The 72,089-nt window shown below is 34.3% G+C and overlaps 5 protein-coding genes across 9 annotated transcripts; 1 reads left to right on the forward strand and 4 right to left on the reverse strand.

Annotated features, from left to right (window-relative positions):
* Positions 1–1,065: 1,065 nt before the first annotated feature.
* LOC120079437 (glutaredoxin-like) lies at positions 1,066–3,135 on the reverse strand. The gene is made up of 4 exons (XM_039033613.1): positions 2,921–3,135; positions 2,718–2,806; positions 1,886–1,984; positions 1,066–1,464 (listed from the first exon to the last, which is right to left on the reverse strand). Exons 1-4 carry the CDS (start codon positions 2,974–2,976, stop codon positions 1,385–1,387), a joined length of 324 nt encoding a protein of 107 aa, XP_038889541.1. The 5' UTR covers positions 2,977–3,135; the 3' UTR covers positions 1,066–1,384.
* A 5,298-nt stretch (positions 3,136–8,433) lies between these two features.
* Positions 8,434–27,710, reverse strand: LOC120080113 (isocitrate dehydrogenase [NADP], chloroplastic/mitochondrial). Of its 3 annotated transcripts, none has more exons than XM_039034671.1 (16): positions 27,384–27,710; positions 26,269–26,371; positions 26,070–26,179; positions 18,047–18,084; positions 17,857–17,934; positions 16,929–16,982; positions 16,756–16,857; positions 16,545–16,633; positions 16,348–16,451; positions 16,172–16,240; positions 15,974–16,089; positions 15,664–15,698; positions 15,431–15,573; positions 9,834–9,956; positions 9,616–9,752; positions 8,434–8,815 (listed from the first exon to the last, which is right to left on the reverse strand). In XM_039034671.1, the coding sequence occupies exons 1-15, from the start codon at positions 27,662–27,664 to the stop codon at positions 9,653–9,655; spliced, it is 1,545 nt and encodes a 514-aa protein (XP_038890599.1). In that variant the 5' UTR covers positions 27,665–27,710; the 3' UTR covers positions 8,434–8,815; positions 9,616–9,652. The 3 variants fall into 3 exon arrangements, with proteins under 3 accessions (XP_038890599.1, XP_038890600.1, XP_038890601.1); XM_039034672.1 differs by having other exon boundaries at positions 26,269–26,312; positions 27,427–27,706; XM_039034673.1 differs by having other exon boundaries at positions 27,427–27,531.
* Positions 27,711–49,265: 21,555 nt separating this feature from the next.
* LOC120080231 (DExH-box ATP-dependent RNA helicase DExH17) lies at positions 49,266–59,057 on the reverse strand. The gene is made up of 28 exons (XM_039034811.1): positions 58,868–59,057; positions 58,327–58,425; positions 57,572–57,752; positions 57,045–57,206; positions 56,442–56,679; positions 56,299–56,335; positions 56,164–56,210; positions 55,921–55,958; positions 55,782–55,803; positions 55,458–55,670; positions 55,174–55,330; positions 55,009–55,060; positions 54,699–54,770; positions 54,545–54,594; positions 54,354–54,471; positions 54,186–54,249; positions 53,986–54,069; positions 53,777–53,902; positions 53,491–53,687; positions 53,222–53,410; positions 52,869–53,120; positions 52,743–52,792; positions 51,922–51,939; positions 51,545–51,627; positions 51,252–51,447; positions 51,085–51,122; positions 50,648–50,983; positions 49,266–49,728 (listed from the first exon to the last, which is right to left on the reverse strand). The coding sequence occupies exons 2-28, from the start codon at positions 58,392–58,394 to the stop codon at positions 49,331–49,333; spliced, it is 3,486 nt and encodes a 1,161-aa protein (XP_038890739.1). The 5' UTR covers positions 58,395–58,425; positions 58,868–59,057; the 3' UTR covers positions 49,266–49,330.
* Positions 59,058–60,425: 1,368 nt separating this feature from the next.
* Positions 60,426–64,176, forward strand: LOC120080321 (chaperone protein dnaJ C76, chloroplastic-like). Of its 2 annotated transcripts, none has more exons than XM_039034954.1 (6): positions 60,426–60,661; positions 60,988–61,165; positions 61,242–61,434; positions 62,925–63,031; positions 63,123–63,324; positions 63,854–64,176. In XM_039034954.1, the coding sequence occupies exons 1-6, from the start codon at positions 60,561–60,563 to the stop codon at positions 63,976–63,978; spliced, it is 906 nt and encodes a 301-aa protein (XP_038890882.1). In that variant the 5' UTR covers positions 60,426–60,560; the 3' UTR covers positions 63,979–64,176. The 2 variants fall into 2 exon arrangements, with proteins under 2 accessions (XP_038890882.1, XP_038890883.1); XM_039034955.1 differs by having other exon boundaries at positions 60,427–60,661; positions 61,003–61,165.
* LOC120080322 (sirohydrochlorin ferrochelatase, chloroplastic) lies at positions 63,990–66,336 on the reverse strand. 2 transcript variants are annotated; one of them, XM_039034958.1, is made up of 6 exons: positions 66,179–66,336; positions 65,881–66,101; positions 65,718–65,779; positions 64,677–64,787; positions 64,474–64,566; positions 63,990–64,402 (listed from the first exon to the last, which is right to left on the reverse strand). In XM_039034958.1, the coding sequence occupies exons 1-6, from the start codon at positions 66,328–66,330 to the stop codon at positions 64,361–64,363; spliced, it is 681 nt and encodes a 226-aa protein (XP_038890886.1). In that variant the 5' UTR covers positions 66,331–66,336; the 3' UTR covers positions 63,990–64,360. The 2 variants fall into 2 exon arrangements, with proteins under 2 accessions (XP_038890886.1, XP_038890885.1); XM_039034957.1 differs by having other exon boundaries at positions 63,990–64,370; positions 66,179–66,335.
* Positions 66,337–72,089: the final 5,753 nt, after the last annotated feature.

Raw genomic sequence — 72,089 nt, forward strand, 5'->3', positions numbered from 1 at the left:
CTGTTTGTGACATCTCTTAGGCGTCACTTTGGTACATCTTATGTTTCTCCCTCTACTATCTGATTTCGGAGCATGCTAGTACGTACTTGTGGGGCGGTGTCTGTCTTACATGGCTTTATAGAGAACTTTGTCGGACTATTAATGCAAAAGTGTTGGAAATAGTGGGGCCACTAATGTATGGACTTATGATAGTTTTAAAATTATAGCACCACAAGTCCAGTTACAGACCCCAGGTCATCGTCCACTAAGTGACAGATATTATTCATTTTTATATATTTATTTCATTATCATTTTAGGTAAGAATATAAGTTTTTATAATTTTAGATGAAGTGATGTATTAGCTACCTCTGAACAGCTAACAAATATGTTAACAATATATCGAAAACTTGAAGATAGAACTGGAATTTTGGTGTATAATTATCTTTTCCAGATTAATTGGACGTCATACACGCAAGATCGTAGACAACGACAACAAGGTGAAGCTAATTTAGAGATGCACGAAGACAACCCCAATGGGGTAAGCACCAGAGGATCGTCTTTAAACTTCATGTAAACTTCTATTTTCAAATTAAATAACAAATTTCTCTTTTATCTACTTTTTAATTTGTAGACTTAGTCAAGTCAAAATTTTATTTTTAACATAGGTGGAGACTAATTAAAGTTTCATTGCATATTAAATATATAAATAAATTTAGTAATGAAGAAATTTATTAGTTAAAAATTAAATAAATAAAAAAAATCAAAATTAAAAAATAATTATGTACCAAATACACAATTGTCATCCCAAAAATAACCTACTCTTGTCAATACTTTTCATTCCCATCTATTTTTGAAAAAAAATTCTACCTACCTCATTTTTGTCAATACTTAACCCCGTTTTCTTAGATTACCAAAAAAAGGACCCTTACTTGGATCATCACCCAAGATTACTTTCACTTTCCAAAATTCTAAAAGATCTACTTCCACCATCCCAACTTGAAGGATATGGATATTTTTAAAATAATAAAGAGACAATTTTAGAGTACTTTTATAATTTAGCTAAAATGGCATGTACCATACACATACTAAACACCAAATCAAATGTCTACTTTCATACAACGTACTTGTGTACAATAATTTTCTATTTAAATTTCAGATTACACCAACTCTTGTTGGTTATTAAAGGGAGTTAAAAAAAAAAAAAAAAAAAAGATGATAGTAAACCCCAGACGTTTATCATTAGATGCAAAGGAAGCATCCTTCCAGTTATTTCTGCAGACATCTAAAAGGTCCACTGCGAAAGCATTTTTTAGTAGAAATGAAAATGGCAACAGTAGAGCAAGAAAACCACAAGGTTTATTTATCTAATTGCACTATGTAATGACATAAACGAGAGACTCCTTCTCTAAGCAGAAACTTTGGCAATTGCTCCCGCTTCAGCCAGCATAGGAACCAGTCCTCCTTTACCATTCAGTGCCACCGTATCTGTGAAGCAACCCAAAAAAAGAATCTTTTTAAAATAAACTAGGAAAAAAATGGTTACCAAATGAGACTTTTTTTTAGTTTTCAAATTTTGGTTTAATTTTTTAAACAATTGGTAAAAGGTAGATAACAAAGGATGAAATTTAGAAGTGAAAATAGAGTTTATAAGCTTAATTTCAAAAAAAAAAAAAAAAAATTGAACAATTACCAAACGAGACCTTAAGAGTTCAAATTTAAGGATTGTATGAAATCCGCAAATAAAGATAAGCAAAAAAAAAACGTAAATAGTTGAGACTCAACATAGAGATTTACCTTGTTTAACTTTTTAGAGGCATAGAGTTCAAATTTAAGGCTTGTATTTTGGTATTCACCACAAAATTCATGCTTTAAATAAATGCATTATTAGAGGGTAGTAAGCATTTACCATCACAGCCACCAATGTGCTTCCCACCTATGAACACATTGGGCACGGTCCGCTGTCCAGTAAACTGAGCAAGTGCTGCTTGTACATCCCTTCCATCACCTTCAAAATCCATTTAATCCAATTAATTAGAAGCAAAAATGTTTAATGTGCTATCCATGATTAGAAGGCTTTGAAAGGATATAAAAAATTGATGATCATCAAAGAAAAGTCAATAAAATGCGATTCGAGAATCCAATTTTGCAATATAAGAAAAGTTGCACCTAAAGATGCCAAACGAACATGATGGACCCAGTTGAATTTAACCAAAGATCCAAATATTCGATGTTTCCCAGCCAAAAAGATGGAATAATAAAGAATAAACAGTGTCTCTGTACAAGAATTCAAACATTTAATGGATGTCCCTACTTGTCTTTTCACCAGATTTCTTTCCAACATTCATCAGTCAAATTAAATCCATTTGAACACTTCGAAGCATGAAAAGACATTCCAAAATCGTCAACAGCGGAGCTGATTCACGACAACAAATGAATAATTAAAAACGCTTTTAATTCTCCTTTTGAAAGTTTTCCTTATCTTAAAGATTCAGAGCAAGAACATGCATCGAAAGATAGATCTCTCCGTAAACAACATCCACAAACAAGTTAAATTACAAAATCCGAATACCAAAGAACCAAGGAAATAGCACACAAATCCAAGTACAACAACGACAAATAATACAAGATCAATCAAGATTCCATTAATTTCAACTAGCTACAAAAAACAATGAAATTGTCATAGAACGCACAACACGATGAGATTAAGAAATTCAAAAGAAGAAAAATAGACTACGTACTCTCAATATCCAATTCAACAGCCTTAAAACTGGCTCCCAGTTTAGTCAACAATCTCTTCACCTGAACGCAGTATGGACAGTAACTCTTGCTGTGAAGAAGAAAATCATCATCATCATCATCATCATTCATTTTTGCAATCAGCGAAAATCCATTCCGAGAAATAGATTCATAAAAAGAAAAAGACAAGGATCGAGAGAGGAACCTGAAGACGGTGACGGGATTGGAAGCTACAATCTCTTTAGTCTTCTCTAACGCCATGATCGAATTTCCAAGATTTGTAAACCCTAACTATGCGGGCTCTGAAATAAACGAGAAACAGAACAAGAAAGAAACTCAAATTCAAAATGAAAATTATTGAGCGACTCTATATATATAGATTAAGATTGCAAGTGTCGGTCGTGTGAAAACTTTTTTTAATCTGTCATGTTGGACCGTTCAATGCTATTCGTTGGGAAAGTCTATTTCTTCTTCTCCTTCTTATATTCGCTTGAAATATTGTCTTTAATAATAATAATAATAATAATGGACAAATTTAAATTTTTTTTTAAAAAAAAACCACTAAAATATGGTGTAAACGGTAGTTGCACTAACACATTCAATTTTCTAAAGGTAATTTACAAATATAGCACTCAAATTCCACCGTATTAGTAAATATAACATAATACAAAGTAGATATAACAGACCATATTACTGGTAGAGTCTATCAACTAGAGATGTCTAATTTCCTCATTGGAACAAGTCCCCCGGGAAATGGGGAGGGAGTGGGAAAAAAATTTCCCGTGAGTTATTCCCCATCCCCACACCCGCCCCGTCACATTCCTCGTCCCCACCCGATTAGTTTCTCCATATTTATTTAGTATAGTTATCCAATATATGTTGTTATTATTATTATATAAATATTACATTTAAATTGAAAATTTGATTATTTACTGAAAAAGATAATGAATATGTTTAAATTGAATATTTAAATTTTAGATTATATACGTGAATAATTTTATTTATATTTATTTCTTTCTACTAAAAAAATTTAATCACTTGTTTTAGGCTAAAATTTGAGTAATTTATCTTTAAATTCAAATGGTCACGTAAAACTAACCTAATAAACAATTTAGTGATAAAATTAAAAATTATAATTTGCTCAAATAGTGAGTTGCATTAATTGGCTTTTTTAAAAAAAAATGTAACGGGGAAAAATTCCCTGCGAGGAACTCGATCCTCGTGAATTCAAGAATTGTACGGGATGGAGAATGAAATGGAGAACGGGGATAGGGATGGGGAATGGCATCCCCAGCCCCGCCCCACTCGTGGACATCTCTATAGATTTCGTTATATTTGCAATTCTTTTAAAATGTTGCTATTCACTGAATTATTATTCCTATAAGTGTTACTCATTGCAATTATCCAACTTTCAATTGTAAAAATAGCCCTCAAACTTACAATAATTGTAAAAATTGGATCCCAAACGATAAAAAAAAATGAACCATCAAAGTTACACAATTGTTATAATTTCTATAATTATGTAATTTCGGGGCTCTAATTTAAAAACTTAAATAATTTGAGGGTTCAATTTTTACAAAGTTTGAGGGTACAATCACAACCACCACTATATTTCATGATGGTTATTGCGATTTACCCTCCAATAAATTGCAAACAAATATTTAGATGCAATTTGTTGGAATAAGTTAATTAGGAACTATAATAATTTTTTTAAAACAATATGTGGGTGGTTGAAATGAATATTTAACCTTGAGGTAGATAATATTTGTTTGGACAAATTGCAAAAACTATCACTAAAATATGAAGGTAGTTGCAATTATACCCTTAAACTTTCAAATTTAAAAATTGAGCTCTAAACCTTATCCAGATGTTAAAATTTGACCATTAAACTTACATAATTATATAAATTGTAATAATTGTATAAGAAAAAAAAAATATTAGAATCTCGTCACTGCCATGATAATTATTTTATTTTTAATAAAATAAAAAAACATTGATAAACATTGATAGATTTCTATCAACGTCTATCATTGATAGACTTCTTTCAGTTTCTATCACTGATAGATACCGATGATCTTCTATCAACCTCTATCTGTCTCTATCAAAAAAGATTAAAATTTTGCTATTTTATGTAAATAGTTTCCTTCATTTTCTATTTTTGAAAATCTCTTTCTTAAAAACCATTTATTTTAAATAATAGAAAAATATTGAGGGAAAAAAATCAAAATAAATTATCTTCCACATGTAATTTGCTAAAATCGTGGGAAGATATAACTACTTGATAAAAGCCTTGTGAAGGCGCGATTGAAAAATTAAATGGAGAGATGAGTCCCTACACATAACAATTTAGCCATAATCATCATATTAAAAAATCGACCATATTTTCAATTGGATATCCCGTTTTGGCCATCCTACACAATTTCTTTACACTTTTTAGGGTTAAAATGGCTAGAGTTTAGATTGCTAATGAAATCGACAATTCAAACAAAAGCTAGTATAACTCGACAAGTATAGGGGTTATCTCCCTTCTCCAAAGACTTAAATGATAGTTAGCAAGAAATTTGTGTAGTCAAAGTAAAAGAGGATATGAAAGTTAGAGATGTTCATTTTTTCTGTAGAACTCGCTCCTATGGTGGGAATGGAGAGCCAAACAGAAACGAGGATGAGAAAACTTTGCCCCTACACTTTTTGCCTTTCTTTTTTATTTTATTGTTAAAATTTGTTTATGTTATTATTATATACAAATATTATACTTAAATTTAAACTTTTATTGTTTAATAACTAAGATAAAGGATATGTTTGAAATTGAACATTTAGATTTCTATTACATATATGAATAATTTGATAGGTAATCATTTTGTTATACTCGAAGAATTGACAATTTCTCTATAAATTTAAATTCTCCATGTTGAATTTATCATTTAAATGAAATGTTTAATGAAAAATTAAATATTTAACTAAAACTTTTCAAATATTATTTATTTAAGTTAAATTTGGTAGGGATGAAAAATGAAATGGAGAGTAGAGACAGAGACGAGAAAGCCATCATAGAAACACAAAAGCTAACTGTACTTGACTTGAAACAATTAGCAACTTCTTGAAAATTTTTCTAGAAAGTCTATGCGAAGACAAAGTATCCTAAGACGACACGTGTTTAACAAGCAAGTCTCGTCAAAGAAGAATGTGGAGACAATCAAATGTCGGATCTAGAAATTGAAGGGAAGAGACGTTATTCATGATCAAGTACTATCGAGATCAACTTGTACCACCCCGACTAATCTCAAGTTACAATGACTACTATTACTAGGTCAATCGATGGTGATTATAATATTCGTGCATTTCAAAAATAGTTTCAAACAACTACTAACGGCACGATTATCATATGTAGGTAAGATTATTAAACCTCAATATTCAAACCCAAATTTTACAAGTACAATTATAGGCACCTCAGAATCGATTAATTAATTGAATTGTTTCATATTTTTAGGATATATTCTTTATTCTATTAGCAAAAAGACGACTAGCACACCCAATTAGAACACGTCAAATTAATTTGACTTCGTCCTTTATTTTCTAATTTCTTCAAAGTTCAAATAATCAAATATTAAATTATAAAATAAGATTTTGGCTCGAAAAAAAATCATACAATAAGATCTTAATATTTAATTAAATTCAACCACCCCGGCACATTGTCTAATTTATAAATATATATATATATATATATATAAATGTAATATTTGACTCAGTACTGCATGGATTCAAAAGCCCCCCATTATGTTATATTCAATTATTTTTGTCTAAGTTCAATCGTATGAAGATTTGATATTGATTATTAAATTCAATTCTAGAACATAAATTAAAAGATAAAATCTTCACACGATGTGGAATACAAAATCTAAATTAATTACATCTGTTTGAAAAATTGTACAAAATGATCCAGAAAGCAAAAAATTTTCCATGACTGACCTCTTTTTAAAACCTTATTTGCCATTGACCCTTTTTGGCATGTAAAATGCTATTTTAACCCTCAATATTTAATACTTCGGCTTCTCATCTATTTCCTACATCTCTTATGCTCTTTCCTTTCAACAATAAGAAAAACGAAAATTCAATATTATTTAAAAGTAAAGGTGCTTCAACATTTTGTTTATCAATATAGCTGGAAAGAACACGAAAAAACGTATAAAAACGAGTAGTTATTTAGTTAAAACAAAGTTGTGTCAACAAAGATACGACAAAAACAAAATTATCGCATGCGTAGAAAAGATGTCCGATCGCGGACATTATGGTGCAGCAATCGCTAACATCATGGTAGGCAATCGCTGATGTCATGGTACGCAATTTCTGACATCATAGTGTATGATTGCTTACATATAGTGTGCGATCGTCGAATACTAATGCGCAATCGTTTTGCAGTTTTATTTAGGTCATATATCCATTAATACAACTTTGTTAGCTACATGACCACTCGTTTTCATACATTTTTTCATGTTCTTTCCAACCACACTTGTAATTCTAACCAAACAAACCAAACAATCTTCAACTTTAATAATACTCCAAAAGTAATTTATCAAAGTCTAAATGTTGTAGTACCATTTATATTCAATACTCTTTTACATTTTGTTTTTTTTTTTAAGCATTATGGGAAAAAGCACGAAAAAAACGTATAAAAACAAGTGGTCATTCAGTTAAATCGAAATTATATCAACAAAGATATGACAAAAAAATTTGCAAAGCGATCGCATAATGTCACCGATCACACACCATTTCTGCACATACGATGATTTTATCATATCTTCATTGATACAATTTCATTTTAATTAAATGACAACTCATTTTTATACATTCTCATAAATTGAGCAAAATGTTGAAGGTTTTTTTTGTAGAGAATGTGAAGTATTTAATATATGAGTATGCCAAAAAAGTCAATAGCAAACAAGTTTTTAGAAAGGAATTAATCCTAGAAAAGCAAGCTTTTTAGGTCATTTTGTACAATTTTTCATTTGTTTCCATGCAGACTAACTGGTTTGAATTGAAATATCAATTCATTTGGGTTAGGTTAGATTCATATAAATGAAAATTTTATAGATTTAGTTGGTTCATGGATTCACCTAAAATAACCCAAACCAACTCAAATTCGTTTTCACTTATAATACAATTATACATACATACATATATACATTTATTTATTTTATGAATATTTTGGTCAAATTATTATCCAACAACTCCAAAAACAAATTTTAAGCACTTTGGAAAGAAATTTTTTATCATATCAATTGAAATTGAATTACTAATCTTAATTCAATATGTGAAAATAATCAAATAAGATTTTAATGAGACTTTACTTACTTTTAGAACAAAAAATGAAATAAGTGACCCAACAAACACAAACCAACTAAACTCAAATATTTCATGGGCAGGTTGGATTGAGTCCATTATTTAGTAATGAGTCCATTATTTAGTAATGATTATTTGGTTGAAGAGATTTACAATTCGAAAATTGAATTGAGTCTAGAAGTTATTTCAACCCATGAACACCCCGATATATTCTTTTTTCTAGTCTTTACTTTTTTTTTTCTTTTCTTTTATGGACCTCAAGTTATTGATATATTTACCAAGGTATAACTTCAGTTTAAATATCAATATAACTTAATAAGTTTCATACCTGAATTTACAGGAATCTTGGACGTGAAAATGTCACATAATGCAGATTCAAATGTTATACAACCTCATCAATTTTATTCTATTTAGTTTTCACATATAAATATAAGCAAATTGCATCAAGCAATGTAACTGTTAAAACATTACATCAATTTCCTTCTAATTATTTTCAGGTATAGAAATGAGAGTCGGCATGACCAAAATTGATGAAAGAAAGTATTCCAGAAAAAGAAATCCCACCAAAAATGTGATTTATAGAATTCTTGATTCAAAATCGAGCACGAATCAAATGCCTTGTTTATAGACATCAGATTCCCAGGTATCTCATATTCTTATAAGACGATGTGAGAATCTAGTTAGTAGATACTCACCTCGCGATATCTAGCATTCCTACGAAATAAACGGCCCAGGCATGTGGACAAACAAATGGGAAAAAGACCTGCCAGAAGAGAGAAAAGGCTCTTGAGAAGGGTCTATTATGGGTTTCACTGATACAAGACATGGTTATCCTTGTATGTTTCTTATGTACAGAGGTCCTTATTTAAGACTTCATCAAATTATTTCAAAACAAGCTACCAAACGGGAAAAAAAGGCTACTGATTTCCAGTTCTATTAATTAACAAATCTAGAAGAGGAATTGATCAAACATTTTTTATTTAGATATTATTTTGATCCTTGTACTTTCGACTTTGGTTCAATATTTAATTTTGATCCCCATATTTTCCATTTTTATTCATTTTTATCTTTCTACTTTCAAAAGAACATTTTGATCTTTGTATTTTCAACTTGGATTCATTTTTTTGTACTATTTTTATCCCTTAATAAAATAAAAATAAAAATAAAGAGACCAAAATGGTCACTCTTAGAAAATATAAAGACCAAAATTAACAAAAATTAAAAATACAAGAACCAAAATGAATATTTTTAAAAGTATAGGGACCAAAAGGAACGAAAACCAAAAGTATAGAGAGACCAAAGTAGTATTTAAACCAATATTTTCAATTTTATAACACAAACTATCACAGAAACAGACCACCAAAGATTCATTATATTCACAGCTAAATTTAACTAGTAATTTTCTACATTCAGCAATAAGTAAACAAATACTTCGAAATCAATATCAGGCAAACTGAATTGTTTGGTGTAAACTATAAAGATAAACAATTTTGCTAAAATGTACGTGGCTATCACAAAACCAACTTCTGCTTCTGTAAAAGAGCTAGTAAAGAATCATCTCACCTGAAAACCAAATCTCCATCTTTAATAACGAAGTCATTTAGTTAACCGTTACAGGCGATCGTTGGAGTTTCGCCAGCAGATTGTGTGCTACGGCATCAATAAATTCCTCGGTGTTCAAGTAAAACTCCCTTGATACCCTGTGAAAATCGTACACATCTAAATAATTCTAAACTTGAAATGTCAAAGTAGTGAATGAGATGAAATGTTTAAACTTTTACTTCGGTCCGTGTATCAGCAGGGCAAGATCCTTTGTCATTTTCCCGGATTCCACCGTTTCAATGCATGAAGCTTCCAACTTCTGAACAAAATCCAGTAGCCTCTCGTTTTTATCTAATTTGGCCCTGAACAAAATACAGCCGACAATTATCAGTTCCTACTTATTTCACTACTTAACAAAGCAAAACTCTTAGGTTCGAAGAGAATCAGAAGTGTACAAGTGTGACCAAAAAAGGAAAGCATAGAAAAAAAATATATAACAAGAAATTTTTACAATATTGGAAATCCCTAACAATAGAACTATAACACGCCCCGCATATATGTTAATTATGCCTAACTTGTTACATAGATAATCTATACGTGTTCCATTCAATGCATTCGTGAAGATATCTCCTGATTGTTCTCCAGTCTTCACATATACTGTAGATACCAAACCTTGTTGAATTTTCTCACGTACAAAATAGCAATCAACTTCAATATGTTTAGTCCTTTCATGAAATATTGGATTAGACGCGATATGAAGTGCTGCTTGATTATCACACCACAACTTTGTCGATGTGGTGATTTCAAATCCCAACTCAACAAGAAGTTGAGATATCCAAATCAATTCACACACAGACTGTGTCATTACTCTATATTTTGATTCCACACTTGAACATGATACCATATTTTGCTTCTTAATCTTCCAAGAAATCAAATTACTACTAACAAAAACACAATATCTTGAAGTTGATCTTTTGTCTTCTTTAGATATATCAGACCCAATCGGAGTCTGAGAAACATTCAATATTAGTATGACTATAATCCTTATATAATAAACTACGCCTAGGAGCAACCTTCAAATAATACATAATTTGTTCTAATGTAGCCAAATGATCAACTGTAGGGCATGACATGTACTGACTCACAAGACTCACTAAATAGGCTATGTCGGGTCGAGTCACGGTAAGGTAATTATGTTTTCCCACTAACCTCCTATATCTTTCAAGATCTTTTAGCAATTCTCCATCTTTTGTGAGTTGTAGGTTGAGCATCATTGGAGTACTACATAGATTAGCCCCTAGTTTCCCTGTTTCAGTCAACAAATCAAGTACATATTTTCTCTATGATAATAGTATTCCTTTCTTGCTTCTATTACCTCAATTCCTAAGAAGTATTTCAACATGTCCAAATCTTTTGTATGGAATTGACTATGAAGAAAGGTCTTCAGGGACAAAATACCTAAATAATCATCACCAATAATCACAATATTATCAACATATACGACTAACAAGATGACACCACCCTTAGATCTCTTAAAAAAGACCGAATGATCTGACGTGCTCTTCCGCATTCCAAAGTTTTCAATCACCTAATTAAATTTACCAAACCAAGCCCGTGGACTCTGCTTTAATCCATACAAAGATTTATGAAGGCGACACACCGTTCCATTCTCCTCTTGAGCAACAAACTGTGGTGGTTGCTCCATATACACCTCTTTTTGAAGATCACCATGAAGAAATGCATTTTTAATATCAAGTTGATGTAGAGGCCAATGATTGATTGAAGCTAATGAAATAAACCACCTCACATATGCCATTTTTGCTGCAGAAGAAAACGTATCAACATAGTCAACGCCATAAGTTTGTGCGTAGCCTTTCACGCATGCTTTTAACCGAGCAACAAAACCATCAGGATTGACTTTAACCGCAAACATCCATTTGCAACCGATAGCTTTCTTTCCTGCAGGGTGAGAAACTAAATCTCAAGTACAATTATCATTTAAGGTAGTTATCTCCTCCACCATTGCGACACACCAACCAAGATGAGACAGAGCTTCATGAACAGTTTTAGGGATGGATACAGACTCTAAGGATGCAATAAATGAACATGTGGAAGACAACAAATGGTTATATGAAACAAAAGAGGAAACAGGATGAGCATACTTACGTTTACCTTTACGCAGAGCAATAGGAAGATCTTCACTCATTTCGTTTCCGGATCCAATGACAAAGAAGACTCTAGTACAGGGCATAGAATCGAAGGAGGCAAAGAAACCTCTGGAACAGGGCATGGAACTGAAGAAGACAAAGAAGCCTCTGGTATAGGGCATGAAATTGAAAGAGACGAAGAAACTTCTAGTACAAGACATAGAACTGAAGGAGACGAAGAAGCCTCTGGTACAAGGCATGGAACTGAAGGAGGTTGTCATTGAGTATAGACCTTAACGGTGGGTGGAAGAGTAGAGGTAGCCACAGGAAGAGGATTAGAAGGGGAAACAATTGTGTAGACAAGGAAATCATCCTCTAATTCTTTATGCTCCCCCTGACTCTTATTCGAAGAGAAAGACAGCGATGGAAAAAAATCAGGAATGCATCAGGAGAGACAAGATATTTATTTAGACTAGGACAATAACACCGATACCTCTTTTGAACACGGGAATAACCAAGGATACATTTTAAGGAATTTGGATCCAGCTTGGTATTTGAGGCCGAATATCCCGAACAAAGCAAGTAGAACTAAATATTTTAGGTAAAATGAGAAACAAATTTTGTTTGGGCCATAAAGTACGAAAAGGTATCTCACCTTTAAGAATGGAAGAGAGCATGCGATTTATTAAGAAACAAGTTGTGGAAACAACATCACCCTAAAAGGATTTTGGAACATGCATCTGAAACATCAAGGCTCTGACTGTCTTAAGGAGATGACGATTCTTTCGTTCTACAAACCCCATTTTGAGATGGAGTGTCGACACAAGAAGATTGATGAAGAATGCCATAGGCATCTAAATAAGACTGGAGTGCATGAGAGAAATATTCCTTAGCATTATCACTCCGTAAGATTTTAAGAGCACCATTAAACTGAGTTCGAATTTCAACATGGAAGTTACGAAAATGAGAAAGCAACTCAAAACGATTTTTCATTAAATATAACCAGGTAACACGAGAATAGTCATCGACAAATGTAGCAAAATACCTAAACCCTCCTTTGGACTCTATAGGACATGGACACCAAACATCATAATGGGCTAATTCAAAAGGAGCACTAGCTCGTTTATTGACTCGAGGATACAAACTCAAACAATGAAATTTAGCAAACTGAAATCACAATCTAAAAAAGCAAATGTTGAAACGGTGGACAAAGACTTTTCAACACAGAGATAGACGGATGACCCAAACGACAATGCTCTTCAAAGGGAGACGACACGCTAGAGCATGTGATGGCTGTAGGTATTTGTGGTTCAAAGATGTAAAGACTTCTAAATTCACACCCTTTACCAATAGTCTACTTTGTCGTAAGACCCTGAAATAAGCAATAACTAGGAAAAAAAAAAAAAAAAGAGACACAACAATGAAGATCACAAGTGAGTTTACTGACCGAAATCAAATTAAACGAGAAATGTGGTAAATTTAAAACGGATGAACAAAGAAATTGATTCAGTAAGATGGACGGTTCCGGATGCTATAACAGGAGCGAAGGTTCCATCAATTATAGTGACATTAGGTGAAGAGGTAGATGTACAAAGGTTAGAGAATAACGTGGGGTTACCTGTCATATGGTCTATAGTGCCAGAGTCGATCCATTTTGACGTGGAGGAAAGAAGGTATTAAGAGATATTACCTATCTTTGTGATGGCCATAATGGGAGTAGAAGATGATGTCATCAATGACTCTTGAGATTGTTGAAATTTAGCAAACTCCTCTGCCAAAATCGTAATTGACTTGTCAAGATTATCAGGAGTAGAAGCAACATGTACAGATGGCACCCACTGACCCTTATTCATCAATCTTCTACATTCACGTTTCGTATGGCCAGGTTTACGACAGTAATAGCAAATAACACCTCCTGAATTTGGTCTTTGGTTATTGGGATGACCTTTAGAGCTATTTGATTCAATCCCCTTATTACCTTTATAATCATCTGTGCACCCAATCAAAGCACTGCTAGAATCAGATGACATAACTGCTTGTGGCTTCTCTGTATGAAGTATTAGAGTATAAGCTTCTTCCAACGATGAGATATTTGAGTTTGACAACACTTGATCTTTGGCCATCTCATATTTAGGTGCAAAACCAACTAAAAAAACTCATGATAAACTTTTCAGATTGAGTCATTAGAACTTTTGGATCTGTGTTGATTAGCATTAGGGCATTGAATTCCGCACATGTATTTTTGACCTCCTTAAAGTAGCTTCTAAGAGATTTTTTCTCCTTGATCAAGTTGATAGAGAATCTTACAAACATCAAACACTTTACTGTTGTCCTCTTTCCCAAAATAAAGAAAATCCAAATATTCCAATAGTTCCTTGACTGATTCGCAGTGGTTTACTAATTCAACAATTTCACAGTCAATAGAATTCTTGATTTGTAGAAGTATTCTTGAATCGTCCCACCATCAAACCTTTTTAGTAACATTAATCGATGGCACTTTCGTGATGTGACCATCCATCTACATGCTCCTAATAAAGTGGCAAACATTTGATCTCCATGAATAGTAATTGGATCCATTCAACTTGTGTTCAGTTACTTTTGACACCATAGGAACCATCTCAGACATGACTATTGGTTTCTTATCAATCATTACCTCAAAAAAGAAACACAAGACAAAAGAGAATCAAATCCTAATTTACCGAAGAGATACTTTTTTTTCTTTCAATGAACCGTGAACAGTGAGTATATAGTCCAAACAAACACACCACCAAGGAGAGTCAACAAAACCGAGGAAACCCACAGAAGATGAACTGGAACCGGCCGCGCACGCACCTATACGCGCCGACGCATGGATCGACAACAGAAGGGAACTCACGTGCCAGTCAGATGGATGTCGGACTTTGGGGTTTTATAGATCGACGACTAGGCTCCTCGATGGACTGGGCTGTGTCAAAAAATAGCGAAGAAAAACGACCCTCCCTTTTCTCCGACGGCGAACAAACCGAAGACAGAGGCGGTGAGCAAGAGTATAAACTCACCCCTCCACAAAACCCTAGATGTAATACAAACAGGTTCTAAATTCTCAAACTCTAAGTCACAAAACCCTTTTTTTTAGAGCGCTCTGATACCATGTAAAACTCTTAGGTTTGAGAGAGAATCAAAATACTCTATTCCATTCACCAAAGATATGAATTACAAGTGTACAAGAGTGACCAAAGAAGGAAAGCAAAGAAAAGAAAAATATAACAAGATATTTACGATAATGGAAAATCTAACAATAAATTATAAAGTTGCAGCAGTTTAGTTTAGTGAACCGATGGTTGGTTTTGGTGCCTGTAGTGAAGGCAGAACTTTATTTCCTACCTCAAGAACTTTAAACCGCGTTGTAAACTACATTGAAGTATCAAATAATCTAAAAAACCTGAAAGGCAAATATTACATAGCAGTACAACTATGGGTTTAGTTCTCTCTACAGCTATGTATTGATGCAAAAATAGGCACCTTTTTAAGCACTTTAGTCTTTCTTATTTAGTTTCAAATAGGAAATATCTTCTCTAATTACCTATAAGTGCTTTGGGGTCTCCCTTTATTTCATTTATTCAATGAAATGTTTCTTCTTTAAAATAAGACAGCAATACAACTATGGACACTTTGAGAATCATCCGGCCAAAGATAGAACTTGGGTATACCTATGCTCAAGGCCCCGCGTCCATGCAAAAATAGAAGCAATACTATTTGTACTGGTTTCTTGTCCCTTTTGATGTAATCGGTAATGCCGTGTTACAGTGCCATGAGCTGCCTCAGCTTCCAACGTCTTCCCATCAGATGACAACTGCAATAAATCTCAACTTTTAAGGCGTTTGTTAAGGAAATGAGTCCATGGAGATGATACAGTTCATATTCTAAAGTGTTAAATACCCACCAACACAGAAGTCATTAGCCCCAAAGAACCAAAGCCTGCAATGGAAAATAAGCATTCAGACTCGATGCAACCAACAGAGATCATTTTATCAACAAAATACGTGATGTTAACGTCTAAGAGAAACTTGCATTCTCTGATCAATGCAAGACATTAAGAATGAAACTGAGGTATAATACATAATACAGAAGATAAAAGTTGATAGATGTAGTTCTCTAGTTAATAATATTGTAAGATATTTATTAATATTAAAAATTATAAAAGCATGTAATATTAAGAGAATCCAGGCAATTAGAAAAGTTGATAGCATCACCCTGTGCAAGTAAATCACTCTGAACGTCCCCATCATAATTCTTGCAAGCCCAAACGTATCCACCTTCACTTTTTACAGCATATGCTACCATGTCATCAATAAGCCGATGTTCGTACCTAAATGCCAAAGTAAAATATATTCAGCGATGGGCAATAGATTACGCATACATAACTCTTGAGAACCATAAATGTAATGTACCATATTGAATTTTCTTCAAACTTCTGCTTCCACTTTTCCTCATACACTTTTTGAAATATATCCTTAAATCTGCAGGCCAGTATTAAAATAAAATATCACATTGACAATATCTAGGAAACTGAAAGTAGATATCAACCGCACAAGCAACTAGGTACAGGGAACGAAGTAAAAATTACCTGCCATCATATTTCTTGAGAATTGTATTTTTAGTGCTCAAATACAGGGGCCACTTCTTCTCAAATGCCAGTGACATTGAGGACTCTGCAAATGCTTGAATGGACTGCCAGTTGCGTAGGAATGAGTTAAACTTAAAAGGGTCATTTACGTGATACAAAAAATGAACAAGTTCAAGAAAAGAAATAAAAGAACTAACCTCGTCAACATTATACATTGTAAGTGCAATGCCTGGTCCTTTGAAGTCATAAACCTCGAGCTCTCTTGGTGCCTCCCCATTTTCTGGAACTGAATAGAAACAAAAAGGTAAAATAGATAAGAGTAGAAAGATCATGAAAAGTTTGGGGATGGAAAAACAGTTGTCCCAGAGCAATACATGAGAATGTGTAAAGAAAAAAAAGTTATCTTACTGAACACCATTTTAAGCTTTCCAGGCCCTGGGATGACAGTATCAGTGGCACGGTATTGGTCACCAAAAGCATGCCTACCAATACATATGGGCTTCTTCCAACCTGTATTAACCAAGTATTATATTATGTTCCATAATGGATTACAGGACAAAAGGTTAGACAATGAAAATTACCAGGAACAATTCTTGGGATGTTTTGACATAAGATAGGTTCTCGGAAAACAGTGCCTGTACAAAAAAAAATACATATAATTATGAAACTCATACTTTTAATATAGGACATTAAAAAGAATATTCCCAATTACGAAATCTTAACCACGTAAGAATATAAGATTCTCCTCCTTTCTTTCTTTTTTTCCTTTTTTTTCCCTCTTTCTAGGTAGTGTTGAGTCCAATAACACTTGCACTAAATCATTTGTAATACTTTAAGGAAAACAAAATCATCATAGCAAAATGAAAGCGCCAAACACTAGTGTCCAACATTTAGATGAGTCGTATCCTTCATTGCTTTTTCACATAGCACATACCAGTTAGGACAGAGCCCAGGGGGAAACCTTTTCTAAACTTTTGGAAGATCTTGCAGCCAAGTCCACATAAATAGCTTGATCTTCTTAAGAGTATTTAGAGGTGAAATGCCCCCTAAGGGTTTAGGGATCATATTGCATATCATAATTGATGCAAGAGAGCTAACTGAAGCTTGCTTTTTTTTTTTTTTTTTGCATGTGTGCATGCTTTTGTGTGTGTGTGTGAGAGAGAGATTATAGCCTACCTCAAGTCTTCAGTGATTGGGAGGCAGTTCTTCACTAGTTTTCCTTTGGGGAGGGAGTTTTTCACCCCCTCCGCCTCTAGGTTGCATTGAGTTTGTGATTAATTAATACATTTACATTGTTTCTTATTAAAAATTAGAAGAAGAAACTGAAGCAAATTGAGGAAGCCAGCAACTCCCTCAGCTTCAAAAACCAAGATACCTCTTCCATAAAGTGGAAAACCTAATTTTATTAATAAATCTCCACATGATGTGTATAAGCTTTACCATCTTCAATTTCCTAAAAAACTGTGATACTTTCCCTTGAGAATAAGAGTATGTATTTAGAAAACAAACCATTAAGAATGTTCCTAATTGTGCCATTGGGACTTCTCCACATAGATTTAAGTCCAAACTCTTTGACTCTGGCCTCATCTGAAAAAAATGAGAGAGATCAAGAGATATCGACTAAAGCTGATAATCATTTGCTATCATTTAATGATTGAAATTGTAAAATACAAAACAAACATGGACACAAATGACAAACCTGGAGTGATCGTAGCACATTTTACGGCAACATTGTACCTGCATTCAGAAGGTTAGAAGGACCAAAAGAACTACTTTGAGTCAAGAAAAAGAACTCAAGTAATGCGTAATATTTTTTTTTTATACATACAAACTGCTTTCATTGAGAATGAATAAAGAAAACAAAAGGAGCATACAAAAACAACAACCAATAATTGGATCCAAACAACACCTAAAAACCTAACAAATTAAAAAAATTAATAATAATAAATAAAGGGCTCCAATCCAAAATAATATGACCGAGAATAAGTAGATAAGCATTTTCAAATAGATGTCTGAAGAGAGGCATTAAACTTGACAAGAGACCACAATCCCTCTAAAAATTCTTTCATTTCTCTCTGGCCAAATGCTCCATAAACTTTTTTTAAAAAGAAAAAACTGTACAACCCTTATCTCGAAAGAGTGGATGGAGTAAGACCACCTCCATAATGAGACGACAATAAACATAACTAACCACATTCATACCAAACATCTCCAGAAAAGAATCCCAAATTGAGAGCGCAAACTTGCATCTCCAAAGAACATGACTCAAATTCTCAACGCCATCCCAACAAAGAATACACCACTACAGACCATGCCGAAGAAAAAAGAACGTCTCTGAATGCAATCCATAATGTTGACTCTCCCATGTAATACCTACTTGACAAATAACTTAACCTTCTTGGAAATTCTTACACAAGGATAATAAAGGGTTTTCAGTTGTACTGTGGGTGCCCAAAAAGAGGAGAAAAGAGCAACAAGAAAACCCATTAGAGGGATTGGGAGACCAACAACAAATATTTCCACTACCTAGTCAAAGATGGACCTCCCGCCACATCCAACGCTTTCCCTACGCAACAGAGAGTGCTGAAAGCCAAAGTTAAAGAAATACGAATTACTTGAAAAAAAGGCTACAGATGCACACCTATATCTGAAAACTAATCCGACTGAAAAAAGTCGACCAAACTGTCAACTGGCCAACTAGTCTTTGCAATCAGAAAAGCAAATTTGAGAAACCAACATTATTGATTAGATTTTTAAAATATATAATATTTAACTTGTTTCAGGTTCTCTCAGGCTTTCTGTTAGGAACCATGGTAGTATGAGCTACCTTTGTCCCACATCGGTCAGAACGGGATAACCAATGTGGTACCTAAATGGGTTGGCTCTCTCATCTCAATAGCTGATTTTTGGGGTGTGATTCTCCAAGGTACTTAAGTACCTAACAACGGTATCAGAGTCGGTTGTCGACGTTTCGGAGAGGAGCACCGGCAGAGGGTTGTGACCGGGTGTTTCCGAGTGAAGTATCGTCGGTCCAATATTGGGACATCGGCTTTCTGAGGATGGGATATTGTTACAAACCAAGGTAGTATGGGCTACCTTTGTCCCACATCAGTTAGAATGAGATGACTAATATGTTACTTAAGTGACTTGGCCCTCTCACCTCACTAGTTGGCTTTTGGGGTGTGGTTCTCCAAGGTGCTTAAATACCTAATATTTTCCTTTTTCTCTCTGTTAAAAGAGAAAAGAGAAAAAGAGGAGCCACAAGGTTTATGTGGATCCTAGAATGGGGAGAAAAAACCACGATAGAGAGTCTCCGTTTTATTAATTTTTACATGATGTGAGAAATACATGAGGATTCTTATTTATAGGCTCCAACAAGCCTAAATACAAAAACGAAAAATAGGGTGAAGTAAATAATTATAATACCCCATGACTATAAACAATTAACTAAGTCCCTTATTTCCAACAATCTCCCTCAATTTGGGGCATAGATATCAATCAAACCCAACTTGCTAACGCAAGAGTCAAAATTTTACCTGAGTAACCCTTTAGTGAGAACATCTAAAACTTGTTGATTTGATGGAATATATTGAATACAAATACTAGCATTGTCCATTTTCTCTTTTATAAAGTGTCGGTCGATCTCCACATCTTTCGTTCGATCATGTTGTACTAGATTATTGACGATGCTTATGGCAGCTTCATTATCACAATAGAGTTTCATAGGTAAGACACCATCATGATGAAGATCAGACAGTACTTTCTTCAACCAGATTTCTTTACAAATTCCCAAACTCATAAGCTCTGTATTGAGCCTCTACACTACTTCTAGCAACTACATTTTGCTTCTTACTTCTCCAAGTAACCAGGTTACCCCACATAAAGGTATAGTACCCTGAGGTAGTCTTTCTGTCAATCATTGATCCTGCACCGTCAAAGTCAGTATAGCCTCAATGCATTTCCTATCAGTTTTTTTAAACATTAGACCTTTACTAGGAGTGCTTTTCAAATATCTCAGAATTCGATTCACAACTTCCATATGTTCTTCATAAGATGCCTGCATAAACTGACTGACAAACTGGCAGCATAGGAAATGTCTGGTCTGGTATGTGATAAGTAAATTAACTTTTCCACTAGACGTTGATATCTCTTTTTATCAACTAGAACTTTGTTAACACCTTTTTTTTTTTTTTCAATGACTTCCTGAGTTTACATGCCTAATGATCAAACTGAACTTCAAAACCTTTGCTAACACCTTTGTTAACACCTTTTTTTTTTTTTCAATGACTTCCTGAGTTTACATGCCTAATGATCAAACTGAACTTCAAAACCTGAAGGAGGGCTCATATACACCTCTTCTTCTTTACACCATTTAGAAAGGCATTTTTCACATCAAGTTGGAGGAGAGGTCAATCTTTATTTACTACAATAGAGAGAAGAACCCGAATCATGTTTAACTTCGCTACAGGAGAGAAAGTTTCTGAATAATCTACCCCATAAGTCTGAGTAAACCCTTTTGTTACAAGTCTGGCCTTGTAACTGTCTAAAGTACCATCAGATTTATACTTCAGAGCGAACACCCACTTGCACTCAACTGTTTTATGTCCTTTTGGGGGAATAACAAGGTCCCACGTATTATTCTTTTCAAGAGCTCTCATTTCTTCCATAACGACAGTCTTCCACTCTAGAATCTCCATAACCACATGTATGTTTTTTGGTATTGTTGCTGTGTCAAGACTGGCAGTGAAAGCCCTGAACTTAGAAGCCAGATTACTGTAAGAAAGAAAGCTATACATAGGATACTTAGTGCAAGACCTGGTGCCCTTTCTCAAGGCAATTGGCATGTCAAGAGAAGCATCATAATCCCAGGTTTGTCTGACTTCTCATCTGCTTTCCCGCATGTAGTAGGATTTTGAACGCACGTTTCAGGTTGGATAGAATTTCACTCTCTTGTGTTTATGTTGTAGTCTCATCACCGTCTGCCACTCTATTATTTTCTGGAACTAACACATCGGTCTTGTCATTCTCAGTTACATTCACAATATCATCCTCAACACACAAATCGTTATTATCATGGACACACTCAGTAGTACCTTGAGCTTGTGTTGGTTCAAATTCATGGACCGAAGCTGGCGGAGCAATAGGGGACAATTTCTTTTCTGAGATTCTTCCTATATTATATTAGCCAAGGGACTGATTTAGTAGGTAGAACAGTGTCATGGGAACTCAAGATGGGCTCAGGAAAATCAATAGGGACAGGATGTTGATCAGTTAGCCTTTTCACTAATACTCTCCCCCTGAAGATGACTAACAGGGAAGAAGGGTTTATCCTCAAGGGATGTGACATCCATGGAAATAAAGTATTTCTAGGAAGAAGGATGGAAGCATTTATGACCTCGCCAATGAAGAGGATATCCAAGGAAGACACATTTCTGAGCACGAGGGGTAAACTTAGCTTGGTTAGAGCCATGACTATGGCAAAGACAGAACACCCAAAAACTCGGAGAGGAACATCAGGAATGAGTCGTGTGGTCGGGTACGACTCCTTGAGGCATTCCAGAGGGGTTTGGAGTTGGAGAACACGAAAAGGCATTCGGTTAATAAGATGAGTTGTAGTAAGAAATGCATCTCCCCACAAATAAGATGGAAGTGAGATAGATAGCATGAGAGACCGGGCAACCTCGAAGAGGTGATGATTTTTCTTTTCAGCCACTCCATTCTGTTGAGGTGACACAAACTTTGGCGAACAAATCCTTTGAAAAACAGAAATTCACAAAGAGTATTATCGAGAAATTCACGACTATTATCACTTCGAAGAATAGCAATTTTAGTATTGAACTGAGTCTCAATAGTGGTGTAAAATTGTTGAAATATCGATGAAACTTATAATTTGTCAGTAAGAAGAAAGACCCACGTAAGACGAGTATGGTCATCGATAAATGTCACAAACCAACATTTTCCTAAAGAGGCGGTAATACTAGACGGACCCCAAACTTCACTATGAATAAGATTAAAGGGCTGAGAAGATTTGTAAGGTTGAGAAGGAAAGGTGGTCCTATGTTGTTTTGCACGAATGCACACATCACAAGAAAGAGAAGAGACATCAACTTTATGGAATAAATGATGAAATAAAAATTTCATATAGTGAAATTTTGGATGACCAAAGCGAAAATGCTATAACATACAATCTTTTTCTAAAGTTGAAAAATATGAAAATTACAAACTAGTCCTATAGTTGTTCCTAGAAGAAGCATCGTCATCAAGGAAGTAGAGTCCCCTATTGTGCTGAGCAGTGCCAATCGTCTTCCCCGAGTTCAAGTCCTAAAAGAAAACATTATCCAATGAGAAGGCAACTTGACAATTTATCTCGGGTTGTGTTACTAATAGATAGCAAATTGTAAGATATTTTATGTACATGTAGCCCATTCTGTAAAGTTAAACCATGGAAGGGAGAAATATGACCCTTGCCCGCAATAGGAGCAAAAGACCCATTTGCAATCCTGGTCGTTTCATTATCAGCACACGGAAGATATGCTAGGAAGTTATCAGCTGACCCAATTAAATGATAGCCCTTGAATCAAGTATCCATGGTTTATTGTCATTTATACTTAGGAGACTTAAGGGTTGTGATGTACCTGATCGAGCAATTGCCTCAAGAGAAGGGACAGCAGAGTCACTTTGACAATTCACCTGAGGTTGTGACTAGGAAGCACTTGCAGATTCACTTACAAATGCACAGTCAGGGTTGGACTTGTCATTCAGAGGGCATCTTCTACCATTCGGTGGTCTACCATGTAATTTCAAACACTGTTCCTATGCATGTCAGGGTTTTTTGCAATGTTCACACACTGGAGTCTGTTTCCTATTGTGCTTGTCACCATCATTACCAGATAATTTCGTACTAAAAGCAGCAGAATTAGTAGGTGACACAGTAGTGATGTTCATAGCACTGGATTTCTCTTCCTCAAGGCGAACCTCATAGCACACTTCCATAAGAGAGGGTATAGGTCTCTGTCCCAATATAAGGCCTTTAACTGCATCGAATTTGGAGTTCAAACTAGCTAGGAAATCATATACCCTATCTACTTCCTCCATTATGGAATACTGGAACTAGATACCTCCACACGGACAATCCCAAATAATTTCCGACACAAGTCCAACTCCTGCCAGAATAGGGACAGTTTATTACAGTAAAAAGTGGCATCCATCATCCCTTGTTTGCACTCGTGAACTTGTTTGCGCAGAATGTAAAGACGAGATGCATTCTGCCTTTTTTAATATAATTTCTTAACAGCATCCTAGATATCTCGAGCGGTGGCAGCATACAATAATGGTTTCCCTATTTAAGGCTCCATACTATTAATCAGTAGTGATCGTAGCAAGGAATCCTCTTCTTTCCAAATGCGCTCTCGAAGATCCCCTGGTCTAGGTCTAGGTATCTCGCTAGTCAAATAACCGAACTTGTGACGCCCTTCAGGGGCCATTTTAATAGACTAAAACCAAGAGGAATAATTTTGGTCGTTTAACTTTTCTCCTGCAATTAAGCCTGTAGAATTTCCCATAGAACTAGATAAATATTTTGCAGCAGTTAAAGTAAGGAAAGAGGTTACCGGATTCTCTGGATACATTGGTAAACCGGAAGGAACGTCAATCCCAAAGTACCGGAGGAAATGAAGAAGGGAGCCAAGAAAATCCAACGTTTATTGGGAGAGATGACTCAAAACGTGGAGCAACTTTCTGAACATTTGCAAGAACTTAAAAAAGAATTAATGCAAGAAAATCAAGAATCCATCCGATGAAGCTGTAAAATCGGGCAAGAAACGAATGGAAAAGAAATCCATTGCAAAGATGAAGACCAACCGCACAAAAAAATTGAAGAAATTGTCAACAGTAAGGTTAAAAAAATCAATAAGATTAACTATGAGATTGCACAACATGAATCGGACGAGGAGGAACAATCGATTAATGAAAATGATGGTGGGGACGTTGAAAGCAAAGACACGACAGAAGCAAAAGAAAACAATATCCATGGGCATCCTACTTCGAAAAGGTTCAAAACCCTAATTGTAGTTGACCACGAATCAACGTGGAAGATGATATGTTCGAAATTGAAAAAAAATAGGTTTTCGAGTGAAATTAACGACAACATCCAAGATGTTGAATTGAAAGTTGACGAAGGTGACTCATATGAGGAAGAAGATGAGATTGACCTATCCGTTGCACAACATAATTCAAAAGATTTGACCAATTACCCAGTTTAACTGGCCTGCATGTGTCGCCAAAGCATATCAAAAAAATTACATGAAAAATTTGCATCTTCCATTTTCTACCCACGCCTAAAGATAAACAATTTTCAAATTTTCGATACGGGTTTCACATTGTCAAATGATTTATTTTCACCAACTGAGGATCATAGAATATTATTGTTGGAGATCTTACAAAGGATTTACAGGGAAAAGATAAATATACCATCTATTTATTGGATTTGTGGGGAAAAGATAAATATTCCACCTATTAATTGGGCTCAAGAAATTTGGATGTCATTGATCCCAATTGTTCAAAGGTGTTTCCTTTTGAATGGCTTACTTTTTTATTTTTATCTTCATTTCCGATTTAGAACTCGAGGACGAGTTTCTTTTGGAAGTGATAGAATATGATGGAATAGGATAGGGACATTTTGATAAAATCAAGTTAATCTTGGTTAATCCTTGATTAATTACATTTTAATTACCAATTCAGTTTTAATCTCTTTTAATTATCCTTTTAGGACTCTCGTAATTTTCTATAAATAGAGAAAGCCTCCTTGTATTAGGTCACATTCTCATTAATAAAAAGTCTCTTGATTTGGTTCTTGGAGATTTCTCTCCTTTTAGCATTCAAGCTACATCACAGTCAACCTTTGACTAATCAAAATTGATAGGTTGGTTTTCGGTGACAGTTCGTCCAATGGATCTTCACCCTTAGAGCTAAAGGATACAACTGTTTGAGCCATCCCTAACAAAGGGATTAACAAAATTAGTGGCAGAAAAATGACCACCTAAAAAGATGGCTTTTCAAGGGTTTCTGAATGTGCCTCTGGGAGACCCATTTAAAAAGGTGAGGCCCATAATTAATTGCTATAATCTTGTGCCATAGAATATTCAGCTCTAAAGGAAAACACCACAACCATATAGCCAAAACAGCCTCATTGAAAAGTCTAACATTGTCTATGCACAACTCACCACATTCAACTGGTCTCATCACCGGCTCCCACCTAACCAAATAGAAGCATCCAACCTCCTCGACACCCTTCCATGGGAAAAACGGGTACCCCATTGACTGAGCAAAGGTTTAGTCCTATTTACTTTTCTAGCCTTGACATCAATGATACTCTCTTCGCCAAGCTTAACTAATTATTTTCCTTCCTCAGTTATAAATTTAAAATTAAAAAATAATAATAAAATAAATAATAAATAAAGGGCCACATACAAACATCAACGATTTATATAGTATAACAACCAAGCAAAAACCAGTAGCCATGTTCCCAATGCAATCAATTACAAGCTATTTCGTTTACTTCCTTATCTCAGATTTCCACCCACAAATACATTATTCATAGTTTGAACAGCTTCCTACCACTTTTGAACGACCACGCCATTTAGCACAAGCAAACAAATAATGTTGAATCCAAAATAAGGATATCACCAATATATAATAGTTGAAATTCTAACAGCAGAACATACTTAAGAGTGGCTTCTGCACTCTCTATAGTAACCCTGTCATCGGTGGCATCTCGATTCAATATTCCCAAGTCATAATATTTTATATCCAAATCCAGGAACGGGAAGATAAGCTACAATGTTATGAAAACAAAATCAGCATCAGAGAAATTCACTAAGAGATTAAAATAGAAAAAACAAAATCATTTAGAAGTAATCATACTTTCTCTTTTATCATTGTCCATATGATCCTCGTCATTTCATCACCTAATTGTAAGAAGCAAAAAGAAGGGGGGAAAAGAAGAAAAGGAAAAAAAAGGGTCAAGCTGGAAGAAGCACCCAAATGGAAAAGACAAGTTTACAACGCATGAATCTTCATAATTCAATTATTATAACTAGAAAAGTCAGGCTCATGTAGAAATGTTTGAAGGGGAAGAAAACATAGTTCGCTTGAAGTTGGTGGTGTGAGTTATTATAGTCCATGTTTGGGACTCCAAATATAATAGTGATGTGATGTCTACAACTATTTATACCCTGCAATTAAGTATAGTAAATATTATTTCAAAACCTCTCCCTTCCTCGGGATTTTTGTGCATATGGCCTCTTTTGAGAGGCCCAACTAAAGTTTGACCCAACTTTTGAAAATGTAAGTCTTTTTTCAACTTCTGCTTATGTCATTGCTAGGTAAGATTATCGAAATGACCAACGAAAACACGCATGTAGGCCTCATTCCTCCTCACTTCTTGCTTCTAGCTTCTAGCTACTCCCTATTAGTTTCTAGTTTCTAGCTTCTCTTTCTCTCTCTCTCTCCTCACTTCTTGCTTCTAGCCTCTAACTTAACTTCTAGCTTCTAGCTTCTCTCTTCTTGTTTATCTCTCTCTCTTATCGATTACCCTTTTCTCTCCTCCCTTTTATGTGGAGATTAGTTGGAGAGCAACGCGAACAAAAAGATAAGAGGAGTCAAGAATGATGAAAAGCGAACGCAAGAAGAAGCTGTGCACTTGGAGTTAAAAGTGGTAATTTCACATAGGGGTAAATGTAAGGCCAAAACTCATTTGTTTTCAAACTTGGGGATTATTTTTCATTTAGTCCTATAAAAGGCCCTCTGTAATTTTTCCTCTTCCTCGTCATAGTATTTACTATTTTCCTACCTAAAATAGCACGGACTATTATAACTCATAGACTATAATAATCATCGATTATATAACCAACTCAGTATCCAAAACGCATCCTAAGTTTTAACTAGAATACAATACAGAGTTCAGTAAGTTTTCGAACAGATTTAGAGCCAAAAGGACTACAGTGAGAAACACAAATCCAAAATCAAACTCAATTCACCTTGATAAGAACGGATTGATAGGGCAGAAACATGATATCTTACCGTCCATTTCGACTACAGGATTCAAGACGCGAACTCGATCAAAAGAAGAAGAAGATGCGCAGCATCGAAGAGAAACGGCTGGGGAGCGAAGGGGACAAGGAAGGTGATTCCTGAGAAGGCGTCCATTGAACAGAGTAGAGGAGGAGGAGGCTAAATGCAAGGAAGGGTTTTTGAGAGAAACAGATGAAGAGAACAGAGTAGCACTTGGCATGGCGGTTCGTACGAGTCTTGGTATCATCTCATTCCACTAGCTTGGTAATGGGGAGATGAGAATTTATAGTGGGGGGTTACAAAAAGTTACAAGCTTTCACGAGGGGATTTATCGCCGTCTTGCCGCTTGTTCTTTTAATTGATCTGAGGGTTAGTGTTTGTAAAAACACATAGTCAACAACCTTTTGTTTTAACAACTACGTGTAGTAGAGGTTAATCTCATACTTGGAAGTTGGTAGCATGTTGATTCATATAATTTAGGTTAAGTTACAAATTTAAAAGTGGGATGATATTGGAAAATTTGTATGAATGACTCAAAAGTAGGACGCAGATGTCAAATGATCCAGTTTTTTTTTAAGAAAATAATGGATGACCCTTTGCTAACGTCAAATTTTGGTGAAATTATCAAAATATACTTGCACACACGTGGAAAAGCATTTCCTAGTGCTCACTCTCGCTCTCCCTCTCGTTGATGATCCATTTTGCGAACATCCATGGAACAATGCGTGTCTTTTTCCCCTCTTGTCTGTGTCACTCTCCCTAATCTCCCTCTCGTCGGTAACGCTCTTCCTTTCCTCACTCACAAAATCACCCTTCTCTCTCTTACTCTTGCTATTGTTCACCGAAGTTGGTCGTGTCGAATCTGCTCATGTGAACTCGTCGAATGATCGACTTACTGATTATGGTTAAATCAAGTGGATATAAATATATTTACAGTGAGGGGAGTGCAACAACTAGACTTTAGTGGAGTATCCCGGTAGTTAATGAATATTGACTAATTAGTTAAAAGAGTTTAGCCAATTAATCTCAGATCTTTGGAACTTGTGATCTGTAAGTCCATTAGATCCCTCTACTAGCTCGTATATGGATTGAACCTTATAATAATGTGGTGAGAGAATTTGAAACGTTCAAATTCAAATTAAGGGAATTATTAATTATATACGATATAATTAAACGTTTAATTATGTAATTAAACAGACTGAAGAATTGAAAATATTTAAATTTGATATACTTATTATACACATGAATAAGGGTTCATATTTTGGATTGATACTTTAATAATTTAATATTTGATATTAAATTATTTTAATTAATTATGTGAATTAATTTTATCAAAATTTGATTTTGAGAAATTGAAAATTAAAATTAATTTTCACTTAATTTGAAATTTTATTAAAATTTTAAATTAAATTAAGAAAATTAAGAAAATGAGGGAAAGTGGGATTATTCCACTTTTCCCACTCAATCCAAGCCTTTTATTGCATAATGTGATATCAAGCTTTGATGCAATCTAATTGCATGAAGGTCTTCTATAAAGATAGAGGTTGAATTAGCTGAATTTTTTTATGCACCTTGGCTGATTGAAGAAGATTTGGAAGAAATGAGTTTTCTGAAATTCTGTCACCAAAACTTACCAATCTAAAAAAAATACCTTGAATTTCTACCCATTTTGGACCCCACAATTCAATTTAAGACCAGAAGATAGTAGGGAAGACTCTTGTGGTTGTCTACAAGGTATTGGTGAGGTGAATTCAGCTAAAGATTTGAGCATTTTGAGGATTCTACAAAGGTTGTTACTATAAACCCTAATTTATGAATTTCTTGAATATGCATGCTTAATCACTAAAATTGATGTAATTAGAGCGCTTAAGATCCAAATTACTTCCGTATGTTGAATGTCAACTCTAAAAATTGGTATCAGAGCATGATTTAAGCACTCAATTTACGTTAATTTTAGCTTGATGGGTGTTTTTTTCATAGGTTATATGGAAAGGGTCCTTATATGGATATTTTCTAGTTATGGCATTAAATTTCTCTTCAATTTTGTTGAAAAAGTTGTAATGACTCTTTGTGTGATCAAGAGTCTGTAAATGTGTTAGAGTCAATAGAGTTGCAATTAAGTTGTAATTGAATAAAGAAGCAAGCAAGCATAGTAGAAAAGTAGCAGTTTTTGCTACTGTCTTCGCAATGTTGCAATGCAGCTCATCAGTAGCCCAGAAACGCGCGCACGAGGAGGAGATGGTTCAATTTTTTCATTTTTGGTCGATTCAATTGTTGGTGGTCCGATTCAGCCCATTCCTTTGCCTTGGAAGTCCTATTCGAGTGTTTTGGAGCCAGTTCGGACGGTCCAGAAGCAGTCCATACCTATTTTTAAATTATTATTATAATAATTTAGGGTTTTTCTTGCTTAAGATGTCAAAAATGGTCCATATTGGTGTATGATTAATTATTTATTCATTGTTGAATATATGTTAATCAAATTAAATCTTGTATGTGTATAATGTATGTCATGTAGATTTAAAATCCCACCATAAGAAAGCATGTGTCTTGCATTAAAAGTATGTTCTAATTAATTATAATATATAGTATGTATGAATTAGGGTTTCATGTGTTCAATATAAATAGTTATATTAAATTACGAAATGCTTGGTGATTGTTATGGATTGTTAGCATGTCTATAGTTTTATAAAGTGTTATAAAAGGGATTAGACATTTACAATCTATAACAAAGATAATATGCATGCTCACCTAGGGTTAATAAATAACAACTTGTTTTAATAGTTAATATAGGTCGTTATCTTGTAAAACTTTGGTTACAAACTCACCCGGGCTAAAATTCTGTCTAAGGCTGGAGGTACTTAAGTTGACAATTTACAGAACACATGGTAATTGGGGATTTTAGCCGGTTCTTAATTATTGTTAACCCGGTTTTATGAGCATGCATAAGTGATGTGAGGTAATAAATTGGTTTATCACTTAGACGTTGTAGGTTAAATCCAAATATAAACGTTATACTTGATGATTCTAGACTTAGGTCGTTTTTAGCCAGAATATACCTAATTGAATATTTGCCCAAAACAAATAGAACACTTTCATGTGAGATTAATAATATATAAGATATATTGTTTTTATCTATCATGTCCATAGAGTTCACACCGTGAGATTCATGCTTGGCTTCCAGTCGCCTTTGGAGCGACTTCCATTTGGAAAGTATTTGCATAGGTCAATAACAAGGTGAATATGGGAAGTTGTTCATAGTAAGTGGGAGAAGGAAGTGTGTCAAACACATCCTATGGTCTCCTCCATTAGGTTGGACTGTGAGATTTTATGTTGCGTCTGTTGTCATTTTTAGGCAGCGTTAGCTAGTCATCTCTTAAGTGACTAACCCCTTAGAAGGTTGTAACATGGGATTTGGAACAACTCAAACTCCAGAAATGGATAAGGTCTCCTAGGTCGATTCCAACTTTAACTCTCCAATTCGATAGCATTGTTGGGGCCGACCTATGAGGTCTGAAAATGGAGGGTTACACTTACAAGAGTTACTAAGTGTTAGTAAGTTCTTGACTGAAAATGGTAATAAATGATTATAAGAATAAAGAGTTATTCTAGAGTTAGTATTTAGTCAATAATGTCTTGCTTCAATGAAGGAGTATTTTAACTGCGCCTCAGTAGCATCTATTCTGACTCACTAAAATATCGTTGCAAATAAACAATGAAAATTGGGTACATTATTTTTTTATTATTTTTTTTTTTTTTGCTAAAACTTGATTAGGTTTAAATAGCATATTACTAATTATAATTTGTTTATATTTTTAGCATGTTAAAACCTTCTAAATAAACGCTCGCTTCCAATAAGTTTAACGGTTTTAAATATTCAATATGGAATACAAATATAAACTCAATACGGATAGATGATGATTTAAAATTCATTTTAACAGAGGAATGCCCAATAACTCCTAATTTATCTGCAAACCAAATACTTTAGAATGCTTATGACATATGGATTAGAGAAAATGATAAGGCTTGGATCTGTATATTAGCAAGCATACCCCATACACTAACTAAGAAATACGAGAGCATGGTTTACTCCAAAGAAATCATGGATTTGATGCAGACATTGTTCGGACAATTTGTCAAGCATAATACTCTCAATAATATTTATAACTTTGACATACAGGATAGAACCTCTGTTAAACGAACATGTTTTAGATATGTTAAAAGTAATAAATAGAAATGCCATAGATGAGAAAGCTAAGAAAGCAAAACAAAATAAATATGATTTACTGGCTGTTGAAACATGTTTAGTGAAAAATGATAAATTAACCTGGATATTGGATTCAAGTGTCGCTAATCATATTTACGCTTTTGCTCAAGAAACTAGTTCATGGAGGCAGCTTACAGAAGGCGAGAGAACCTATAAAGTAAAGACCGGATAGGTTGTCTCAGCGAAAGCAGTGGGAGATATGAAAATTTTTAATTGAAAATAGATTCATTTTATTTGAACATGTCAATTATGTTCCTGCTATGAGGAGGAATTTAATATCTATCTTATGTTTTCTAGAACAAAAATATTAAGTTTCTTTTGAAGTTAATGGAGTGATCATTATTTCAAAGGATATTAAAATATGTTATATAAAACTAGAAAATAACTTGTATATGTTAGAACCAACTGAGGCAAAAGTTGTTTTGAATATAGAGATGTTTAAAACAACTAAAACTCGAAGTAAGAGGTGAAAAAAATTCTCCTATTGCCTATATTTGGCACTTAAAACTTGGTCAAATTAATCTCAATAGGATTGGAAGATTGGTTAAAAGTGGACTCCTAAATCAGTTAGAAGACAACTCTATATCACTATGTGAGTCTTGTTTTGAGAGTAAGATAACCAAAAGATCTTTTACGGGAAAATGTCTTAGAGTCAAAGAACCCTTAGAGCTCATGCATTCAAACCTTTGTGGTTCAATGAATGTTAAAGTATGATGAGGGTATGAATATTTCATCAATTTTATTAATGATTATTCTAGATATGGCTATATTCACCAAATGCATCATAAGTCCGATACCCTTGAAAATTTCAAGGAGTATATGAAGGGATAGAATCCAGCAGCAGAAGCGTTGTGTGAAAACGCCTTGCATCTCGCAAATCAATTTTCACATAAATAAATTCATTATATTAAAACAAAATATAAACATGTAAATTAGCATGTTTTGGGAAAAGATTAGAAAAATTCTTACCTTTGTAGATTTCCAAGCTTCACGAACAATCTTCTCGAAGTTCCAACGAACGTCGCCTCCAACGATCTTGATCACGAACAATTTCTTGAACAATCTTGAACACTACCACGAGAGTAACCTCATTATTCTCTAGGATTCCAATAGAGGGATAAGTGGTATCCAACTATTGGGAGAGGGAGAAAAGAAAAGGGTTTTAGAGAGTAGACAAGATTATCTTTGTGGCTTAGGGAAAATTTTGCATAATAACATTTGTGTGTTATGTATTGTCAGTTTGTGTGTCTCCTAAATGCACCTTAGGGAGGTCTTTGTATAGAGAAGGGTAAAACCCTTTTCCTAATCATTTTTCTATTTCTCTTTTCCATAATTAATTAATTAAACAACACATATTTAATTAACTAACATAATTAAATAACACTTATTTACTTTAATTTATACATTAGTTAAATAATAAATCATACATTTAATCTAATTTAATGTATATATATTTAATTATCATAAACATCATATGTATATGTGCAATATCTCTCTATTAATTAATTCTTTATGAATTTAATTCATTTGAAATAATTAATTAAATCTTATTCAAATATTACTTCCTAATTTAATTTGAATTATAGATCAGATACATGATCAATTATATGTTAATCACATTAATATATGGTTTCCTCAAATCAATTTGAATAATTCAAATCTGTTGGGATTAATGCCCTAAATCTTGTAGAGTCCTGTAGTTTGTGATTGTATTGTACAAATATTTTTTTTATTTAATAAAATATGATATGTTTTATTTGATATTTAGTGGTATTAAACCCACAAACCAATAAACTAGCATCCAAGGTTATCTTATATTGCTTAAACATGTATGTGGAGTAGGTGGATCATGGTGGATCATGTTTAAGTGATAACCTAAGTGGTCTATAGTAGATGGATAAGGTTGGATACCTATCCTTGTGACACTACAAATATATCAAATACATTATGACAATTATATCACATATAATTGAAACAACTTAATTATATCATTATAATTAAATCTCTTTATTAATTTGAACAATTCAAATTAATCCAGAAAATGATTCTCAACTAAATCTTATTGAGCTACCGAAAGGACCTCATGGGCCTGTAGCTTAAAGCTCCAAGGGTACATGAATAATTAATTAAACTCCTTCGTTACATTATTCACCATCCGTTAACTATCAGGCACTCCACTAAAGATCGACAACTGCACTTTTCATACTACAAATATATTTCTGTGTCCATTGGATATAACCAATCAACAGTATGATGACCCTTCACAAATTGCTCGTAAGTATAGCTAGGCCAAATTACCATTTTGCCCCTGTAGTTACATCTAACTCCTTAAGTACCACTGATCCCTTTAAAATGAACAATAGATCATAGTTCTACTATGACTGAACCCCTCTCGGACCAGGAAAGGGTGTGCCGCCACATTATTCAAGACCCGGAATCGGCCCTTAATGGAGCAATTTATCTACTCACCCTTGCCTCAGGGAAGGAGTGAATTCCTTCTTGTGTAGTTGTGTTCCCAACTCCCCAATCAGATGAATCCCCAAAATGGTAGGCTTGTTGAGTCGGTGATTTGGCCACTCTCACCCATGCAAATAAAAGTACCACCTTTATAGGCAGAAGTTCACAACTCACTAAAGATTCAGGTCATGTTACCTATGGTCATCCTGTTGAAATGTAAGTCTCTATTATGAATGACGTTATATAATGAGACTAAATATTTCGTGATCCGGCCTTATATAAACTCTTTTCCTCGCTCACATATTTCCACATGAATGATTAGGATTTGATCATAGATAGCACTTTACAACAATTGTAACACTTACAAAGCGGGTCAAACTCGTAGTGTCACCAGAATAAGGTATCCAGCCTTATCCATCTACTATAGACCATTTAGGTTATCACTTAAACATGATCTACCCGTATATCTCTACATATATGTTTAAGCTACAAGATAACCCTGAATGTTAGTTTATTAGTTTATGGTTAATGCAACTAATTTTGAAACATATTTTATTACATAAATAAAATGTTTGTACATTACCATTACAAACTATAGAACCCTACGATATTTACAACATCAACCCCAACAATCTCTCACTTGTCCTAAAGCTAGTGAGGTATACAGTGTAAAAGTCAAACTATGAAACAAAGTACATAAAGCAATAAACTAGGGCATAAACCGCCCAGTACATAATCTCCCACTTGCCCTAGTCTAAATGTGGCTTGTCCCATAGACCCATACTCTACAGGTGACCCTCAAACACCTTGGTTGTGAGGGCCTTTGTAAACTGTTTAGCAACATTATGCTCCGATGCTATATGCGTGAAGATCACATCCCTTGATGCACAATCTCTCATATGAGATGATTCTTCCACTCGATGTGTTTGTCACACTTATGACTCCTAGGCGCTATGGAATTTGCCACAGCACCACTATTATCACAATAAAATGTGACGGGCTTTGACATGTCAGGAACAACTTCCAGACCTGTCAATAATTTCCTGAGCCAAATAGCTTCCTTAGCAGCTTTACAAGCCACTATATACTCGACCTCCATAGTGGAGTCAGCAATGCACCCTTGTTTGGTGTTCCTCCTGACTACTGCTCCTCCGTTAAGAGTGAATATTGATCCTGATGTGGATTTCCTAGAATCCTCATCAGTATGAAAACCAAAGTCTGTGTATCCAATAAGGATCAAATCCTTAGAACCATATACAACCATGTAGTCCCTCGTTCTCTATAGATACTTGAGGATATTTTTAACAACGGTTCAATGATCAAATCCTGTATTAGATTGATATCTACTGACTACCCCCACTGCATAGTAGATGTCAGGTCTCGTACAGAACATCGCATACATCAAGCTGCCAACAACCGATGCATAGGGGATCCGTTTCATTTCCTCAACTTCTTGAGGTGTCTTAGGATATTGTTCCTTTGACAAGATAACTCCATGACTGAAAGGTAGTAAGCCTCTCTTGAAGTTCTGCATCGAATCCTTGACAAGCAATTTGTCAATGTACGATGCTTGAGACAGAGCTAGCATTTTGTTCTTTTGATCTCTAAAGATTTGAGTTCCCAAAATAAACAGAGTCTCTCCCAAATCTTTCATTTGGAATTGGGTCGCTAGCCAGTTCTTAACTTCAGTCAGTAGACCTGCATCATTCCCAATGAATGGGATATCATTTACATATAATACTAAGAAAGCTACTGAACTATTGATAATCCTTTTGTATACACAAAGCTCATCAACATTTTGACCAAAGCCATAAGATTTGTAGTATCAACCTTATGTTCCAAGATCGAGAAGCTTGTTTCAGTCCATAAATGACTACTTAAGCCTGCAAACCTTTTACTCTTGACCTTCAGTTATGAATCCCTCGAGCTATCCATATAAATGGTCTCCTCAAGATTGCCATTTAGAAAAGTAGTTTTGACGTCCATTTGTCAAATCTCATAGTCATAATATGAGGCAATGGACATGAGGATTCTAATAGACTTTAGTTTGGCAATAGGTGAGAAAGTCTCCTCATAGTCAACTCTCTCAACCTAGGTATAACCCTTTGCCACCAGTCTCGCTTTGAAGGCTTGCACCTTCCCATCAACATCCCGTTTTCTCTTGTAGATCCATTTGTAACCTATAGGTTTTACCCCTATTAGGTTGATCTACAAGATCCCATACTGAATTTAAGTACATTGACTCCATTTCGAGATCCATAGCTTTAGTCCACTCATCTTTGTCAACATCCTCCATTTCTTTCTTGTAAGACAGTGGATCCTCAACATCTCTGTTAGCTACCATAGCAAGGATTTTAGTTAAACCCATGTAACAGACAAGTGGATCTGCAACCCTCCCACTGCGTCGAGGTTCCCTCAACATTTAAGGTGGATTTGACCTACTAGTTGATCTTGTTGGGACTGGTATCCTAATTCTCCCGGAGTCTCGTAGTTTATAATCTATACACATTGTATTATGAATAAAATAAGAGTTATTTTATCTGACATTTACTCATATCCAATAAACAAAGTTCCATGGTTATTATATGTAAACTTAAGCATGTATATGAGATATCAAGTGGATCACGCCTTAAGTGATAACCTAAATAGGTCTATAGTATAAGGATTAAGGAGGGATACCCGATCCTTGTGACACTACAGATACGACCCTCTTTGTAGAGGTTTGCAAGTGTTGTAAACTACTACAAATGGTAGATCCTGACCACTCATATGGAGACATGCGAGTGGGATGTCCTATACAAAGAGTTTGTATAAGACCAGACCATGAGATGACTAGTCTCTGTATATAACGTCGTTGATACTAGAGACTTCATCTCACCTAAACGACCATAGATGACATGACCTCAATCTTGAGTATTTTGGAAACTCCTACCTATGAGGGTGGTCCTTTGATTAGTATAGGTGAGAGTGGCCACATTGCCAACTTAACATGCCTACCTTTTTGGATACTTGCCTGATTTGGGAGTTGGAAACTCAGTTACACAAGATGGAATTCACTCATTTCCCAAAGCAAAGGTAAGTAGATAGATTGCTCCCTTAAGGGCTGATTCCGGGACTTAAACATAGGGGCCACGATTTCTCTTTGGAAGAGAGAACTCAGTCATAGTAGGACTATGACTTATGTTCATTAGAGGGATCAGTGGTACTTAAGAAGTTAGATATAACTACAGGGGCATAACGGTTATTGGCCTAACTGTACTTACAAGCGATTTGTGAAGGATTATTGCACTATTGATTGGTTGATATGAACACATAATATATCTGTAGTAAGGAGAGTTCAGCCGTCGGTCTTTAGTGAAGTGTCTGGTAGTTAACGGATGGTAGGTTCCGTGACTAAAGAGTTTAGTCAGTTATTCACATACCGTTGGAGCTTCGAGTTACAGGTCCATAAGGTCCCATTGGTAGCTCAATGGATTCAAGTTGAGAATCAGTTCTTGGTGTTGATTTGAAATGTTTAAATTGACGAGATAAAAAGGAAAAATGTTTCCTAAATTTAGAAGTGATTAATGATTGAGAGTTTCTATTCTCGGAAATTACTCACAGTGGCTATCAGGTGATTAGATTTACTAAACGACAACTGAAGAGAGACTAGACGATCGTGGAGTGACTCTGTACGATAGATCACTCAGCTGGCCGATAGCTAAACGATCGCAGAGCTTCTTCTAAACGATTAAGCATCGTCCATACGATAAACCTTGTCATATCCCACTTGCTCAATCGTTTACACGATTGTTCCTTCCGTCTCGTCCTCTAACGAAGTCCACACAGAACCACACTTCTGAATTCTCACATCGAGAATACCAAAGTAGCCATTATGATGGTGTCGTACTCAACTCGACATAGTCGAGGTTTTTGGAAGCCGTTCGATGTGTTCGTGTTCTTAATGTTCGTTGTGATCATGCTGTGGTGCAGTCGATTGTACGAGCGTTCGTAAGTTGTAGTCTTGGAGTCTGTTCGAGCGTTCATGATCAAAGGTGTTGAAGGTGAGTCTTAAAAAATATGTGTATTCTGTCCCTTGATCTTAGTAAAGCATGTTGTAATTTAGCCTGTATATTTTCGTTTCTTGATTGTAATTGCTAATGTTCATATACGATTGAAATGTGGAGCGATCATTCCGCTGCTCATGGAAATTCTCACGTCTGATTTCCTTCAGATCTAACTTCAACAACTCTTGTTGAGGTATTGGGTTCTTCAACAACTCTTGTTGAAGGTTCAGTAGTTTCTTTGGAAAGTTCATTAAACACAATTTTACTACAGAGCTTGTGCTCCCTTATGTAGTCTTCTTTAGGAAAAGTAGCGTTTGTCGATACAAACACTTTGTTTTCTTTTGGGTCAAAGAAATAACCACCTCTCATTCTTCTAGGATAGCCTACAAATAGACACAATTTTGAATGAGATTCTAGTTTCTTAGGATTAGCCTCAAGCACATATGCTAGCAATCCCATATTCTGAAATGACGTAAACTAGCTTTATGACCATTCCATAACTCTAAAAGTGTTCTGGTAACACAATTCGCAATATACGTTGCAGTCTCCACTACTTAACCCCAAAACGAGTCAGGTAAGGAAGCATAACTCATTATAGACCGAACCATGTCTAATAGAGTTCGATTTCTCCTCTCTAATACATCATTCAACTGAGGTGTATTGGGTGCGAGAGTTACAATATAATTCCATGTTCTATCAAATATGGAATGTCAGATCCATAAAGACTCCACTTTGATTAGATCGAAAAGTTTTTATTGTTTTACTTAATGCATTTTCAACTTCAGCCTTGAATTCTTGAACTTTTCAAAAGATTCAGACTTATGTTGCATTAAATAAAAGTACTCTTATCTTGAATAATCATCAATAAAAGTGATGAAATATTCATAACCTTCTCTAACTTTTACATTCATCGGACCACAGAGGTCTGAATCTACCAGCTCTAGAGGTTCTTTGGTCCTATGACCCTTTCTAGTAAAGGGTCTTTTAGTCATTTTGCCTTCAAGGCATGACTCACACACAAGTAAATATTTTTCTTATAACTCGCTTAGAAGTCCATTTTTCATCAATCTCTCAATCCTAATGTGTCTTAATCTCAGGTGCCAAAGTTAGACATTTTCTTTAGGAGAAATTTTAAGACTTTTATGTTAAGTTACCGTAGTTTTAAACATTTCAATGTTATGGAGTCCCTTAGTTGCCAACGGTCTTAGCACATACAAGTTGTTTTCCAGTTTTGTAGAACAGATATCAACGCCACTTTTAGAAATAAACACTTTATTTACAATAAAGTCGATACAGTACGATTGTTCAAGTAAACACTTTATAAAAATTTAGTTCCTTTTTAAACCAGGAACTAAATATACATTTTCTAATTAAATGAATTTATTCTGTAAAGTTAACTGGAGACCTCCCACTGCCACTGTCGAGATGACGTGCCCATTTCCAACCCGCATCGTCATCTCACCAACATCAATTTGCCGTCAGGAATTAATTCTCTGAAATGAAGAACAAACGTGATTAGTGGCGCCAGAATCTATAATCCAGGCAGAATGATCATTCTCCACTAAATATGTTTCTAGTACAAGCAAATCACATTTATCTTGCTTGGCCTTCTTCTTTTCTGCCAAGTACTTGGAGCAGTTCATCTTCCAATGCTCATATTGGTTGCAACGGAAATAGATTGCCTTTGCAGTCTTGCTTTGTCTTGAGTAGTGGTTGATGGGTTAGCTTTCCTCTTACCACCTTTCTTCTTCTTCTTCCACTTTTTAGTGTCGGAGGAAGAAGGTACCGACTTTGTCTTAGATGTTGAACTTCTGTGGAACTTCTTAGAGGATGAAACAACATTTGCTTCACCCTTCTGTCCCTTGCTTTTCATCAAGGACTAGAAGGTCTTAGCTCGTTGAGGAGAGTGGTTAGGTTGTAGTCAATCCTGTTCAAAAGAACATTGCTATGGAAGTGAATGAAACTTTCAAGTAAAGATTCCAAAATAGAGCCTAACCTGGTTGCCTTCATCGATGTCGGACCCATTTATCTCTGCCACGTTGAAGTGGACTATCATGTTGAGAACATGTTCTCGAATAAATGCCCTTCTTGCATACGAGCATTGAAGATGTGTTTGAGAGTGTCATGCCTGAGCTGTGCGGATAGTTGTCCGATCATTCCCTTTAGGGACTTCATGATCTCACGGGCTGTGAGCATGGGCTCATGCTTCTTGGCCAAGACTTCCGAAAAACTAGCCAAGATATACGCTCGAGCCTTTTCGTTTTCCCGTATCCAACGGTCGTATGCTTCTCGAACATTTCGAGTAGCATTTAAAGCTAGAATGGGATGGCAGTCCTCTATCAAGACGAAGCGAAGGTAATCAATTATTAGAATTATGTTGATCGTGTTTTTCCATGAAATGTAGTTTTCGCCCGTTACCTTTTCAGCGGCGAGTAGATTTAATGTCGCAGAAGTCATAGTGAAAAATGTTTGCTGAAACCATACAAATTATTTATTATTAGTTTCTTTGCATTAAATCACTAAGACGACCAATAAGTTTTAGCAAAATAGTCTAATGTACCCTAAGTGATATCTATTTTGCAATAACGTTTCAATGAGACAGAACAAAAGTCACCGTAGGGTGATCAAATGCCCGTTCAATGAAATGAGACATTCTCAACCATTAGATAGAAACAATACCTTGTCACTATAACTAACAATCACCATTAGCCAGTCTAGAATTTGTTAACTTGCTTAACAATTCTTGTAAGTATAACCCCTTGTTTTAGATTCTAGAGTTCCGCCCCAATGAGCCAACTGTAGGGAAAAATTGATTGGGACGTGAAACTACAACAACCTTATCCATTTCTAGAGATCGAATAAAGTGTCATGCAAAAGTGTCATCCTTTAGGGGGACACCCATGGTGCCACGAGACCATGCACGAAACTTTACATCAACCTAATGAGAGAGACCGAGGGATGTGTTGTCACACGTTCTGCTCTTACTTACTATAAACACTCTCTTCATTCACCTTGATATTGATTTATACAAATGCCACCTGTAGGGGGACATTCGTGGTGCCTTGAGGCTGAGTATAGACCCCACGGTGTGAATTTTAAGGAGAAACGTGAAGAGCATAAAATGAAGTATCATATATCCAATTTTCTTCCCACTGAGTATTTTAACTAGGGTTAGTTAACTTGGGAAAATCCGGCTAAGTGAATGTTTAATTTGTCAAAAAAAAAAAAAAAAGAACATTTATCTTTGGATAGTTAAACAATTTTGATCAAGGTCTATTAAACTCTTTAATAAACTTTAATCAAAATTGTATGCATGTAACAAATCTATTTAATTCACCTTTCCAGGTAAGTTACCATGTAGGGATATTAGTTTCCGTCAACTTAAATACCCCAGCCTAGACAGAACTCGCCTTAGACAAAAGGTCCCTTATAGATATATTTGTTACATTGTTAATCTTTTATTAAGATCAATTTAATCCTAACCAACCGACTAAAAGATTAAACTAAAATTTCTAATCTCATTAGAAACATGATCTTAAGTCTATCTCAAACATATTTTAAAACAATATTAAAAGATGAATACAACCTAAGGTTTGCATGCATCTCTGAATTATTGATTTTAATTCTAATTTCATTGTTTGTAACAATTATAAAGAAAAATTGAAACCATACATTGCATGCATTGACTTACTTTAGTAAAATATAACATTTATAAATTAACCTAAAGTAGTGTCATGCTTTATGCAATTTCATTTCATTACTAACATATATAACAATTATATGATATGATAAAGTAATGAAACATAATATAGCATACAACTAAACTGAAGGAAATCAAACATGAGGATTTCCATGAGTAGCGGAAAAGTAGGGGTGTTCAAAAAATCCGGTAACCCGACCAATCCGGACTACCCTGCGGTTTGGGTTGGGTTGGGTTAAAAATTAAAAAAATATATATTAAATTTGGGTTGGGTCTGGGGTTCCCATTTAGGGTCGGGTCAACCCGACTCGACCCGAATATATATATATAATATATATATATATATATATATATATATATATATATATAAACAGTCAAATTAAAAAAAAAAAAAAACAGAACCGGTGACCTAACCCGGCCTAACCCGGAAATTCTGGGTTGGGTTGGGTTGGGTTGACCCTCCAAAAAAGAACTAATAGGGTTCATTATTAGCCAACCCGAATTTTTTGGTTAGTCTACAAAAATCTTCCAACCCGGACTATGTACACCCCTACGGAAAAGATCGTTCCAAATTCCATTCGAATTGAACATTAACAATTTTAGTCTCAAAAATGGAAACTAACAAGTCATGCACATCACAAAATTACAGCATGTTAACAAGAATATCAAGGGATAGAGTATGCATACCTTTGAAGCAACATTCTTCAAGAATCCCTCGATTAGTCTCCACGCGTCCAAGAACAGCACTCGAACGCAATGATCGATACAGCCAACGAACACGAACCCACCGAACGACCAACAGCACAAACAATAAACACGAACTGAGTAAGGATACCACCACAATGGTTACCTTGGTATTCTCGATGTGAAAATCCAGGAGTTGTGGGCTCTGTATGATCTTAGCATGGAGAAGAGACTGAAGGACTACGATAAAGTAGACGGTCGAGCAAGTGAGAGAAAAGATGTTGTCCATCGTATAGACAATGTGCTCGATCGTGTAGTAAACGGCAGTCTATCGTATAAACCTAGCCACACTATCGTTTAGCTACGATCAGCTGAATGACTATCGTATAATTAAAGCTCCATGATCATTTAGTCTCTGCATAAACTATCGTTTAGTGAAACAATTTCACTTAATAACTTATCCGTGAGTTCTTTCCGAATCAATTAACTTCTAATTTTAGGAAAACAAATTTTCTTTTATCTCATAGTTACCATAAAACCACCAATAACCTCCCACTCATTGGTTATTAGAGAAAAAGAGATAATTATCAAATAATTAATATTATTATAAATAAATATGATAACCAACTTACCATATTATATTTATAACCTATAGTTTTAATATTTCATCTCATGAAACATATAGACCATAGTTCTTTTTCTATTTTATGGTACTTAATATAAATCATATTTACACTAATTCCTCCACTTGATGTATCTCATACATCACACCGATTATATCATATATAATCAAATTTCCTCTTATTAATTTGAACACTTCAAACTAACCCCAAGAACTAATTCTCAAATTGAATCCATTGAGCTACCAAGGGGACTTATGGATCTGTAGCTTGAAGCTCCAACAGTACGTGAATAACTAACTAAACTAGTCACGGGATCCACCATTCGTTAACTTTCGGGCACTCCACTAAAGACCACAATTGCACTCTTCTCCCTACAAATATATTTGTGTCCATATCAACCAATCAACAGTGCAATAACCCTTCACAGATCGCTCGTAAGTACAACTGGGCTAATTTACCCTTTTGCCCATGTAGTTACATCTAACTCCTTAAGTACCATTGATTTCTCTAATGAAAAATAAGTCATAATCCTACTATGACTGAGTCCTCTCTTCCAAAGAGAAGATGTGGTCACTATGTTCAAGATTCGGAATCAGCCCTTAAGGGAGCAATCTATTTACTTACCATTGCTTCGGGGAATGAGTGAATTTCGTCTTGTGTAACTAAGTTCCTAGCTCTCCAATCAGACAAATCCCCACAAAAGTAGGGTTGTTGAGTTGACAATATGGCTACTCTCATTCATACTAATCAAAGGACTGCCCTTAAGGCAGGGGTTCCCAAAACACTCAGAATTAAAGTCATGTCACCTATAGTCATTTTAGTGAGATGTAAGTCTCAATTATCAACAGCGTTATATAAATAGACAAATCATCTCATGGTCCGGTCTTATACAAACTCCTTGTATAGGACACCCCCGCTCACATGTCTCCACATGAATGGTCGGGGTCAGACTATCTATAGTAGTTCACAATACTTGTAAACCTCTATAAAGCAGGTCGTATCCGTAGTGTCACCAGGATAACGTATCCCTCATTTATCCTTATACTATAGACCTTTTAGATTATTACTTAAGGCATGATCCACTTGTATATCTCATATGCATGCTTAAGTTTACATACAATAACCATGGATCTTTATTTATTGGATATGAGAAAATGAAAATAAAATAAATCTTATTTTATTAATAACAATGCGTACAAAGTTTACAAATTACGAGACTCCGGGAGAATTAAGACACCAATCTCAACAATCTCTTATTTGTCCTAATGCATCGGGAGACTAATGTACAATACAATATAAAACATGTACAATATACAATAAACTAGGGCATACCTAGTATCTGTCTCTTATACACATCTAGATGTGTATAAGAGACAGATCTATAATACATGAAAAAACAAGTACAATATACAATAAACTAGGGTATACTCTATACCCCAGTATCATCTCCCACTTGCCCTAGACAAGTTGCCGCATGCCCGTAGATCCAGACTCTCCAGATGACCCTCGAACACTTTAGCCGTGAGGGCCTTTGTAAACAGATTAGCAACGTTGTGCTTCGTCGCGATCTTTGTGACTATCACATCACCACGATGCACAATCTCCCTGATCAAATGATATTTCTGTTCGATATGTTTTCCTCTATGATGACTCTGAGGTTCCTTTGAATTTGCCACATCCCCGCTGTTATCACAATAGAGAGTTATCGACAAAGACATATTTAGAACAACTTCCAAATCTGTAAGGAACTTCCTAAGCCAAACAACCTCTTTAGCAACTTCATAAGCGACTAGTATTCAACTTCCATAGTGGAATCCGCGATGCACCCTTGCTTGATGCTTCGCCAAACTACAGTCCCTCCATTTAGAGTGAACACTAACCCTGATGTTGATTTCTGAGAATCTCTATCAGTCTAAAATTAGAGTATGTGTATCCTGTAAGGATCAAATCCTTATCTCCATACATGAGCATGTAGTCTCTCGTTCTCCGAAAATACTTGAGAATCGTTCTGACCGCTGTCTAGTGATCTAATCCTGGATTGGACTGATAACGACTGACAATCCCTACTACATAGCAAATGTCAAGTCTGGTATATAACATTGCATACATTAAGCTTCCAACAACTGAAGCATAGGGAATCCGTCTCATCTTCTCAACCTTTTGACAAAACAATTTCGTGCCTAAAGGGTAATAAACCCCTCTTGGAATCCTGCATCTTGTACTTGATCAACATCTGATCAATGTATGATGCCTGAGACAAGGCCAACTTTTATTCTTACGATCCCGAATGATTTGGATCCTTAGAACATACTATGCCTCTCCCAAATCTTTCATTTGGAATTGAACGGCTAGCCACTTCTTAATGTTAGTCAGAAAACCTACATCATTCCCAATGAATAGGATATCATCCACATACAGTACCAGGAAAGCCACTGAGCTGTTGATGATCCTCTTGTACACACAAGACTTATCAACATTTTGATCAAGCCAAACGATTTGATCGCACAGTCAAATCTAATGTTCCACGATCTAGATGTTTGTTTCAGCCCATAAATGGACCTATTAAGCTTGCAAACTCTTTGCTCTTGATCTGGAACAATGAACCTCTTTGGTTGAGCCATGTAGATGGTCTCCTCAAGATTACCATTAAGAAAAGCAATCTTAACATCCATTTTTCATATCTCATAATCATAAAATGTGGCTATGGACAGGGGTATCATGATAGACTTCAACATGAAAACAGGTGAGAAAGTTTTCTCATAGTCCACTCCCTCGATCTAGGTATAACCCTTTGCCACGAGTCTAACCTTAAAGATTTGCACCTTTCCATCTATACCTCGTTTTCTCCTGTAGATCCACTTACACCCTATAGGTTTTACCCCATCAGGCTGATCCATAAGTTCCTAGACATTATTGAAGTACATAGACTCCATTTCCTAGTTCATGGCTTTAATCCACTCATCTTTGTCAACATCCTCCATTGCTTGCTTATAAGACAATGGTTCCTTGACTCCATCATCAGACATGATGTTTTGGGCTTCAGTCAAACCCATGTAGCACTCTGGTAGGTTCATAACCCTCCCACTACATCGAGGCAGTCTTAACTCTTGAGATGGTTGAATAGATGAACTGACATCAACTCTTGTTGATTTATCAGTCTGTTCAACAACTCTTATTGAACCCTCAGTAATCTCACTAGACATCTCATGTAAAACAAGCTTGCTTCGTGGTTGATGATCCTGATGTGGTCTTCTTCCAAGAAGATAGCATGTTGACACAAACACTTTGTTCTCACTCGGACCATAGAAGTATCCACCCCTTGTTTCCCTGGGGTAGCTTACAAAGAGGAAAACTTTCGAACGTGATTTTAACTTCTTTGGGTTAGACACAAGCACGTGGGTCAGACATTCCCAAATCTTGAAGTAGCGTAAACTACCTTTACAATCTCTCCATAGTTCAAAAGGTGTTTCGGAAACACTTTTCGAGGGAACGTTGTTCAAAATGTAACATGCAATCTCCACTAAAAATCCCCAAAATGAGTATGGAAGATGAGCATACCTCATCATAGACCGAGCCATGTCCAACAAGGTTCTATTTCTCCTTTCTGATACACCATTCTATTGAGGTGTACCTGAGGCCGAGAGTTGGGACGTAATTCCATGTTCTATCATATAGTTCTGGAATTCGAGGTCCTATACTCTCCACCACGATCTTCTTATAAGATGAAAAATTCCAAAAGATGTTTGTTACCTTTTAAACATGTAATTCATCTGTCTAAGGAACAATGTCCTAAGACACTTAAAAAAGTTGAGACCTTGATCAACAGTTGGCAGTTTGATGTATGTCATATTGTGTATACGGCGAGAGATATGCTATGCGGTTGGGATAATCAGCAGATTTTAGTCTAATCTTGGATATAATCATTGGACTGTCATTAAGAACATCCTCAAGTATCTTTGGAAAACGAGGGACTACAAGCTTATGTATGGTACTAAGGATCTGATCCTTATAAGATACACTGATTATAATTTTCAAACTGATGTGGTTTTTAGAAAATCTACTTCAAGACCAGTATTCAATCTTAATGGATACACTATAATATGGAGGAGTATAAAGCAAAGTAGTATTGCTGACTCCACCATGGAAGTGAAGTATGTAGCTACAAGTGAAGCAACAAAAGAAGTGATATGGCTAAAAAAGTTCTTGACTGATTTGGAAGTAGTTCCAAAGATGCATCTGCATATCAAACTTTATTGTGATAACAGTGGAGCAGTTGCAAATTCCAAAGAACCAATGAACCATAAATGTGGGAAGCACATCGAGCACAAGTACAATCTTATCAGGGAGATAGTACACCAAGGAGACGTGATCCACACAGATAGCCTCAGAAGAAAATTTAGTCGATTTGTTTACTGAGGCCCTCACGGCTAAGGTGTTCGAGGGTCATCTAATGGGACTAGGACTACAAATTATGTAAATCTAGGGCAAGTGGGAGAATTCATGGGTATTTGATGCCCTAATTTATTATATTTTATTCTCTCTTACTCAACATTGTACATACGTAAGCCCACTAAAGTTTTAGTCCAAGTGGGAGTTTGTTGGGTTGTATGTCCTAAAACTCGTAGTTTGTAATTATTAAACTTATTCTATTTTACAATAAAATTGTCATTGAGATTTTTCAATAAAGTTGTTATTGAACATGTAAATTTTACTTGTAGAGACATAAAAGATGGATCAAATTTGAGTATGTAACCAAAATAATCTATAAGTATAAGGATAAGATTGAGTACCTTATTCTGGGAACATTATGGATGCGGTCTGCTTTGTATTTAATGTAAGTGATACGATCCCAAAATCGTTTATATAGAGCATACGAGTGTGGGCATCCTATGCAAAAGATGTTTGAATAAGACTAGACCATGAAATAATCACTTTTCTTTATAACACCATTTAATGTTAAAATAAACTATTTCAATTCGATGATCTAAGGTAACTCAATCTCAATCCTGAGCTAACTATGAACTCCTGTTTATTTGGGATTAGCATTTAATTTGCATAGTGGTGAGTGGCTCATCATCGCCACTTGATAAGCCTCCCATTTTATGGGTAAGACCGGATAGATAGCTGGGGACATAGTCATGCAAGATGGAATCTGCTCTTACTCGCTTTTAGGGATAGTAAATAGCTTATTCCCTTAAGTACTGACTCCTAGTCTTGAATAAGGGGCACCGTTCTTTCCATGACTAAGATGGACTCAATTTATTGGTAGGACCACAAACCAATTGTTCATTAGTAGATCAGTTGAGACTTAAGGAATAAGATGTATTACAGGGGTAAAATGGCAATTTTAACCTGATTGCAAATACGTGCAACTTGTGAAAGATCAACATGTGAAAGTAATTTGGATCTTAAGCACTCTAACTCTCGTCTTGCTGGAGAAGAAGAAAATGTGCAGAGGAAATAGATCGAAGAAGGGACGACGTGTAAAAAGGGAGAAAGGAAGAGGAAAAAGAAAAAACAGAAAACATAAATGAGTTGGGAGAAGAAAGAAAAAAAGAAAAAAAAAATCATGAAAGCAATGATAATATTGTAAATTCACAAGATCATGACATTAGCAAAGGGTCATTTGATATGTCTAAGTTATAAAACTAGTGTTCCAATAATATATTTTTTTTTAAGTTACAAACTATCATATTATTTCAATTGCCAAAATGAACATAGCTTAATAGTAATTGACATAGTCTTTCTTCCTAAAAGTCAAGGTTCGGTCCCACATACTGCAGTTGTTATACTAAAAAAAGTGCTCCATTATGATTGTCGTTTTCGACAATATGCACATAAAGGAACCAAACCTCAATTCTCAGAATCAATAAAACAATATGTCAATTAAACTATTTTCATTTGCAATTATCAATTCTTTGGTTAGAATATATAATTTAAAGGAACTATATTTTAAACTAAAAATAAACAATAAAACATAACAAAATTTAAATTTTCAAAGATTTTAACAATTTGTCAATTTTTTTTAAAAAAAGAAAAGTTGTAAAAACAGTCGTCAGAAAATACATGGAAAACACACCCAAATATGACACGTGCCTCTCTTTAAACAAAAGGATGGCATATTAAGATGAGAAAGAAGTCAAAGGAATGAAAAGACACTCTTAAATCCAACAAAAGGATCAACTTCCCTGCTTTCCGTGGCAGTTTCTAAGGAGCACAAATTCTGTCTGCTTTCTACAGATGGGCTCTGCTGCTTCTTCCAGTTGGTACTGATATTAGGGCTCTCTGGGCGTGGCCGCTTGTTTTCCTTCAACATGGAGATATCAAAACACACCATTGGCATGGATTCCATTGGACCACTTGAATCTCTTGAAGAAGCCTGATTCAATTTGCTGTATCTATCTCCTCCTCCTGCCTTTGTATTTTCAGAATTTTGGTGTACTACTGGAAAACTGTTGGCTTTTCGTTTAATATGATCGAATATGGTTTCCTCGGTTACAATTATTTTGCTTCCTTCTGTCTGAAGACCGAAGTCCCCTGTTGTTGTTATTATTAGCAATCATTAGAATTTGTTTATAACGAAGGAAATACTAAATGTTAAATTTGAGATTGATTGAAAAGGCATTCATGATCCAATATGCAATGTCGAAGCTATCATTAAAATGTTATATGTCATATCATATCACTATGGTCACTTTCACAATGAAGATCAGAGATAAAATCTAGTTGTAGATTGAAGCTACATCAACCTTATTTCTATCTATCCACGAGTTTATCTACTTTGTTGTGTTGTCCCTATTGTATTCGATAAATGTTTCTTCCAATTTGAAAGATTTAGGGAGAAGTTGGGTTGCTAATTTTTTCAGCTTGGTAGGTAATGTTATTAATGGTGGCCTTTTGTTTCTGCTCCTTGAGTTTGGGTGTTTTATGAAGTTTTTTTCAAAAAGAAAAAAAAAAAAAAAAAAGTTTTAGAAAACAAGTTTGTGTCGTCACCTTCCATCAATGTTTTATCAACAAGCTGTGTTGTCCACCTTCCAAAAACAAGTTTTGAAAACTAAAAAACTGGTTTATAAAAACTTGTTATTTAGAAAAAAAAAAAAAACATTTGAACTTGAAAACCACAGTAAAGATTGGAGGGCATGACTTTGATAAGAGCTAAGAGGTCAGGAGTTTAATCTATGGTGGTCACCTATTTAGGATTTAATATCCTACGAGTTTCATTGACACTCAAATGTTGTAAGGTTGGATGGGTTGTCCCGTGAGATTAATCAAGGTGTGCGTAAATTGACCTAGACACTCATGGATATATTTTATAAAAAAAACATAATAAAGATTTGAAGGGAAACACAATATAAATTTAAAATATGTAAAAACTAATCTAGAAAGTTAAAAGAAAAATGATTCTAAATATCAACCTTCCATTCTAAGACTATATTTAAAGCGAATAGATACATACCTTTATCAACATCCATGAAATGTCGTTTAGAAGTGATGTGGCTTTGTAGGGTCAGATATTCATTATTTCGTAGTTCCTTTCTGAATGCTGAAAACGAATCCACATTGGCATGAGGAGAAAGTTCATTTCTCTGTGTCACTTCCAATGCTTCAACCTGGAGTTCTAGCGGCTGCTTATTGTTAGTTAGACTATATGTCACTGGTGCAGGTGAATGAGCGCTACTTTTTGATGCAGCCAACACAGGAAAGCTTTTAGCTTTCTCACGTATGTGGTCAAATACAGTTCTTTCAGTGATGATTTTGCATTCATCTTCGTCGTTGCCAGTTGCAGGCTTGGCTGCCACAATTTCAAGTTACATTTTTCTTTGTTAAGGAAATCAAGAGAGAAATATAATACAAGGCACGAGTTTCGCTCTTGACTCTCAAAATTTTACGTACCTTCCTCCAAGTCTTCGTCTAAGAGGTTGAAACTCGGCCTGGAAATTTTTTAAGTGAAAGGCGAGAATATTTCTCAGCCTCAAATGTCATAATAAAGGTTTTGTCACGGCAAAGGGCATTATTTTCTACTTCGAATGAAAAGTTTCGAGATCTAGAAGTTCACTCACATGGAATCAAGTAATGCGTTTGAGTTGCCAGATATGGGCAGCTCTTCCGTTGCAGCTTGTGGTAGAGGTTCACTGTCGTCGTCAATGACATATACTTCCTCAGGTGGATGAGAGGATAATGGCATTCTTCCCCATTTGTTTTTCGCGTTTAAATTTCGTTCCATTAGTTGAACTTTTCGGTGGAGATCAATGCCAACTGTATGAAGAAACATTTAAAATCGTATCGAAGTGCGCTAGGGAATTTGTTAATCCAAGTGGGTTTGCAGAACTTCCGAAACAGTATTGATTCTTACTGTATTCATCAAAAATAAGATCGGCTTTGATCGTCAACTTTCCTTGTTGTGGATATGAGACAAGAACAACTGCACTGTAGGGGCTGCAGAAAGAGCAACGTAGTAGCATGAAAATGTTATATCGATGCTATAATTACTATTTTTTAATCAAATTATCATTAGACAACATAAGTTCACTTTTTCCACGTAAGAAAAAGTCAATATGGGATAAAGAAATTTTTACTCCCTCAAAAACGTCATGGAATTGGAAAGAAATAACCACCTTTTGAAATAAGACCATAATGTTTACTTACCCATAATCGTAATGATAACTAATATGGCATTTAAGAAAAATTTTGTTGGTTAATGAGCTATAGAAGGTTAAGAGGCTCGAGTACCTGGAGAATTCATCGACCCTGCAGCACCAAACAAATGGAGTTAAACTAAGTAGGCTACACTTGGAACAAGCGAAATTCACACGAGAAGTTTAAAGCACTCTCACCCAAAAAAGCATTTAGATTTATAAATATTAGAGGTGTTTAAAAAGCCCGATACTCGAAAAAATCGATCAATCCAACCGAATCCGTGCAGTTTGAGTTGGATTATCAATTTATTTGGATTGAGTTGTTCAAACAAATGAAAATTTTATGGGTTAGGTAGGATTCAAATAAATGAAAATTTTATGGGTTGGGTTGGTTCATGGGTTTACCTAATATAACCCAAACCAACCCGAATTATTATTAACTTTAAAATATATTTTTTATTATTTATAACACAATTGTTTATACATACACTGATTTTAATTTTATTTAATTCCAATATTTTTTGAATAATTTATTTTTTAACTCTTAAAAATAGTTTCTTTGCACTCTAAAATAAAAATTTTCACTATATAAATTGAAATTGAGTTGTTAATCTTAATTCAATATATGAAAATAATTAAATTAGATTTTTACATATTTACGTTTTGTTTCTTTTTAGAACAAAATTTTAAAATAAATGATCCGATTAGCCCGAACCAACCCAATCCAAATATTTCATGGTTGGGTTGGGTTTATTTTTTAATAAATGTCTAAAAAGTCTTTCAACCTAATCCAATCCAACCCAACCCATTAACACTCCTAATAAATATCTAAAACCTGAACCTTTGCCCTTTTCTTATAAAATACAGGCTAAGTCTTCTGCTTAAATTTATACATCAAAGTTTCAAAGTAATCACCTTATTTTCTCATGAAAGAGGATCTGGTTATCTTCTTCTGAGCCAACAATCTACGAGACAGAGTTCTCTGTTGCAACATTCAATTCTGGGTGAAAAAATAGAAATGATTATTTGAAGTCAACATACCATTTCAGCGTAATGTCGTTTATTTGGTCGGTAAGACTGGGGCAATCTAGTTAATGTTACTATGAGCTTGGCCTTCGCTTGCCTAGGGCATTCAGCTTCCTCGAGCTTCAGATCCACTTCCGGTGGTAAAGATGATAATGACTCCTTGATATGATTCCCAAATGGGTATTTTCTGCCAGTGACTATCTCTATTTTCCTTGGATCAGCTTCAGCAAGTTCCTCAAATGATTTTATTCCCATAGAATGCAACGCCTTCAATAAATTATATGAAAGGATTCATGGAAAACACAAAGGAGTTTCATCAAGAACCTAATAGACAATGTTTAGGAAGCAATAAGAGGTTAAATAGAAACCTTCGCAGTCACCATTCCGATGCCAGGTAATTGTTTGAGTAAATAGGGACTGTCATCCCAGAGTTTCTGATATAAAGATTTTGCAAGAAGCATTGAGTTGAATGTTCCTTCGTAGTTCTTTCTGTATACAAAATATTCTTTCATGCATTTGGCAATTCTGCATCCATTTGAGCAAATAGAATTCATGTCCTGTGCAAGAATACCAGTTGTAACAACTTCTTTCGAGCACAATATTATTTAAAAGCCACTTGCTTTATGAGAAAATGAACCTGACTGAGGGATAAATCGTGAATTAAAGGGTCACCGGTCAAGCAATCATTTGCTAAAATAAATATTTTCTCTTCTCTCGTCTGTATACGCTTTTTCTTCTTCCCATTTTCACCAAGAATGTGAAAACGCAGCCTCCCATCTTTATCATTGTTTACATCATTTAGAAGCTTCTTCTCATTGCGCCTAAGCTGGATCCCTTTATTTCCCCAAATTATTCATATCCTCCTTCAATTGAATTCTGAAAAACCAGCAATATTCACAAGGGAAAAGATCAGAGACGCATACAAGCAATTTCCTCGGCATGGCAGATGATATGTAGCGCCTCCTCTAGACTACAAATTTCAGGGGCATGCATAATGTGTTTCATGGTATCAAACTTCAAATAGTATTTAGTCATCAACCTCCCGGGATCTGCTGACAAAAAGGGAAAGGAAATCAGGAAGTTCTATTTCATTCAATAGTAGAAATAGTTGATGCCGTTCTCTAAAGTTTACCTAGTGGCTTCAAGAGGAAGCCATCTTCATCCATCCAAATCATTTGATGTCGAGATAATTCATTTACTTTCTCAATGCAAATGTCTGATTGTAAATTACCATAGATTATAGTTTCCAACCAGAGCATATGGAGGGTTGAGTACACAGAAATATTACCAAAACAATTCAATTAAATTATACGATAGAGTAAGTTATAGTACCTTCCATGTGCTTCTCCGTATTATGATTAGGAATTCCATTTCTTATAGCATATTTCTGCGGATTCTAGCTTGCAAATAAATTTGTACGATTTTTTTTAAATGGTTAAGATAAAAACAAAAATATCTGGAATATATAATCAAAAGGATGGCATGGGAAAATGTACACACCTTTTTCATTCTTACATACAAATACGAACACTTCATCCATTCAATTGCTTTTATTATATCTGGGATGGTCATTTGAACTATCTCCGCATTTAAATGCTCCGTCACACATGACAGCAATCTAAATTCGAGAGAGCATATGTAAAACAAAACATTTGAAGTGTTCCATATAACATGCTCAGTTAAATACATACTGCGATTCCACAATTTCACATCCATTCAGGAGATTCTCATACAAATGGACCTAGAATAGCAATAAGAAAAATCAACTCCAAAACAAATTAACTTTGTCAACTTCCAAGTGAAGAAAGAAAATGAGAGAAATGAAGCTAGATATCATGTCATTACAGTGTCTCTTCTTGTCATGATTATGACAATTCCTGTGTCATCAAATGGAGGCCGACCTGCCCTCCCACACATCTGCGTATAACAAAGCGGACCAGATTTTTAAGACCACAAGACAATTTCCTGAAAGAAATAGAAATAGCCAATCTTATCTTGAAATAGCCAATCTTATCTTTCTGTGAAATGTGATTGTGAGTCTTTTCCACCGATTCCACCGCATTTCACCACATTTCAGAAAGACACATGTTGGATCACCAAAGAAAAGAGGTGAAAACAGGAACCAGGAAAAAAGCATATCGTGACAATGAAGAACCTGTAGTATGGTGGACCGATCATATTCCATGTAAAGGCCCTTCTCCTTGTTACTACATGAATAAGGTAGAAATTAGATGTGTGGGATATAAGTTTCAGTTAACTTTCTAGCATTTTTCTTTTAGAATCCCCAAACAAGTTGAATAGAAAGAGGTGCTGAACATACAAGTGCTGTGTTGATTTTATTATGACTGTATGTGCCGGCAAGTTAATTCCATGAGCAAGAGTATTTGTAGTGCAAATAACTTGAATATCACCCTTGAGAAAAAGACTTTCAATGAGATTGCGATCCTTCAAGCAAAGTCCACCATTGTGATAGCCAACTGTAAATGTGAGATGTTTATTTCCACACCATCAAGTAGCCAGATAATAACTCAACAACACGAGTTTTGAAATAAATTCAGGAAGACATGAGTGCATTAAGAAAAGGAGAAGAAGTGAGCCCTCTACCACCATAAAGAATATTAGATTGCATTTGCTTATCACTGCATGATAGTGAAGCTTCTCGTAATCTTTCCAGCTGTTCCTTGCTTTTGATAAATGGATTTGAATAACCGAAGGTCATTGCTGTTTGTGAGAGCCGTTGAGCTGCTTCTTGCGCTCCTTTTCTAGTTGAACAAAACACTAATGCAGATTTTCCTCTTGAATATTGCATGAGAACATCTGTGAACTCATTTGGAAATCTACATTTCTTAGTATAACAATATTAGATGTGCGAAAACAGAAGCAAATAAAATAATATTGGTTAAGAGAAAATTTCTTGGTCCCACTTACCAAAAATGTAGTTCTGAAGGCGCTGTAATACACAATGAAACGAAGTTGGAACTGTTAGATAATTCCAAGCATACTTTATGCTCATTGTGACTTCTTGAAAGTAATCTATTCTATTCTATGCAGAAGTTCGATCAAGTACCTTCTCAAACATGAAATCATTTTTAGCAGGGGCATAGCCTGCAGAAAATTTACATAATTAAGTATACAACAGGAAAACAAAAAACAAATACAAAACAAAACACATCATGTGCTGCATACTTATTGGTATTTCCATTTATTCTAAGCACTGAACCATCTCGTACTTGCACTCTACATTTATAAAATAGTAGACTGCACGTGACAAGAAGAAAACCAGAAACTGGTAATTTCAGAAATCAATTACCGAAAACTTTGCTGGTTAACTTTATAGGCCTCATTTCCTCTCCAAACCTGATGGAACATTGAAAACCAAATGAAATATGCTTGATCCAGCAATGAAGACACTACATATGGCTGCTATTTAATACCAAAAGCGTACCTTTTAACTCCTTGAACAGGGACGCTAAGCCATTCCGCTGCAACGGTATAAATCAAATCTTAAGATGCAACAAAAATTTAAAGTATTTCCATAAACTTGGAGGTGCAACTTAAACTAATAATAAAAACCTAACGTAAACTTACCAAGATCCCCAATATTTGGGATTGTGGCAGATACAGCTAAGAAGCGAACACGTGAGAGAGGACTGGATTTCATTTCGGGGTTGCGAGCAATCATTTTAATTCTACTAACTATAGCTTCCAACACCGCTCCACGTGGGTCATTCAAAAAATGAACTTCATCAATAAGTACAAGAGCTATGTCACTGAAGAAGCCCAAACCACCATCCTTTATGCGATAGTGAGTCACTGCATCAAATTTCTTTAATGTAAAAAAAAAAAAAAAAAGGTATTTAGCCATCCTGAAAATACAGCTAAAAATGAAACCAATGAAAGTCACCACTTACATTTACAGTATGGGATCACTGCATCAAATATATGCAAGTGACATTCAAGTAACAAGAAGTGCCTATAACTATTGAAATTTAAGACTATGCAGCTTGGGGCAACCATGTTAAGCAAGAAGAATGGCTCTCTGGAAAAGAATGTGAAAATAAACTTAAAAGAGTTCTGTGGCTAATAGTGTTATTAGCATTCAATTGCACGTGGCCTTAATTTCGTCTAAGCATTAATACATGAAATAAAGGTTCTATATCCTCACGAGAATCCTGTGTTCAAAGTGATGACCTCAGGCGTTGTTACAATAATGTCAGCTTCTTGTATATTCTTCACGTTGTAAGTTTCATTATCTCCTGTTAGCTCCAAACAGCTGACCCCCCAAGACCCGAATTTCTGATTCCAATCACGGACCTTCTCCTGTACTAAGGCCTTAGATGGGGCAATATATATCTGCATAAATATAAAAGAAAGATGGAAAGCATAGTCATCTAATACTGAATGCAAATAAAAATTCAACTTGAAGGTAATTTGTCCGATGCAAGAATAATATCCCTTCAAAATTGTAATTTTCCCTGTAAATCATGTTTTTTAAAAAAACGATGCGATAAATAGTAGCATCTTTGTGTACATGGACAAACATACCCACAGTAAAAGAGAGCTAAGAAGCAATGAAACGTGGAAATTTGTTGAGGAGAAACAATTCATGCTCATGAATTGAATAAAAAATACTGCAATGATTGTCCTATATTATGACAAGAATAAATTTAGCATTCTCTTTACACTTGTCCGATGGCATAATTGCATGTGGCACCTACGCTTTTTAGAGTTCCCTTTACATGGACGAACTTCCCTTCGGCAATAAAATTTGAAAGAAGCCTCAAAATGCAAAGCTCAAACAGTACAGTTTTACCACTCCCAGTAGGTGCTGAAATGACCATGTTTGTATCGGAGTTGAAACAAACAGGGAAACATTCACTCTGCAATGAATTGAAGTACCTGTTTGTAGTGAGAATAATAAGAATGGATTAGCTTAGTTCACAACTTGAGTCGGAGAGAACACAACATATATAAGAGGAAACAGTCATGTGAGAATGTGTACTTCAATTTTAATTTCCAATATTATCTCACATCTTTAGGAATTAGAAAGCGACAATAAGTTCGTCAGTTAAAAGGTTAAGATGGTCGATTTCTACTCCAACTTTGAACTTCCTTGAAACTAGTTTGAAACAAACTCTGTGATATCCTAATTGAGAAATAATGAGAAAGTAAATACAAACTCAATGGCAGAACTGATGCTTCTAAACAGACTGATAGAAAGCGATGATCAGTTCGTTCTATTGCAAGAAGCAGACGGCTGAAGAAGATATGCAATGGGCAACATAATAATATGCCTAACAACTAGAAGATTTACAGAGTTAAATGTGAAATATATAATATGTATCGTTCAATTTTGGGAACTTGTTGAGTTTGAAATCAATCAAAGAAAAATCATATATACTAACTTAATAATCGATCTACTGTAGTTTCTGAGTATATCAGAGCTCAAGTTTCAACAAAATTGGCATGTTACCTGAAACTAAAAGTCGACCGAAGTGGTGCGGGTAAATCTGACACGGATTTCAGTGAATATGAGTCCATGATCGCGTTAGAATAATTGAGTTTATTGATACTGAAACGAGGAAAACACTACTGTCAATAGTAAGATCTTCTATACACTTAATAAACAGATAATAAAATAAACACAGCATGTTTAAACATTACGAAGAAGAAACGAAGATTTGCACATTCGTTAGTCAATCCTGACCATAAACATCCAGAGATTCGGACGGAAACGTCTATAAAACAAATACAATGTAAACGAACCAGAAATACGAAGAAGCACCGAGAATTCAAAGGCTCAATCAAGAATGGACGTCCAAATTCTTTAAGTGAAAAAAAAAAAAAAAAAAATCAATCCAAGCAATGAAATCATGCAGCGGCAAACTCAAATTCAGAACCGTCATGAACGGAATCCGTCGAGAATCTCGCAAACATTTAATACACATTTATGTAATATAGCCAAAACTAAAATCGAAGAACGGTGTAATACCGAAGTCGTTCTGAACTCTTACCTTAACAGAAATGTTTCATAACAGTTTGTTCAGGCATGATCAATGATGAAACTAGTATTCCATTGTCTGTGCACTACTTCCTCTCGGCGGTTAAAATGAACAGATTCGGGAATTTCAGTCTCGATGTTCGTTTCGAGAGCGCTGTGAAGCCTTTGAAATGCGACGGCAAGAAGAATGAAAATGAAAACTTAATTCCTCTGAAAAGGTAAGGAAATAAGTTCAAAATGAAAATGGCATGGAAGACGAAATTGAAATGTCCACTGTATCACCCGAGTTGAAATGGCGGGAATCTGTATGCGTAGGCTGCGGCGATTTGGGAACCTTTTAATTTTTTTTATTGTTAAAGTATAATTTTGATTCTCAAGTTTCGTTAAATTTTAATCGTTATAGTTTCAATAAATCACAACTTCAGTTTTACCGAAATTGATTGGAAGGAAGTAAAATATATGAATATATATTTACAATATTTATAGTAAAAATATTATAGATAAAATTTTTTTAAAAAATCAATAATAAATTAACATTGACAGTCAAATTTAAGATTTATTGAAAAGATATGTACTGAAATTGAACCATTAAAAATATATAAATTAAAATTGAATAAATTTAAAAATATAGGAACTAAAAGCAGTATTTAATCTTTTTATATATATAACGTTGAGACTTGTTTTACCTTTTATCCCTAATTTTGTGAGAGTGGAATTTGATGCGTTTTTTCCTTCTGTTTTTTTTTTTGTTAAGCTATGAAAAATACACTATACATGAAAATTGAGACATGAATTGTTATAGCAATGGTCTAGAATGAAATATATAGATAACTACATCGTTTCTAGTCTTGATATCATTTTAAAATTTTAAAGGATTTCTATTCTAATGATAGTTTTGAAAGTTTATAAAATATGAGAGAATTTTTTTACTTATGTAAGAATACTTTTTTAGATAAAAGAGAAAATTCAAAAGTATTTTTCTTATAAGGATAATTATTAAAATATAAAACTGAACCGATTTTGTAACGACCCAACTCCCTAGGACTCGAACTAGACCGTTACTATACACATGAATGCATAGAATTTAAAATGACACATTTTCATAGCGAAATGAATGTTAGATAAATAAAGTCAAATAAAAGATTTTCATTAAAACTAAATAAAAGTCAAATAACAAAGTATCCATAAATCATAATTAGAAATTTAATGAGTCTCGAAAAGTATAAAACATGAAGGTTGAAAAATATGAAGGAATTTAAACATAAGCGGAAACATAAAATTGGTTCAAATGGTTAAAGGATTTCTTTTGTCATTTGTCAATGTGCCCTCAAATTTTACGAAATTATAGAATTTGAATTGGGTAAAACTCGGGGAGTTAAAAATTTATTTTCAAAAAACTTTCTAGAGTTTAGATGCTAAAACTTGTAATTAAATTTTTTGGCATAAAAAAAGAATTTACAGGGGAGAGAATGAAACAAAAATTGAGATACTTCTAAGTTCTAAAGTGAGAATATACAACAAAAGTCAGTGGAAACAAATTTCCAAAATAAAAGGACTCATGGGGGTCCCTTCAGAAATATCACGATTTCCAAAAAAATATCTAATCCATTTCAGACTCTTCCTTCCTCCAGTGAACTGCCGATTGGCAGCGGCAACTTTCTCCTCTCTAAAACCTCCATAGAGAATTTGCAGTTTCACTATTCCTCATGGCCATCTTTATCTCTCCATCGATCCACCACTTAATGCCGCCGATGGCTTCTTCTCCATCTCTTGCGCATCCTAATGATCATAGCAACCACATCTTAAGGTAATTTCATTAACAGAGATCAATCGCTAAGAGTTCTACCTTTTTCCTCTTCTTCATTGATTTACTTAGAATGGAAGAGATTTTTAATTTTACAAGCTTATATATAAGTTTGAATCTTAATTCCTCCAATTTTACTGCTGAATAATACTTCTGATGGAAGAATTTTGGTCGGAAGGAGGCAGAGATGGACCGCGATTAGATGCATCGCAAAAGAAAGAGCGAACAAAACAAACTATTACGAGCTTCTTTTTAATTTGACGAGCTTATATATAATTTTGAGTCTTAATTCCTCCAATTTTACTGCTAAGTTATACTTCTGATGGAAGAATTTTGATCGGAAGGAGGCAGAGGTGGACGGCGATTAGATGCAGCGGAAGAGAAAGAGCGAACGAGACGGACTATTACGAGCTGCTTGGAGTTTCTGCAGATTCAAATGTTCAAGAAATCAAAGAAGCCTACAGGAAGTTGCAGAAGAAATTTCATCCAGATATTGCAGGCCAAGAGGTTAATTAATTTCTTGTGGAATTGATCGCAAAACACTTTGATTAATTACTGTCCGATGATTTTTGAACTTTGTTAGGGCCACGAGTATACGCTGAGGTTGAACGAGGCGTATCGGGTTCTGATGAGAGACGATAAAAGGAAGGAATATGACACTTCAATGGGTGCAATGAGGGTGAGATTTGGGAGTTATGGCTCTGGATTAGGTTACAGTTCGTGGAACGGACCTCTGAGACCTCAGGCTTTGTTTGTTGACGGGAATGCATGCATAGGTATGTATGGCTGTGTTCCTCTTTCAATATTCATTATGTATATGAACTCTTTAAAAAAAAACCATGTTTGTTAGAGAATTTGAAAACAGAAAATTAAAAATAAATAACTCGGTGAAAACATAAATATTTCATATATGTATCTTGTTTAAAAAGTGTTTGATGCTATATATTTATATCTTATATAATTATTATTAATTTATTTATGAATATGATTTATATTTAATTTTTTTAAAAGAATGAATAGAATTTATAACATGATATATTCTATTTCTAAATATTCTTATTTTTATTTAAAATAATTATGTATTTTAAAATTTAAAATTCAAAATCCGCATATAATGAAAACATAAGAATATTGTTTTTAGAATTTACACTGTTTGGATCATAGAACTCATTAAATTTGAAAACATAAAATGTGATCCATATTCTCTACTAAACCGGTCCTTACATATTTTTTGGTTTACATCTTATTTTGGTCCACTTTTAAATTTGTTCCCTTTTTTGTCTCTATTATATGATATTATATTAAATTTACCTATGCCCGTGGATTTAAGCTTTTAGATCAATCGATAATTTGAGATGGTATCAAAATTTAGAGTAGATGGTCTAAAGAGGTTATGTGTTCAAATCTTAGAATGTTATTTCCTCCCCAATTAATATTAACTTCCACTTGTTGGATCTTCTACATATTTTAAATCCACAAGTGAGGAGTGTTAAATGATATAATATTAAATTTACTTTATCTTTCGAACTTTCAAAAGAATAAATATTTTGATTCTTACTTTTATTTCTTTTTTAACAAATTAATGGCATAATTTTGAATATGTGTACTAACACGTTAAAAAGGACCATAATTTCAAAACCACAAAATCACATACATCGAATATTAGACGAATAAAAATTAGATGGAAAAACAATATAATAAAGACTAAAATGATTGTTTTTAAAAGTTGAGATACTATAATAAATATTACGAATATTTTTAGACAAAAAATAAATAAGCATAAAAGTTTACGAAAAATAAATATTTTAAAAATTTAAAAACTAAAGTGAAACAAATGTGAAAGTTTATGGACCAACATAAAATTTATACCTACAATTTTATTAGTTGAGTAAGTAATTGTTTGAGATTCATAACTAGTGTGAGGAGATCTTGTAGCAAGGAAAGAATAGTTTAAATCTTGTTGTTTTCTTAAACAAAATTTAAATTCAGCTGTAAGAAAGTTATTAATTTCATCTGGTTAGATTTAGCTCACTTTGTCACATAGATAAAAAAAAATAGTAAAGAAGATTCAAATTGGCTATTCTTAATTAATATTACAAACTATTATCAAAATGGGCACAACTCAACTCAACTACCATAATGTTTATATTATCAACCTTAAAGTCAGAGGTTTAATTTTCCACTTCATGTAGTTAAAAAAAATTTAAAAAATAATTACAAACTACTTCCTAATATGAACATGAGAGACCTGCATAATTTTTCACAGGATGCAGGGAATGCGTACACAATGCAAGTAATACATTCACCATGGATGAGACTCTTGGCCGTGCACGAGTAAAGGTTCAGTATGGAGACAATGATCAGAAAATTCAGGTATAGGAGAAAAAAAAATGAGAGAGTAAATTACGAGAAAAATAGAACTTAAAAGAACACTAAACAGCGTCTTTTTGTTTCATTGTTACAGGTTTCAGTGGAATCGTGTCCTGTGAATTGCATATATTGGGTAGAAAAGGAGGAACTGGAAGTGTTGGAGTATTTGATGCAGCCACTGCCTAAGGAAGGATATGGAGTGTTCGGAGGCGGCTGGGAAATTCCAGCCAATGTCTTTATGGCGGCCAAGGCCTTCACCATGCAGCTGAAACGCCAGAAGCAGGACACAAGTTATGGTGAGTAATCGAAGCTATCATCATCAATTGGATTTTTGTTCAATTCCAATACTTGAGTGAACAACATTGTGTTTTATTGAAGGTTTGATTTAATTAAAGGTTAAATTATAAATTTGATCTTGATAGAGTTTGATAAAATTCTCCTAAATAGTTTCTAATTCTAAATCATATGGATTATATTTTAATTTTTTTCCAAACCATGGGTCAAATTTATAATTTAACCTATAATTAAGTTTTTCATAAGTCATAATCCATCAACTTAAGCTTTTGAATTCATTGGTATAATTTAACTGATATCAATGCAAGAGATTTGACCATTTGTAATGTCATTTCTTCTCAAATTATTATTGATTTATACTTTTTTAAAACAAATTGATTTCTACTTGTGTTTGCTACAACTTTTCAAGCTATAAATGAGGGAGAATATTAAATTATCGATATAATTAAGTTACTATAATCCATCAACTTAAACTCTTAAACTTTTGAGTTGATTGATGATTTTAATATCTTTCGTCATATGTACTAACAGGAGCAGAAACTGTGGAAGAAACTCCAGCTCAAGCTGAGGCTCGAGCGAATGCCACCATGAAAATACAGAGGGAGAAGTTCTATGGAGTTTGGAATTGGGTAAAACGAGTTTTTGGTGATAGATAAATCTCAAAGCGTGGAAAAATGTTCTCAAACCCATTTTTGAGAACCATCTTATTGTGCATATTATAGTCATTATGTGAAAATACAATAGAGAAACAACCAAAAAGGTCAAGTTTTACAAAGCATTGATACCGAACAAAATAGGTAGATTGTCGAGCCTTCAGTAGTCAAGTCATAAATATGTCGAAATCATTTTTATCCCTTCTGTAGCTTCTCCACATTGTTATAGGCCCTTCGAACGGAAGTCGACGAAAAACCCGAGCAGTTTCATCCCAAGCCCTTACTATTATACACTAATTAAATCTGCATTTGCCTGTTCCTGCACAAACTTCACATTCTTCTGCAACGCCAGCAGCATGGCTTAAGCAGTGACTTATTCTATCATTCACAACATCCTGACAACAGAACCATAACAAATATAGTCTCTCTTTTATCATTTTATGACACTGCTTTCTTCTATCCTATACTGGAAAAAGAATGTACTTCAGAAATACTTACCACAAGTTTTTCGTGAAGACCGAGAGGCGCGGTTATTATATACGATATTCCTGGGTGATCCTTTGCTGCTTCGGCTGTTAAGGAAGGAATATCCTGCAAAATTTCACCCATTGCTATCATCAATCCTCTTACCAAACCAATGATAGAAGATGCAAAGGCCACCAGTTCATTTCCATCGAATTAAGTGTCCTACAGTGAGTTACCTGTTGCCAATGTCGACCAGGAAAGAGAAAGAATGGGCTTACGATGATACGTTTGGCCCCTTGTTCAACGCACAATGCAAACGAGTCTCTTATTGACGGTTCAGCCAGCTCCTGTGTTGTTTTAGAACAAAGTAATGAAAATTCATTAGAGCTCACCCATCCATCCCTGCTACCAAAAATATCTTAAAGAATAAACTGGAAGCCAAGAAACCGTAAGTACATTAGACATGATTGTGACAGTTACTCTTATCATGTGTTGAAACATATGTGCAGAGCCGGAAAGGTAAGAAAAAGACAAAGAAACTACAGACAGTACGATGGCATAGAATATTTCTGCACCAGTATTCACATTGAATGGTAATTTATGTTGTTTTTGTATTCATTGGGTCCTATGTTCATTTGAAGGCTACAGATGTTGTACTTCAAAGTGTAGAAAAGTTATAGCCACAAACCTATGCATATTTTCATAAATCAAAAGGACCTTGATGTTGAATAATTGAATTATGGTTTACTTTTAATCCTAACTAATCGATCAAAAGTTAATAACGTAAGCATAGCTCAATTAATTCGACGAAAAACCTACGGTTAGGACCACCATTGTTAAACTAAACAAAAGGTTTAAATACTACTTTGGTCCTTGTTAGTTCATTTTAGTATTTATACTTTCAAGATGTTTATTTTAGTCCTTATACCTTCAAATTTGGTCTCTATATTTTTAAAATATTCATTTAATTCTTGTCTTTTCAACTTTAGTTCATTTTGCTACTTGAAATTCAAATGAAATAAAAATAAAAACGAAGAGACCAAAATGATAAAAAAAAATCAAAATGAACTCGAGTTAGAAGTAGGGACGAAAATGAATGTATTGAAAGTATAGAAATTAAAATGAACCAAAGTAAAAGGATGGGGAAACACTATTTAAACTTACATAAAATGCAGCATTAATTTTCAAAAACCAACCACCAAAATGAATAATGATACTTTAAGGATGAAATGAGTAGTTTACTACCTAAGTATAAGAAACAGTTGAAAAGAACATACCATGTGAGCAGGCTCTACAATAGGGTAACCAGTTTTATCCCTAAACATAGCAACGAACTCATCTGAAATTTTCAAACAAATTCAGAACCGCAAGAGGATTAGATTAGCCTGCATAGAACTTCAAAATTTCAGCCAAATTCCAAAATCCAAAACCCTAGCTTACTCAGCATGAGGTTAGATTCCCGGCGGCGCGAACCGTGGTCGACGATGATCACGGCATCTCCGGCACCAATCCGATCTCCGCTCCGATTAGAGCTTCCATTATCAACACTCATACGGAACCGCGAGGTGAAATTCCTGAATCTAGAGAGCCGTCGGATCAGAATTGGAGATTTCTGAGATGCGCAGATTGTGTATTTTCTTCTAGTTTCCACTGCTGAAGAACTTCAATGGCGAAACGGACGACCATTAGAGGCAATTTAAGAAAATTGAAAAGAAAATTAGGTCGAAGATTTTCAGACCTCTTCAGTGAAATTTGCGGAGTGACGATGGATAACGATGTCATGGGTTCTGATCCTTTGCAGAGAGAAAGGCTAGCTAGTCTTCTGGACTTGATTGGAATGATTGACCTAGTAAACGACGTCGTTTGCAAAAATAAATTGCATTGGGCCATTGGCCTAGGAGGAAGAAAATGTTGATTTTTACAAAAGTAATCCATTTTTATTGAAAATTGCAAATTTGATCTCGATTTTATAGATCAGATCAACCCAATGACCCGTTGATCAAACATGAGAGGAAGACATGGATTTTTTTTAAGTATGACAAAAGAGTATGGAAATTTGAACTCCATATGTGTGATGAATGGGAAATTTTGTACTAATAAGAATATTATCACGTCCATTTTTTAAAAGTCGATATGTATCACAAGTTGAAACTGAAGATAAAAGTCAATAAATCCTGATGATAATATGTGTTTTTATCATAACCATTGAATCGAATAAATTAATTTATTCTAATATTTCGATCCATGTTCAGTTAAGTCGAAGTAGGCTTAATTTAGTCTAAAGACCAATCCAACCTGAGATCCAATTAGTTGGGCTCAAGAATTAAAGTGCATAGACAAATCAATCCCAACCCTACAAGAGAACTGTATAAATAGAAGAGTTCTCATTGATTTGAGGTGTTAGAATTTGAAGGCTTTAGAAACTCGTGAAACTGAATACTTATTGAAGATACATGTTATTTGAAGATACAAACGTTCTTCTAAGACTTCAATTTTAAGAAGATTCACGCGCTTTGTTTCTTCAAATCAAGTGTACACATTCAAGAGATAATTAAACGATCAAGTGCTAGAGATCAAACTATATCTGTATAAATCTACATAAAGCAAGTTTAATGCTACGAAATACGTTTCTCTAAAACCTACATGTGAATGACGTCAATTAACTTTTTTTTGTTTTTTTCTTTTCACGATATGTGGGATAGGGAAATCAAATCTTAATCTAACAAATTTTATGGGTGTTGAGCTATACTCATTTTGACGTATATGTCGATTACTATTAAATTATGCTTAGTTTGACGATATGAACGTCTTCGTTGTATGATCAAAATCATTTTTTTTATTTTAATTGAAGAAAACAATTATTTCTATCTTTTAAATTTTTTTATCCATTGAATTTGAAGCTTGAATAAGTAATGAGACTAATATATTTTTAAAATTCAAATAGAAAATTATCTATGAGTTCACTGAGTTATAAAAATCGAACCAATAGAACACTCAAAATCAAGTCATTAAAAAAAATCACAAAATCAACCAAAAAAAGGAAAAAGTGGTAAAAAGAAAATGCCATAAATTCAAGAAAAAAAAAATTGTCTATGCCCAAAATGTCCTAATGTAGCTAAAATAATCTATACATATAGATGGTCCCTATTTGATCACGATACTAATAAATAGCCATAATTTTTTTAAGGGCATGTTTGGATTGACTTGAGAAAAAAAAAGTCTTTTAGAAAACTTATTTTTATTTAATCACTTTTGATAAAAATAAAAAAAAAAAAAGATTAAAATACAATTAAAAAGCTATTTTGAGTGGTTATCAAATAATTCAATTTTTTTCAAACTGACTTATTTTTAAATTAAACACTTGAAAATATATTCCAAACATACTCTAAAATAAAAATCAAGACTTAATTAATTGAATGCGTAAGAGCCTGTTGGGTAGATAATTCAGATTCTGTTTTATGTTTTTTTAAAGGTGAGTTTAGTAAATATGTTTTTGGTCGACAACTCAGATTCTATTTCAGAAAACTATTTTCGAGTTCTATTATCCAAACCGTACAAAAACATTTTTATATTTTAATTGTATCTAGATTTTGAATTTTAAATATTAAAATACATAATTATATTAAATAAAGATAAAAGTATTCAGAAATACAATACGTGAGGTTATAAACTCTATTCATTTTTTTAAAAATATAATGTATATTATTTACTGTATTATAAATTATATAATATTAAAAAATAATAATTATATAATTTTTTTAACATAAATCATATTCATAAATAATAGTCTATTTTCAATTAAATATCAATAGGTAACTACAACTAGTTTTATGATTCATAAATATGTAGTATCAAACATATTTTAAACCATTATTTAAATTAGAATTTGATTTCTGAATCCGTTATCAAACACGTATTTGAAACATGAAATACAACTCTCTTTTCATTGAACCCTTATTTTCAAATTTTCATTTTCAAATTCTCTATCAAATATGCCTTTATTTGTCCAATAATTCAAGCTAAAATATCAATTCAATGACAGAGAAAATTTTAAGTTAGAAATTGATAGACAATTCATGAATATATACAAGTGGATGAGACAAAAACATATGAAATACTTGGCCTATTAAAATATTCATCTCTCATGAAAAATATAAATTATTTTAAATTTTATAAATTAAGTGTGATATAGATATACATGCTTAGTGTCTAAAGACTAAGTGCCATCCTCCCATTAATCCATGTGTTGACCATGTATCATATAATTACTTATGTCTAGTGTCTAAATGTGTCACATCCTAGTTGTCAAAACTCCTATAAATAGTGGTCGTTCGTGGATTTTGTAGAAATGTGAAAATTGATGAGAATTAAAGAGAAATTCTAGAGAGTTTTCTAATTTCATATATTTCATTTTGTTATTTTCTAAATTAAGTTTGTTTTATTTATTTTAATATTATATTTCTTCGACATTCACGTTCTCGTCGTGTCTTGTTTTGCTCTTCAATATTACTAACACATTATCAACATGAGCTTTTATTGTTTCCCTCGCTGAAGGTAAGTTCTAAAGTGTTATCATGACAAATCTTATAAAACTAGAATTAATAGCCCTTGACATTAATGGTATTGTTTATAATTTGGGCTTGATACCAAAATACACCTGGATGTCATGAACATTGGATAAACAATTAAAGAATGGAATATGACATCCAATTAGAAAAAGGCAAAAACCATGATTTTCTTTCGACATCATCTTCACGAGGGATTAAAGATAGAATATCTGAAGGAATCATTGAAGGTCCTTGAGCGGAAACAGGATCGGACTCAAATCCTAAATTTTACAGAATGTTCAATTTTATGGAGAACATACAAAATGATTATACATTTAAATTAAAAAAACAACATGTTGGAAAAAAAAAAGAGAAAAAGAAAATAATAAGGGAAGAGTACTAACCCTTGAGGAACGATCTTCTTTGTGTATCCTCTTCTCCAAAATCACAAATTTGAAACCTCACAATAGACACCACCATTTGATTTCCTCTATATTCTCTGAGATGAGAATTCAGAAGTGTGTGGACTCTGACTTTTTGGTGAGGAAAAGAATTAAACGAGATTTTTTTTAGAGATAGGGAGAGATCAAAGTCTTATAGAACTAGGGTTGGTAACAGGGCGGGGCGAGGTTGGGGATACACTCCCGTCCCCGTCCTCATGGGGATTTATAATCCTCGTCCTCGCCCCATTCCCCATTTTGGAGAGTTGGAGTTGGGGTCGGAGAATTCACGTTCAGGGATCGGGTCCCCCCGGGAAAAAATTTCTCGTTTATATTTTTATTTTTAATTAATTATTTATTTAAAAATAAATTAAAATTTGATATTTATATTCAAATTTTAAATTTTAATAATAATAAATATATATTTATTATTTTATTATTTAATATTAATAATTAAAAACATTTTTAGATTTAATACAAAGTTTAAAGATAAATTTTATATAGAAATAAATTTAAAAAGTAAAGAAACAAAAAGGTTAAAAGAAAAAACAGTAGGAAAGTTTATTTATTATTTATTATTATTATGAATTACTAAAAAAATATTTGGGGCGGGGTCGGGTTTGGGGAGCGGGGAGCGGAGTGAGGCGGGAGCCCCATCCTCGCCCCCTCCTCGGTCGGGGACCCATTTTTTTATCCCCAGTTTGATCCCCTATCCTTGGTCAAACAGAGGATTCCCCGCCTCGATCGGGGCGAGGATCCGACCCCCGGGGGAATTTTTACCAACCCTCTACATAACTATTCTATAAAACCTAAAAAAGGAAGAAGATGAAGAATCTCTCACAACCCCTCTATTCCCACTAACGTAGTAGAGAGAAAAAGGGGAGGGTGTTACAACTCCCTCCTAAAAATATTTTTCAATAAATAAAATTAATTTTAATAAAAACTTTAATATATATTTATATGATTACCACTTTATCATATAATATATATTAAACTATATGTTATATCAAATATAATATATAATCTATAGTTTAATATTGTAGCCAATACAATATAACTTATAATTTATTCTCTCAACAACGATATTTAATATAAATCATATTTATATTAAATTTAATTATATGAATCCTATTCAAATAATTAATATTTGAATCATATTCAAATATTTATTTCCTCTCAAATAAACTTTATGTTATAATGTATCAAATATATTATAGTAATTATATCATATATAATTGAATTAAAATAATTATATCACATATATTTAATTCCCTCAATTAATCTAAACAATTCAAATTAATCCAAAATTAATTCTCATAAATACCCCGTTGAGCTACAAAGGGAACTTCATGGACCTGTAGCTTGAAGCTCCAACGATACTTGAATAAATAATTAAACTCTTTAATTAATTTACTCAACATCCACTAACTGTCGGGTACTCCACTCAAGACTGACAGATGCATGCTTCGCACTACAGTTATACTTATGTGTCCATTGGATATAACCAATTGATGACCCTTCATAAATTACTCGTGAATATAACTAGGTCAAAATTACCGTTTTGTCCCTATAGTTACATCTAACTTCTTAAGTACCATTGACCCCTCTAATGAACAATAAATCATAGTCCAACTATGACTTGACTCCTCTCAGGCCAGGATAGGGTATGACGCCACATTGTTCAAGCCCCAGAATCAATCCTCAAGGGAAAAATTTATCTATTTTCCCTACCTCGGGGAAGGAGTGAATTTCGTCTTGTGTAGCTATGTTCCCAGCTCCTTAATCAGACGAATCCCCAAAATGGTAGGCTTGTTGAGTCGTTGATGTGACCACTCTAATCCATACAAATCGAAGGACCGCCTTTATAGGCAGGAGTTCGTAACTCATTCAGGATTTAGGTCATGTCACTTATGGTTATCTTAGTGAAATGTAAGTCTCTATTATGAACAATCTTATATAATGAGACTAGTCATTTCGTGGTTCAGTCTTATACAAACTTCTTTGTATAGAATATCCCCGCTCACATATCTCCACATGAATGATCAGGATCAGATCATTTGTAGAACTTTACAATAATTGTAATATCTACAAAGCGGGCCATACTCGTAGTGTCACCAAAATAAGGTATTTAGCCTTATCCATCTACTACAGACCATTTAGGTTATCCTTTAAGCATGATTCACCTGTATGTCTCTACATACATGTTTAAGCTACAGAAGATAATCTTGGATTTTAGTTTATTGGTTTGTGGGTTTAATGTTACTAAATGTCAAATAAAACATCTCATATTTTATTAAATAAATAAAATATTTGTACAATACAATTACAAAATATAGAACTCTACAAGATGTAGAGTACCAACCCTAACAATCTTCCACTTGTCTTAAAGCTAGTGGGGTGTATAATATACAAGTACACTAAACAATAAACTAGGGCATAATACATGCCCAGTACAAAATCTCTCACTTTTCCTAGAATAAATGTGGCCTGTCCTGTAAACCCATACTCTACAGGTGACCCTCAAACACCTTAGCTGTGAGGGCTTTTGTGAATGGATCAACAATGTTGTGCTTTGAAGTTATCTACGTGATGATCACGTCTCCTCGATACACAATTTCTCAGATGAGATGATACTTCAGCTCTATATTCTTCTTGCGTTTGT

The sequence above is a fragment of the Benincasa hispida genome, chromosome 6, assembly GCF_009727055.1.
Source record: "Benincasa hispida cultivar B227 chromosome 6, ASM972705v1, whole genome shotgun sequence".
NCBI classification, from domain to species: domain Eukaryota; kingdom Viridiplantae; phylum Streptophyta; class Magnoliopsida; order Cucurbitales; family Cucurbitaceae; genus Benincasa; species Benincasa hispida.

Coding starts and splice junctions, on each gene's coding strand:
- LOC120079437 (XM_039033613.1), bottom strand. CDS start 2,976: ATGGCGTTAGAGAAGACTAAAGAGATTGTAGCTTCCAATCCCGTCACC. Junction 2,807..2,920: donor AATCCCGTCACCGTCTTCAG/GTTCCTCTCTCG, acceptor TCTTCTTCACAG/CAAGAGTTACTGTCCATACT. Junction 1,985..2,717: donor TGTTGAATTGGATATTGAGA/GTACGTAGTCTA, acceptor TGGATTTTGAAG/GTGATGGAAGGGATGTACAA.
- LOC120080113 (XM_039034671.1), bottom strand. CDS start 27,664: ATGATACCAAGACTCGTACGAACCGCCATGCCAAGTGCTACTCTGTTC. Junction 15,574..15,663: donor GGCTAATGACTTCTGTGTTG/GTGGGTATTTAA, acceptor GATTTATTGCAG/TTGTCATCTGATGGGAAGAC. Junction 9,957..15,430: donor ACGCGGGGCCTTGAGCATAG/GTATACCCAAGT, acceptor TATTTTGTTCAG/GGCCAAATTAGATAAAAACG.
- LOC120080231 (XM_039034811.1), bottom strand. CDS start 58,394: ATGGACTCATATTCACTGAAATCCGTGTCAGATTTACCCGCACCACTT. Junction 53,903..53,985: donor CTTCCTCTTGAAGCCACTAG/GTAAACTTTAGA, acceptor TTTTGTCAGCAG/ATCCCGGGAGGTTGATGACT. Junction 51,448..51,544: donor TCTTATTTTTGATGAATACA/GTAAGAATCAAT, acceptor TTCTTCATACAG/TTGGCATTGATCTCCACCGA.
- LOC120080321 (XM_039034954.1), top strand. CDS start 60,561: ATGGCCATCTTTATCTCTCCATCGATCCACCACTTAATGCCGCCGATG. Junction 63,032..63,122: donor ACAATGATCAGAAAATTCAG/GTATAGGAGAAA, acceptor TCATTGTTACAG/GTTTCAGTGGAATCGTGTCC. Junction 63,325..63,853: donor GAAGCAGGACACAAGTTATG/GTGAGTAATCGA, acceptor ATGTACTAACAG/GAGCAGAAACTGTGGAAGAA.
- LOC120080322 (XM_039034957.1), bottom strand. CDS start 66,330: ATGGCCCAATGCAATTTATTTTTGCAAACGACGTCGTTTACTAGGTCA. Junction 65,780..65,880: donor GGAATCTAACCTCATGCTGA/GTAAGCTAGGGT, acceptor TGAAAATTTCAG/ATGAGTTCGTTGCTATGTTT. Junction 64,371..64,473: donor GTCTTCACGAAAAACTTGTG/GTAAGTATTTCT, acceptor TTCTGTTGTCAG/GATGTTGTGAATGATAGAAT.